Source organism: Oncorhynchus tshawytscha, linkage group LG04 (genome assembly GCF_018296145.1).
Source record: "Oncorhynchus tshawytscha isolate Ot180627B linkage group LG04, Otsh_v2.0, whole genome shotgun sequence".
Classification (NCBI taxonomy): Eukaryota; Metazoa; Chordata; class Actinopteri; order Salmoniformes; family Salmonidae; genus Oncorhynchus; species Oncorhynchus tshawytscha.
In genome coordinates, this window is record NC_056432.1 from 60,834,779 (window position 1) to 60,906,867 (window position 72,089).

The 72,089-nt window shown below is 44.3% G+C and overlaps 1 protein-coding gene across 2 annotated transcripts; it reads left to right on the forward strand.

Annotated features, from left to right (window-relative positions):
* The first annotated feature begins 445 nt into the window (after positions 1-445).
* LOC112263610 (inhibitory synaptic factor 1-like) lies at positions 446-54,235 on the forward strand. Of its 2 annotated transcripts, none has more exons than XM_042320974.1 (3): positions 446-1,136; positions 1,721-3,604; positions 52,884-54,235. In XM_042320974.1, the coding sequence occupies exons 2-3, from the start codon at positions 3,455-3,457 to the stop codon at positions 53,733-53,735; spliced, it is 1,002 nt and encodes a 333-aa protein (XP_042176908.1). In that variant the 5' UTR covers positions 446-1,136; positions 1,721-3,454; the 3' UTR covers positions 53,736-54,235. The 2 variants fall into 2 exon arrangements, with proteins under 2 accessions (XP_042176908.1, XP_042176909.1); XM_042320975.1 differs by having other exon boundaries at positions 1,818-3,604.
* The last annotated feature ends 17,854 nt before the right edge of the window (positions 54,236-72,089 follow it).

The following is a 72,089-nucleotide window of genomic DNA, read 5'->3' on the forward strand; positions in this document are numbered from 1 at the left end:
CATTCACTACCTGCTGACAACTGCCGCTAAAACATGCCATTGTTGCGTTGCTAAAAGACACACAATGAGCTTTTGTTACAAATTTCACATTAAGTTAATTGCCTCTGGAGGGGTTAGATAGATGCTATGATCAAAACATCCTCATGAGGAGAGTAGGGAGAGGGAAGTTAATGCAGTCCCTCTCTGATGAGGTCATAACAACCCCAATCTGCTTTGTGTGTTAATGATGCAACAGCCAGACATTTTTGGACACTCATTCCCTTAGTGAAGGGTCGGTTGTCTGTGAGTGGAGGAAGAGTCCATCATGAGAAAAGAGAGATAGAGTGATACATAGAGGGGAAAGAGAGAGGGGAGAGAGGATCCAGGCAGAGGACACTGTAGCTACCTAGCTAGTGCTGTGTCTTTAAAATGCCAGGCCCCTCCTCCCTCCACACAGTCAGAGCGGAGCAGCAAAGCAAGTTGTGCTGGCAATAGCCTGAGCCCCACGATAAACCCTGGCATCAGCCTGCCTTCATCCGGCAGTCAGCGAGGACACTTCAGGGCGCAGGGGCAGAGAGACGGGACGGAGAGAGAGTGAGACAGACAGAGAGAGAGAGAGAGAGAGAGAGAGAGAGAGAGAGAGAGAGAGAGAGAGAGAGAGAGAGAGAGAGAGAGAGAAAGAGTCGTCAGGAGCAGCCTCCAGAGGGCTCTGACTGATACAGATCCTCTCCACAGCTCTGTACGCAGTAGCTCTTTCTGCTGTTTCCTGACGCCGGCAGGGTTGATGAGGATGGCGGGTGGCTTCTTCCTTTCCACAGCATCGTCACTAGAGCAACGGTAGCATCAGCATCTACATCAGCAACAGTTTCAGCCTCAGCATCATCAGTAGCAGCAGCAGCCGGATCTATACTCTGCTGCTGGTCCCTATTCTTCAGCCGCCTCCTCTCTCTGGTGTCTAAGAGTGCTGCTGTCAGGGCCGTTCAGCCCACCTCCTCTTCCGACTCCTCCTGCCTCCTCCTCCAGCCTGCCTCCTCCTCCATCCCGCCTCTTCCTCCACATCTCCATCCTCCACATGCTCTCCCTCCTTCCTTCCGCTGAGACACGGCACTGAATGAATTCTTCACCCTCTGACTGGAGCTGCTTTCTCTGGGAAGACAGTAAGTGATGTAGGGAGAGAGAAAGATACAAAGAGAACAAGTGGGGGAGTATAATATGCGTGTGTGCGTGCATGTGAGTGTGTGACTGGAAGAGAGAGAGAGGAGGGTGTCAGTGTGTGTTTTGACAGAGAGATTAAGACTGCAAGAGAACTAGCAGGATGTGTGTGGCTTGGATGATCCTCCTGTGCATTTAATCAGTCAGTATCACCGAGGAGCATAGACTGTAAGCCCTGGACACAGCTACAGCTGCTGATGTAGAGTGAAGGTGTGTGTGTGTGTGTGTGTGTGTGTGTGTGTGTGTGTGTGTGTGTGTGTGTGTGTGTGTGTGTGTGTGTGTGTGTGTGTGTGTGTGTGTGTGTGTGTGTGTGTGTGTGTGTGTGTGTGTGTGTGTGTGTGTGTGTGTGTGTGTGTGTGTGAGAGGAAGGTGGGAGAGTCCTGCTGAGACTAGATGTGCATTTTCACAGCAGCTAAAAAAATCGTCAAGTTCCAGCACCGCAGTTAATTCATGTCTATCTCCCTGCCTTCCTCCCTCTTCCTCTCTCTTCTCTCTTCCTTGCTCTATTGCTGTTGTGTTCTATTTGCAGTGCTGCTGAGTCTAGAGAGGAGAAAAGAGAGAGGGAACGAGACAGAAAAAGAGAGAGAGGAAGAAAAAAACAACTGCTTTCCTTTCCGTCTCTCCAGGTGTCATGTGTGATTGGCCAGCTTGCCCTCTGGCAGTAGCATCAGCCTGGATTCAGTGTGTGTCTCACCCCCCTGCCTGTGCCTGGGCTCCGGCTGTCCCTGGGGACGCGCTACTGGGATTTACCTCTTACTGCTGGATGGAGATGGCGCAGGGCTTTCTGCCTTTTTGAAAACTGTCCACAGAAGGAGAAATACACAGATAAACAGAATAAGGAAATATAATGAATCAATCAGCAGCACAACCAGGCAGACTACTGGATTCCCTTAGCAACAACTCAGGGAGAATAAGAGAGAAGTGAATTGTCTCTTCCTATCTTCTCTGGTGTCTGGTTTCTGGGCGCAACCCTGCAGACCAGAGTGGACCAACAGTCGGATCTGAAAGAGCAGGACAAGGGGCACTGCAAGGGCACGAAGGACACACAAGTCACCCTAACACCAGGGGAAGGACCCTCCTCTTCCACCCTCTCTTTCACCTCCTCCTGTTCATCACCATGTTGGTTTGTCATTCTTCCCCTGCACATTCTATTCATTAGTCACATTTTACTCGCTAAGACATCCGTTTATCCTCATTCCTGCAAACTGGAATAAGCCCTGCCACTGAAGAAAATATTGGACATTCTTCGCACACACAAACAAGCACAGAGAGACTCTCACCCTCCTCCTACCTTCCTTCCTCCTCTCTTTGACGAGAAATGAACAACACATGTCGGTCATCATCTGAGCATAAAATGGATGTGTGCAGAAGTTGCTTTTGATGTGGGCTATTTCTTTATTCCTTCAAGATTAGTTTATTCTCCCGTCACTTCTGAGAGAAAAGGAACACTGCACAGCATAGGACACAGGAGGAATATCTCTTGTTTTCAAAAGGATTTGTCCTCCTCTCTCCCTAAAAAAGACAGAAGCCAAACTGAGGGAGTATACTTAGAAGGCGAAGCTTGTCCCTACTGCCTACCAATAATGTAGACCAAGATCATGAACAAAAAAATAGCAACTGCTGGGAGTTCTACTTTTTTGTTATGCTTGGATATTCTGATCTACAGGGGAGGTTGAACATGAACCCCTTGTTCAGCTTGACAACCTGGGATGCACTCTTTTACAGTAACCTGGCTGACACCAAGTCACTGCATCGTACCCGCTAAATAAGATTGTAAAGGGAGGTGAGTGGGAGGGGAAAAGAGCAACTTCCTCATACAGACGATCTAAATAAATATCCTCCTCAGAGACCGATGCAAACGTATACACTGACACATGAGATGACTAGGCTCTCTGGCTCAACACTATTATATAAGGTGTTTTCACACACACCATCTTAGCTCCTGTTCTTCTCTTTTTCCTCCTGTTCCGTGGATTTAACTTGAGTTTTTTTCATGTTTCTTTTGGCTTCATTTTTGGTACGATCCATCCTGGAGTCATGGATGGAGGAGGGTAACGCAAGGGGGTTGAGCGCTCAGGCCAGGCAAGGTCTTTTGGCTGTCCAGGGGCTTTTAAGATGTTGAGCTCTCCCTGCGTGGCTGGGGCCCCTGTTCGGATCAGTAGCACTGAGGCTCCTTGCGGCCAGAGACATGGACCCCGACTCGGCTCCCCCCCGCCCCTGCCCTCAGCCCGCTGGCCCCTGGCCCCAAGTCGCCCTGTGAAGGATGTCCCTCAGCAGAGCTCCGGCCCGGGACACCTCTGAGACCCCCAGCCAGACCCCCAGAGAACGGATCCGCAGCCACATGAAGATGGTGATCAACCAGCTGGACGGCATTCTCAAAGAGCTCAAGGATGTGGCCAAGGAACTCCGGGAGGTGAGGCACTATAGCGGGCAGCATGCGCCACTGTCTAACTTTACTGGGGACGAGGTTCCGGGGATGGGGGTGGGGGGCTGGAGGAGTAAGGTAGATGGGGGAGTTACTCCTTGAGAGAATTGCATTGCATGAAGTGTATAGAATGCATTTCACGGAATAGAGATGCTTTTAATTAGGATTTGAACGAGATGACATCACTTTGGCTTTGGTGCAGGTGGCAGGAGAACGTCGGTTTCTGCTTCCGTAATTAGAAATACCATCTTCCTTTTGGCATACAAGGGCTAATTCCAATATCATCAAGTACACAACAAAACGTGTCGTTGAGATGTACTCGGCGTCCTATGAAACCCTCTTTAAATAGTGGCTGCAGAAGAAGCAGGGCAGAGCCAGGAATAGGGCTGCAACAGAAACACAGGGGAGAGAAGAGGTGTGCTTAGGTAAGACACAGGACTTGGCACTGCACTAGTTATGTAACCATTTTGTTGTCAGCTGGGTTTCTACTGTATTTTCACAACTGCCATGGTAACGCGATGAAAAGATCAGTGCGTGTCTGCATCAAAAAGGGATGAACAAACAGGAAGAATATGTGTGTCGAACATATAGTGGATGACAGTGTGTGGGTCTCTATGGAATGTCTACTGTACTTTCGATTTCAAATCCATTAATATTAGAATGCAGGGTAGATGTGTGTGTATGTGTGTGTATATGTTTGCGCGTGTCCGTGTGTATGTACCTGTGTGTGCAACGTGCATACACGTGTAAATTAAATGAATCTGGGTAGGTTCAATAGGTTCCTGTAAATCTCGTCAAAAAAGGAAAAAGAGCAAAGGGTTCTTATTAAACCCCTCCTCCATAGGATGTCCAACCCCCTCTCCCTCTCTCCCTCCCTCTCCCTCCCCATCTCTCTATCTCTCTCTCTCTCAAGAGTAAATATTGGCTCCCTGACACATCCCCACTCTAACCCCACCCTGTCTGTTATCAGCTGCCTCCCAACCTCCATCTGATCAGGGGGCCAGGAGCGGGGGGCCGGGGGCACACCCAGTGACCTGGAGACCCAGGGGAGGATAGAGTCCGACCAGACCAAGGGGAGGGTGGGAGGGCAAGGGGTCATAACACACTCCATCACCACCACCTTCCACTGACTTCCCCAGTCTTTCGCCCACTCACCTCACCTCTCCCTCCTTCATGTACTCACATGGGGAGAGGTGCAAAGGCACGGCTCACATCGCTCCGCACCGCTCACACACAGCTCACGCTTCCCTCTGAGCCCAGAAAAACACAACGGGTGCTCTAGTGATTGATGATTATGGGACGCCTGCAAGTGGAATAATGCTGGCTGGAGCTATTTATAAACAAAAACACTAGCTACCTCTGTCTAGCTCTGCCAGCACTAACATATACAGTATTACGGTTCTTATTTCAGAGCCCCGAAAAGGCTTCAATACAGCAGCCGATGTATCATCCGTTCTGAAGGGATCACAAGAAGACGTGTTGAAATTGGTAGCAAGAGAGATTGCATTAGCCACAACACCAGTAGTGGTGGAACTATCAATATTTTGTCATTTGCTCATTTATTCCACTGTGGACTGTATTAAAAGCAAAACGTTAAAAAAGTTGTTTTAAATGTATTAGTGCTCAATGTACCGGCAGATGCATGGCTGCCTAATGTTCCGGAAAATCTCTCATTCTTGGCCACATAAAATGAATAACATAATAGATAACATCTGTCACATAAATAAATTATGAATTACTGGATCTGTTAAAAAAAATGAATAAATAACGGAAGTCAGGGTGACATGGTGAGTGAAAGTGAACTGGACTGACTGGGTGGTGGATCATCACTCCATGTTGGAGGATGGTGTTTGGAGAAGCTTGATGGCTTATGGCAGGAGATGTAAAGATCAGATTATCTCTAGAGGTCCGTAGGGAGCTGGGCTGATTTCAGAGCTCTCAGGGTTATAGCCAAGCAGAGCTCCCGTCAGTCCACATACTGTACCAACAGCTCATAAGTGACTATCTCCACAGCCAGGCCTGAACCCTGGTCATACAGGACCAGGACAGTACGTGGCCCTGGGCCCAGCCCTGCATTCAGTATGTGAGTTAACTCAGACATGCTCCATGGCCACAGCAGGGGAGGCTAACGTACAGTCACCCCATGCCTTCACAGAGTTTAGAAGAAGGGGGTTAAGGTAGCGGCACCATGGCAGAGCCAACAGGGAGTGTTTTTGGAAGTGGATCTAAAACTGGCAATTATAGTATTGCTAGACCCACAGCCTTTCCTCATCTCACTTCAGCCATTGGTCTGTGCTGGAGGTGTGACGACAGGAGAGGAGATGGAGGCATGATACAACAACGTTACATACTATACATACTATACATAAAACTAAACCAAGCCGTAGAGAAGAAGTCATCATAACAACTGTCAGTTTAGAAGGCAGCGCAATCACATAGAGAGATGCCGTTGATCTTATTTACATCCCATTGAGAAATGTATTACAGCGGCTATAAACTCGCCACGCTTCAAGATGTGATGTTTCCAGCATTACCATTCAATTGTGTCACATTTTTGAATCCCATTATGCAATTTCACAGAAAGAATAAAACAGAATCTAAATGAAGTCTCCAAAACGAAGTACACTGATAATATACTCTCCACACATCAACAGCAATAGCAGCTGTAGAGGAATGTTTCAAATCATGTCAACATTATCCTTACAACCTCTGACAGACAAAAAAATGGAATCAAATGAAAATCACAGCATCCTCTGCTATTTTCAGTATGAAATATAATTTTTGCTAAAACTGAATCCCAAAGAATAAAAAGCTATTTCAAATAGCTGAGGAATAGCAAATGTAAGAAAACATCCATATTGGGCATTAGAGAGACACAAGACTGGTAAATTGAAAGCATTAAATGAGGCGGTAAGGACAGAAAAATTGGAGAGTTGGAGGGGAAGAGCAGGCACGCTGCAATACAGAGAGAGACGAGTGGTAGGCACCTAAAGGGAATAGGGAACTGTTATTATGTGGAACTAGTCATTATGTAGAATCATACGAAGAGCAGAGGACGGAAGTCAGTGAGAGGAAAATGCAAATAGGGCGGCCATGAAAACCAGTAGCGAGAATTAACGTTGCTAATGAGAGGGGTGAAGAAAGAAAGACCGGGAGCAATTATCACTGGCAGAGCAGTGTGCACCATTTCCAAGAACTCTGAGTCTGACTGCCAAATCATTGATCTGGGAGAGCAGGACAGCCGTCTCTATCAGTGATAAGCAGAGGTTACATGGTAGGGTAGCTAGCTCGCCTAACAGCAGATCCATTTCATAAGCGTGGCTGTGGAGATTGGCTGTTACTGTGCAGTTCCAGTTTGTTCCAGAGACGAGGCATGATTGCATCAGCAGCGTCACTATCCGTCTTCTCCCCCAAGCTGTGTCTGTTTCTCTAACAAATGGACAGTTAAGCTAAGCTGGGCTATATTGGACTATGCCCATTCACATGCACTGGGTCTGAATATGAATATTGCATTATACAGGCTGGTGAAAGACGCTACCAATTCTCACTGTGGCTCAATGATCCCCGAGCAGCTAGGGCCCCCTCTGATTCATTATTAACAATCAAGGGATCATTGCAAAAATGAAAATGGACAAAGGAAAATGATCTGATTAGAAAGCAGTTTCCAGGGGAGTACTTTTATGTTTTGTGGCGTACTATAAACGGTGCATTGTTTGGGCCCAGTATGATGTGGTGGGAGGAATACAACACACAAACAGCTGGCTGATGATCAGTCAGAGAGCCACTGAGCCTCCGTCCTGATCCAGTCTGGACTGGGCCCCAGCACCACGGTGGGGGACAGCAAGGGAGTCGGCACACTCGGCTAACTGCCACAGAGCTCAGCACCGCTCAAATTTGGTCAGGTAGTCACAGGAGGGCCCTAAATCCAAATCAAAGGATGCTGTTTCTGCATGGGACGTCTATCCTCTCCTCTGTTTGCACCGACGGTGCCACCATTGCAGGCCAGCCAGGTGGCCACCTGACAGCTGTAGTGTCAAAGGTTGGACACTAGGTGTGCAGTCACAGTGACACTCCTTGCCTAGCAGCACAATTATGACAATTGTAAATTGGTGCACCAACCCAACCTCTCAGGTCTGAAAAAAAGATGATCCGTGTGAGAACAGGTGCCTTAATTGGAAAGGTCTTTGTTGAATAAAAAAGAAGATATACAGTGTATATGTTAAAAAGATGCCCCTGTGGCCACAAACAAATCATGTGTTTGCGCTGCAGGTGGTGATGCTGGTTTCCTTTAGTTTACCTGAGCCCACTTATCACAAATTACAATCAGTCTCTGTGCCCTGGTGGACCGTTTCCCAGAAAGCAACTGTTTCCATTTCCCTGCAAGTTCCCTACTGTAGGTTGACTGCCCATACTACCCTGGCCTGCTCTAGTGCTCTCCAGTGAGGGTGCCCCAGCCCAGCACCCTGGTAGCGACTAGCGAGGCAATTTACTGCAGATTAACAGCAGGATTTGGCCAAGCTAAGGGGCCTGCGGGCACGTGGAGTTCACTGGGAAATGCTGAAGGCTTACCGTCACCTCTGAGAGGGAATAGGATCATTAAACCTGCCACAACTGGGCCAAAGGGTTTCCTATAGCTTCACGTCCAACCAGAGATAAAACAGCAGTGATGCAATACTAGGTCAATTTGTTCCTCCTTGTTTGACCTCCTTTGTGTGCTGAAATTCAATTCTCCTTAAATACGACACATGAACAACACGACAGAGCCACTTCAATATCATCTGTATTGACTTCAGTCAGCAACACCCCCTCAGAATGACCCGTAACACTCCTATAATAAAACAGAGCGACACTTTAGCAGTGGGACATAAAGAGTTAAAGCTTTAGTGGCTTCTAACCTTGAGAGGGAGCTGTGGAGAGGAGAGAGAAAAGAAAACTGCACCAGGCTGGCATACCTTTCCACTGAGCCTCTTTTACCAAGCACCGCTGTGGAGCTACTTTAAGATGCAGGGCCAGTGTGTTGACCAGCCCAGCATGCCTGTAAAACCCAGTGGATTAGCAGGCCCTTTGAACTCTCCTTCGCTGTGGACCTTGCACTCAGCATAGATGATAATGAAAGTTCCTGGTTTGAGCCCAGGCGAGGTACAAAATTGGCCCTTATATCAAAGCAGTCATCATACCAAATCAACCTGGTAAGCCACGTATCTTTTCTACAACGCCAGCTATCTGTGACTAGATACCATTACATGAGGTAGAGGATTGAGGGGGCTTGCTATGCATCTTTGTACATAATGTGAAGCTGCAACCCTTCCCCTTCCTCCAGGGGAGGATAAAGGAGAGAGAGGGGAGGGAGAGAGAGATAATGGTTCCTCCTTGCTGTACAGGCTGGCGACAGACCGGTTGAAACAGCTTATATCAATTGTTGCAATTGTGCTTGTAGGCGTTTTTAGGATTGTTTTTGGCCTATCTTTGAGCTGTGAATAAAACCAGTGGGCTGTAGTTAATGGTGTGAAAAATGGCATCCATTTGAAGTGCACAAGCAGGCCCCAGGAATAGAATAGCTACATTACTTGATTGTCTCTGAGCATATTGTACATACGCTGACAAAACCTTTTTCATTGGACTTCCAGTGAAATGTCTGCAAGGTTGAATGTCACTGCACTGAAAGGGCACAAATACCCAAGAAGAAATTGGAGACATGTAGGTTATGAATGTGTCTAAAAGTATGAATAGCAACCCAAATTAATACAGTAGGTGACCTACTTCTCAAGAGACCAATTCTTCTCTCTGTCGGCTGTACCAGGGAAACGCTCAGGGCAGCTAGATCACTATTACATTATGGTTCATTGTGACACACTGAGGAACCTACAGTATTCACGTGGTTTTGGCCAAACTATTAATAACTGCTTTGCTATGATTGGGTATCATGCGTCGACCCAGTTTAAAATGAGCCTATAATGTGATTGTTCTGAGAAGCCCAACGTCATATCAAAGCTTTAACAGCAGGCAACCAAGCATCTGCAGCCTCAAACCTTTAAAAACCTTTCAATCAGGCATTTGATTCATTTGATCAGTTCTGGCAATTCTGTTATAGGCCTACCTGACAGGGCATGCATTGTCTGGTTATTTTCCGGTTTTATTCATGTTTTTGATGAATCACACTGGAGTGCCCTTTAAGTGAGACATTCCACTCCATTCATGTCCTCTCATTTGGTGCCAAACTCAGCATATTGCTTTTACAAAAACGTTTGTCGACGAATATGCATTGCAGTTATTATGCAGGATATATTATGTCCTGATACAGTTGAAGTCGGAAGTTTACATACACTTAGGTTGGAGCCATTAAAACTTGTTTCTCAACCACCCCACAAATTTCTTGTTAACAAACTATAGTTTTGGCAAGTCGGTTAGGACATCTACTTTATGCATGACACAAGTAATTTTTCCAACAATTGTTTACAGACAGATTATTTCACTTATAATTCACTGTATCACAATTCCAGTGGGTCATAAGTTCACATACACTAAATTGACTGTGCCTTTAAACAGCTTGGAAAATTCCATGGCTTTAGAAGCTTCTGATAGGTTAATTGACATGATTTGAGTCAATTGGAGGTGTACCTGTGGATGTAGTTCAAGGCCTACCTTCAAACCCAATGCCTCTCTGCTTGACATCATGGGAAAATCAAAAGAAATCAGCCAAGACCTCAGAAAAACAATTGTAGACCTCCACAAATCTGGTTCATCCTTGGGAGCAATTTCCAAATGCCTGAAGGTACCATGTTCATCTGTACAAACAATAGTACTCAAGTATAAACACCATGGAACCACGCAACCGCCATATCGCTCAGGAAGGAGACGCGTTCTGTCTCCTAGAGATGAATGTACTTTGGTGCGAAAAGTGCAATTCAATCCCAGAAGAACAGCAAAGGACCTTGTGAAGATTCTGGAGGAAACAGGTACAGAAGTATCTATATCAACAGTAAAACGAGTCCTATATCGACATAACCTGAAAGGCCACTCAGCAAGGAAGAAGCCACTGCTCCAAACCACCATAAAAAAGCCAGACTACGGTTTGCAACTGTACATAGGGACAAAGATCGTACTTTTTGGAGAAATGTCCTCTGGTCTGATGAAACAAAAATAGAACTGTTTGGCCATAATGACCATCGTTATGTTTGGAGGAATAAGGGGGAGGCTTGCAAGCCGAAGAACTTCATCCCAACCGTGAAGCATGGGGGTGGCAGCATCATGTTGTGGTGGTGCTTTGCTCCAGGAGGGACTGGTGCACGTCACAAAATAGATGGCTTCATGAGATAGGAGAATTATGTGGATATATTGAAGCAACATCTCAAGACATAAGTCAGGAAGTTAAAGCTTGGTCGCAAATGGGTCTTCCAAATGGACAATGACCCCAAGCATACTTCCAAAGTTGTAGCAAAATGGCTTAAGGACAACAAAGTGAAGGTATTGGAGTGGCCATCACAAAGCACTGACCTCAATCCTATAGAAAATGTGTGGGCAGAACTGAAAAAGCGTGTGCAAGCAAGGAGGCCTACAAACCTGACTCAGTTACACCAGCTCTGTCAGGAGGAATGGGCCAAAATTCACCCAAAGTTATTGTGGGAAGCTTGTGGAAGGTTACCCGTAACGTTTGACCCAAGTTAAACAATTTAAAGGTAATGCTACCAAATACTAATTGAGTGTATGTAAACTTCTGACCCACTGGGAATGTGATGAAAGAAATAAAAGCTGAAATAAATCATTCTCTCTACTATTATTCTGACATTTCACATTCTTAAAATAAAGTGGTGATCCTAACTGACCTAAGACAGGGAATTTTTACTAGGATTAAGTGTCAGGAATTGTGAAGATTTTAGTTTAAATGTATTTGGCTAAGGTGTATGTAAGTTTCCGACTTCAGCTGTATGTTGTAATGTATTATGTATTGGTCATTAATATGACAACTATTGAGAATTATTCATTGTGAAGGGAATTGTTAATTGATGAAATACCTGTTTAGGGCTTTTAACATGTTCAGGTGCTCATTTTCAACCCCCTAGAGTTGATGTCAGCAGGGAAATCAAATTAGCATAATAAAAACATCCACATCATACTCTGTCTGTTTAAGCTAGAGATATATTTTTTGCATGAGCTGCGTCTCAATCCACCCCATCCGCCAATGTCGGCCTTCCGCTTCCGTGGTGGAAGGTGGCAGGGCTACAGCGCTTTTTGCCAGACCAGGACACATCCCGAAAATCGGTCTTGTTACAAAAACTTATGCAGAGTCCGAACGGTTTGGGCTTGAAAGTTGAGACTGTCACAAACGTGATGGTATTCTCTGTTTTGCTTTAGGACCCCCACAAGCTTCACGGGACTCGTCTGAAGTTGGTTCTGCCGATGTGCCAACTTCTGTCTGCAGTGTCCGAACGGTTTGGGCTACAAACTAATTAATGTGACCCCACCATCGGAAGTTGAGCCCCTTACGAAACACACACATGGCGGCCAAACAATTGGACGAATTGGATAGGGCATTTCCACGTCAACGGTATATGGGTCATTCCAGGCAACAACAAAAAAATACGAAAAGCTTTTTTAAATCTCTCAGATATAGGACAGACACTTCAAATCATACTTCCTTTTGTTGTTTGCTTTGTTATTTTTTGTTGTTGGGGGGGTTACAGGTACAGTATTCATGTCAATTTACACACTTTATACCATATGTACTCATAGGCTGCCACATTAAATAATACAAAGTTGAGAAATACATACAGAGAAATTATCATATTGATCACACAGGATTTTTAACTAATAAATTGGTATGTAAAGAAAAATAAACAGAAAGAGGTGGGCTTACACCCAGGATTTTGTTAATAAAGTCATTTAAAGAAATAAAAATAGAGGTCAAAATTATTGCCACCCCTTTTTTCAATACTCTAGCACCCTCCCCCTTGCGAGGATAAGGACACTGAGCCTTAAATGATTTATGAGATTGGAGAAGACATTGGGAGGGATCTTAGACCATTCCTCCTTACTGAATCTTTCCAGATCCTTGATATCCTTCATCTGTTCTTATGGGCTGCTTTCTTCAATTCAAACCTCAGGTTTTCAATGGGGTTCATCAGGAGACTGAGATGGCCATTGCAAAATGTTGATATTGTGGTCAATTAACCATTTCTTTGTGATTTTAATTCATGCTTGGGGTTATTGTCTTGCTGGAAGATCCACTTGTGGCTAACTGCCTCCTGGCAGAGGCAACCAGTTTTTTTAAATAAAATGTCCTAGTACTTTGTAAAGTTCATGATGCCATTGACCAAAACTCCATTGGTCCCTTTTTGAGTGAAGAAAAAGCTTTTCTTTTAAGGGCTACAAGCAGAACACAAAACTATTTGACATAAACAGTTGCATTCATGAGTTATATTGAAAAATGTCAATAAACAAATCAGGTCCGCCGAGCTTAAAATTATCTCCAACTAGTCAGTGACAGCTGTGTAGAGTTTGGAGTTTGTGACAGCATCTACGTGAGCGTATTACAGTATTATAGACAATTTGTCCTGGGATTTCCTATGATCTTCTATGTAGACGAACCGCTTACCTTCTAACGATTCTTGTGTGGCTCTGTGTCGTTATCCTCACAAGGGTAGGGTGCTGGTGTACTGAAAACAGGCGCGCCAATAATTATGTGTTATTTATTTTACACAGTATTTTTTGCTCATCTTCATCAAGGGTGCCAATAATTATGGACCTGACTGTATACCACCATTTTGCACCTGAATCCTAATGCTTCACACCCTCCTGACAACACCATATGGTCCACTATTCTACAATGTTTCAGTAACATTTTAGCAGGCCAACAATACTGTTGTACCTTTTAATAATGTTGTTCACAACATCTCGTAAAATTCCCTTGAACGCCCCTCCAACTGGGGATGATTAGTAACCTCTGATGTCATTTGTCAATAAGACAGCAAGCATGGCAGCATCTTCAGCCTTCAACCTATTGATTTAGAAAGTGACAGCAGCTTTTTATGGACCAAAAAAATATTTTTTAAATTCACAAGCCTTTCAATGACCTACATGTTTGATGGCATTTCCCAGCTCAAGCACGTGAATGCACCCTACTCAGTAATTATGACTTCACAACTGTCATTTATCACAGTTGGTTATGAACGCAACGTTATTCCCAGAATCCGCAAACTTAAATGTCATTCATTACCTAATTTATATTCTTGACTAGCCTGTGTGCATATTTCATCTAAGTAGGGTGAGTTTCCCAAAACCTCTGAAGCACTAAAATCATCTGAAATCTATTGGTAGGCAATCGATCTTAGTGCACACACGTTTTGAGAAACCCACCTCAGATCAGTTGATAGAGATAGGTTTACAATTGGTGACTGACTGCAGGACCATGGGCCTGGAACTTCAGCCAGACATTTCCTTCCACCCAGAGAGATAGAGATCCAAACCTCCTCTCTCTCTAACTATTTATATGCTGCTGTAACCTTGTGGTAGCAGTCACACTCCGCCTGCCACCTGGCTCCGCATGGATGACTGCCACCACTGTCATTGTCAATAGTGTTCAGATGCAGGCGTCAGCTGCGGGCGGGCAGGCAGGAGACCAGGCGGGCGGTGGGGAGGGTGATGAAAGATGCACAGACAGACGAAGGGACAGATTAATTATTCAGGGACACAGGTAAGAGCAGACAGCGGGGAAAGGATGTGTCAACAAACTGTTTTGATGATTAATATTTTTGTCCCGGGTCATTTGACAGTGGTGGTGAGGGTATGAAAGGGCATTAGGGTTGCATGTGTACTCAGTCACCCTCTAACAGTCACCTGCTCACCTCCACCTTCAGTGAACCTAGACTCACCCCAACCCGCGACAGGGCCACGAGTACAGCCATCATACCAAGTCCCTCTCTGCCTATACTCTTACATCTGCAGGCTGGAAGTGAATATTTGGTTATATTGTATCTGTGTTGTTACTAGTCTAGGGTGAGTTGAGCTTACTTCCAGGTGGCATGGCAGAGTTTATGCAGGATCTCTAGGGGGTGCACACACACCCCCTGCTGAAGTGACATCCCTTTTTATATGTAAAGCTACAGAGGCTGACAAGAGACTGACAAGAAAAGAAGCTCCACTGTCCTCATTTCAACTATGACTCACGTCTCCCTTGCCTTACTCCTGGTTCTGGTGCAGAGAATATTCAGTGGAAACTATATAGCTGATGGAGATATTGCAAGAATGACTTCATGTGTTCTGATTTTGGGGGCGAAACAAATAATAAGTCGCTCACTTTGCAGCCGTGTCAGCAAGTCAAGTGGAGGTACAGTAATGTTTTTAGTGTGTCAACCGCTTCCCATTCTTCCTGTAGTACCACTGACCATGTTCTTACGCGTAAAACGTCCATCCGTGGCATTAGCTCGCCTGAGTCTTTAATCAATACAGCGGGAGTAGAGAGGGATATGGATAGATGTAGAAGAACACCGTGGTGAGGGTGAGGGATGATGGAGTTTAGGGGTATCATGACTACAATGACCCTCACAGAGCTAAATCTTATCCCCCTGTCAAATAAATCTCAGCCCCTGACCCAGAGCTTTCACTTGATTATTCATTCTGTGTGCTCTTGTCACTTGCCAAAAGGCAAACTAGATGACTCATTGGCAGAGTGTTTAAAGTCTAGCTGTCCTTGTTTGGCTGAGAGCTGCTGCAATTGACATGGGATGAAATAAAGGATGGAGGGATGGGGGTTGGGGCGGGCCACAAAAATGCAATGGACATCTCCACTGTGCTAATGTCATGGGTTGAATTATAAACCCCAGAATCAGCTGTTACTGTTGGCAGAGCAGAAAGTCCAGGGTGATGAAGTGCTTTGCCCAAAGTCAGGATTTTTGGCTTGGGTGAAGACACCCAGGTCAACACATTGTTGTGTTTGGGGGTCGGTTTGTATCAGCACAAAAAACAAAGAGCAGGTTACATGGGGACAATGGCACAGCATCAGATCTCCTGTACTGAACGAGGCTGCAAGTGTGCAGACAGTATACATGTGTATGTTGCAGAACACTGTGAAAAACTGAGAAAGGACAAGATAGTGTGTGTGTGTGAGTGAGAGAGAGAGAGAGAGAGAGAGAGGGAAAGGGAGAGAGAGAGAGACTGAGAGAGAGAGAGAGAGAGAGGGAGAGGGAGAGAGAGAGAGAGAGGAGCTTATCTCTGGCTACAGGCAGCAGTTACTCCCAGAACCATGCCTGGGACCAGGAGGGAGGGTCAGCATGTTTCAGTCTACAGTTCTATGGATGTGAGTCAGTGGCAGATGCATGACAATAAAAACTGGGCCTGACTATTAAACACCTGTTATTCCTGCATCCACACTGGGAATTCACAGCAGTTGCTGCCTTCCTGATACAGGATTGAGTAGACAAAAATAATCTCACTGTTGATGTTGACAAAACTAAGGTCTGTATGAATGTACTCACTTATCTGAAACTGCAAAAGCATGATTGTTTTTCATGTTAAGTAGAGCTATTCGGCCTCCCGGGTGGCGCAGTGGTTAAGGGCGCTGTATTGCAGCCGCCAGCTGTGCCATCAGAGACTCTGGGTTCGAGCCAAGGCTCTGTCGTAACCGGCCGCGACCGGGAGGTCCGTGGGGCGACGCACAATTGGCCTAGCGTCGTCAGGGTTAGGGAGAGTTTGGCCGGTAGGGATATCCTTGTCTCAACGCGCACCAGCGACTCCTGTGGCAGGCAGGGCGCAGTGCGCACTAACCAAGGTTGCCAGGTGCACGGTGTTTCCTCCGACACATTGGTGCGGCTGGCTTCCGGGTCGGATGCGCGCTGTGTTAAGAAGCAGTGCGGCTTGGTTGGGTTGTGTATCGGAGGACGCATAACTTTCAACCTTCGTCTCTCCCGAGCCCGTACCGGAGTTGTAGCGATGAGACAAGATAGTAGCTACTAAAAACAATTGGATACCATGAAATTGGGGAGAAAAAGGGTTAAAAAAAAAGTAGAGCTATTCAAGTATTGAGGGCAGATATACTTTTTTATGCCTTTTTTATGACTTTAACATGCATACGTTACATTCACTTTTACAGCGCACCAAATCCATATCCACCCATCTATTTAGTCTTGTGTGTGCCATGGTTGACTTTGCAAAAATAGCATAACTCGATCCTTTCCCATCTGCCATGGACCAGGAAAGCAGGTTAATTGATTTGTGAGGGAACAATCGAGTGGTGACATGAATACGAATTACCCAATCAACAATCAATCTGCGTCCGTAGTCATGCTAATCAGGTAAATCCGGACGTGGTCATGAACTGCAGGTTAGTTTGGGTTGTTGACTTGTCCTGCATGCTCAACTCATGGAGCATTATGCATTCAGTGAAGTGCCCACATCCCCCAATTAATTAAAGCGTTCCTTAACGAGCCTTGATGTGAGCAGCAATGTTATCTTTCCCATTTGCTATGTAAATGACGTCCTCATCTTTCTACTTATCATACCATGTTGGTAAGATCAATGAGAGATTTCTTGGGTGCTCAGTCCTGCAGAGTGATGAATGAACAGCAAAGCTGCCATTGTGGTCTCTCATCTTTGATTCGTCCAAAAAGGCAAAAGGACGCCATCTGTAAAGTGCATCAAATATGTTCATGTTCTTTCTTTTAATTGAATCAAGTTATTAGATAAAGAAGAGTTGTTGAGAGAGTTAAAATGACATATAGCCTTTTTAAGAATTGTGGTGCAGTGCAGAGCAGTATTTGGGGTATTTTGAAAAAGGCGTTGGTCTTTGGTTAGGACTATAATAAAATGGTGTGTGAAGAACAAAAGAAAGTGGTGCTGATGTAGGGATGATGTAAATCTGCAGGAAAAACACAACGTGTTAGACAGTCAGGAGTGGTGTCTGTTTTAAAAGCTTGTTTGACAAGGCTTTACCTTGACACCAACAGGAGACAGTGCCCTTTGCACGCACGCTCGCTGTAAATGTCTCTGTAAATGTCTCACACACTCCTTTCCAGCAACAGTAATTGATGCCTGTGGCAAAAAGAATCTTCAGCGTTGTAGGCTATGACACCTTTGCAGAAGGTTTTCACTGGCACTCAAAGATGCATGCACCTGTGGGAAATTCACACACCGTCAAAAACCTTCCTCAACTGCCTGGACCAGCGGCAGAAGGCAGGACGGCCAGCCAGACAACTAGACCAGGTTGACACCATTACTTCTTCTGACTGCTGATTGCTGGGACAGAACTTTGCCTCCTTTCAAAAGTGTCCTGAGACCCAAATGCTGCAGAAAAGGTGGCAGAGAGACTATGGCAGGAAGTGTCTTAAGACTCTCTAAATCTCAGCCCAGTTCAACTCAAACTGTTCTTAATCTAAATTCTGCAGAAAAAGTGGCAGAGAGACTATGGCAGCCATGCTCTCAGACTTGTTCAAGTGAAGGGCATATCTCTGGATGATTGACTAGATGATACTGTATACGGTCTCACTCTGGCCTCTCCTAGCTGTAGAAGGGAGGGATGAAGGGGCCGTGTGGGGCTTTCCCTCCCCAGGGCTCCTGAGGTTAAGAGCTCTGGGTTCTGGTTTGATGTCTAGGTAGAATGAGGCCTAGTGTGGCGACACAGAGTATCTAGTTGCCCAGAGAGCACATTTGGTTTCTTGAAAGTTGTGGGAATGTACGTTCTTGGTTTCCCATTAGTTCTGGGAACGAAGCCATAAGTTACCTGATGGTTAAAACGGAAAGTTTTTAAACGTTCTGAGAACGGAAGTGAAATTTTGGTCTGTTCTGGGAATGTACATTTTTAGGTTGCAGGGAGGGTCTGATAACGTTTCCCTGTGGTTCCTTGAAAGATTTCCTGGGATGTTTTATTAACTTTATGAGAACAAAAATGATAGGTTATTTGAAGGTAATTACATGACGTTAATTACGTAACGTTCTGAACATGTTTCAATAACAATTTACAAAGCTGTTCATTTTAGACTTTTCAAACAGACCTATTCAAAGGAAACAAGCACTCATTGAGATCAGGTGTGACCAGTTAGTTGGTGCGGCCAACACACCTGAACAAACTTAACAGGAGTGTCAGCGTCAGTGGTGTATAGGTGAGGACGGAGTCAAGCGCAGGAAACAGAACTGAGTAAAAAATAACGTACGTTACTTCGGGAAAAGAAACAGGACAATAAATCCATGTAGCGATAACAGACCCTAACACACAAGACTAACACAAAACAGGAACAATCACGCACAAAACATAATGAGAACCAGAGGGTTAAATAGGGAAATAATTATAACGTAATGGGAACCAGGTGTGTACACTCAAGACATAACAAATGGAAAAAGAAACGTGGATCGGTGGCAGCTAGAAAGACAGTGACGACGACTGCCGAACGCCGCCCAGACAAGGAGAGGCACCATCTTCGGCGGAAGTCGTGACAATGAAAGGATAGAGAGAGTTTTGTTGATGCTGAGAATGGAATGTATATGTTTTTAAATAACATTCTTGCAAAAGTTATTTAGGCGCATTAACACTGCACGTTAGCACAGGGCAAAGAGCCTCCTTAGCCCTGGGCTAAGGGAGATTTTAGCCCAGGGCTAAGCGAGTGTTCACATTTACACATTCTAAAGTGGGCTAGCACCAACCTTAGCTCAGGGCTAGTGGGCCCTGCTCTGGCGGAGGGTTAGTACCGACTTTGTGGTTAGCCCCAGAAACACAGTGCCAAAATAGCCAGCGTGAAACAGGGTCAAGAACAATACCTATAAAGCTCACTGTCCAATCACAAAAGCTGCACTATCACTTAATTTACATATGCTCGTGATGCCTGTAATGCATTTTGATAAATACATTCTTATTATTTCATCCTTCATCCTTTATCCTGAAGACAAAATCAAAAACTTTCATGTGTACAAAAAATTGGTTGCTATACCTTACAAAAATGGTTGCTATGCAGGCTGGCTCATGTCTTCTCACCTAGCCAACTAAAGTTACAAACTTTATAGTTGGAAGGGCAGCAAACCCTCCATTTTTGTCATTTTTCATAACTTTCTATTGTTATTCAATTGGATTTATCCATGATAACAATATTGTTCCATGTTTTTGCCTGGATCAGAAATGTTAATGTCTCGTTCATGCACAGCATTTTCCATACAAGGGCGAGATCGAATTTTAAAAGTGAAACATTGTTTCCGGGGTCTGACAAGCAGACAGCAAGGTTTATACAAACCATCACTGTTGGACATAATATGCTAGGCTAGAAGCAAGAAGAAACAATGTGTTAAATTGCTTATAACATTGGTCGCGTGTCAGAGACAGAATGTTGGTCGCATGTTGTGTTTGTCCGTTAGCCCAAGGCTTTGGAATACCAGTGTGAATCGGAGCCAGTCTAACCCGGGGCTGAGAACAATGCAGTGTTAAAATGCATTTTGTAAAAAGACCCCTGTAGATATAAAAAAATATATATATTTCAAAATGATTTGATTAAACATTGAATTTGGCCTGCTATTATCCCATACAAAAACATTTAATAACATATTCATACACGGCAAAACAGAGAGTCAAAAGTTTGTTTTGAAGTGTCTGTCCTATATCTGAGAGATCAGGAAATTATTTTCATTATTTTTACCCATATTGAACACCTTTTTTTGGGCACTAAATTACTTCCATACATTCTTCCATCCATTGGGGTGGCAGGTAGCTTAGTGGTTAGAGTGTTGGACTTGTAACCGAAAGCTGACAGTGTTGTTCTGCCCCTGAGAAAGGCAGTTAACCCACTGTTCCTAGGCCGTCATTGAAAATAAGAATTTGTTCTTAACTGACTTGCCTAGTTGAATAAAGGTAAAATTAAAAAACACATTTCTTTAACTTGTACCGACTACCATCAGATGAGAATTATGAGGCTTGTGGGCATCCTAGAGCAAAACAACCAACATGTACATATGTGTTTGTGAGTCTCACCTTTCGATAGTGGGCTCATATTAATGTGTAGCCCAAACAGTTCTGACGCTACAGACAGAAGCTGGCAGATCGGCGGTACCGACTTTAGACGAGTCCCGTGATGCTTGTGGGGGTCGTAGAGCAAATCGGAGAGTCTCCTCTTTCCACAGAGGGGTATTATTAGTTTGTAGCCCAAACAGTTCCCACGTTACAGACGTTTTTGTGAGAAGACCGGTGTTCGGGATGCCTCATGGTTTGACATTCACCACTGTAGCTCTGCCAGCTTTCACCGCAGAATCGGAAGGCCGGCATTGGCGGATGCAGTGGATTGAGAGACAGCCCAGCAAATAGAGATATCTACAGACAGATTTTGTTGTTCTTTTATACTAATTCTAATTCGACATCGACTCTAGGGGTTAATGTTCTCTGAACGTTCTGAGAATATGACTTTAAATAGAACCATGAGGAAACCTGTAGAAAACCTTACGCTTTAGGTACTAACATTCCCTTAGAAAGTGTTTTTTCTTAAAGTTGTCTGAATGTTCTGAGAACATGACTTTGAATAGAATCATGAAGAAACCTGTAGAAAACGGTATGATGAAGTACTGAAATTCCCACAGAAAAACGTTGTTTCTTAACGTTCTCTGAACAATTTGAGGACATTACTTTAAATATTACCATAAGGAAACCTGTTGGAAACATTATAGGAAGGTTGCATGCAAAACAACCATAATACAACCAAACACTCACCAAGCTCTAAGAAACATATGGTTCTCAGAATGTTATGTGCTAGCTGGGTAGAATGGAGCCCAGTGTCGAGACAGAGTATCTGGTTACAACTAGGCCTAGTGTGGAGACACAGAGTATCTGCTTACAACTAGGCCTAGTGTGGAGACACAGAGTATCTGCTTACAACTAGGCCTAGTGTGGAGACACAGAGTATCTGCTTACAACTAGGCCTAGTGTGGAGACACAGAGTATCTGCTTACAACTAGGCCTAGTGTGGAGACACAGAGTATCTGCTTACAACTAGGCCTAGTGTGGAGACACAGAGTATCTGGTTACAACTAGGCCTAGTGTGGAGACTGTATCTGGTTAGAACGAGGCCTAGTGTGGAGACTGTATCTGGTTAGAACGAGGCCTACTGTGGAGACTGTATCTGGTTAGAACTAGGCCTAGTGTGGAGACTGTATCTGGTTAGAACGAGGCTATACTGTAGCTACAGTTGGTCAGGCAATTAGATAGGCACTGTGTGAAACACTACCTCACGCTGTTCTCAACCCATTGCTGCATGCCTGCCTGCCTGCCTCAGCACAATAAATATGTATGAGTTAAAGCTGAAATGTAGGGAGGGACTAAATAAACCATCCAAATGCCAAACAATTGTCATACCCATACCTGTTGCTGCGGAGTCACTCTTTTGTGACAAAACTGGCCTAATGGGTTATAGTGTACAACAGAGGATGTTTATAACTTGAGTGCCCCTGAGCCTCTATCCAAAATCACTCTGCATACCAATCTTCCATCTTCAGCTTGACTTTTTAATGACTCAATGGCTCTCAGCAAGCTTGTTTTATTCTGATGCTGTACTAGCTTTTCTGATGTCCAGGCAATGTCAAACAGGCACGCACGCACGCACACACACACACACACACACACACACACACACACACACACACACACACACACACACACACACACACACACACACACACACACACACACACACACACACACACACACACACACACACACCCACAGATCTGAACTAACCTTTGGAATAGTCATAGCTTTATGGGTGATGCATTTAGAGCCAATCTTAACATAGAAAAAAGGATAACAAGATCAATATACCCTACTTTTCTATTCACAAAGATGTTCTTTTTTATCTGGGAGGCTAGTTCAGACAGAATAAACTTTATTGATCTCTGACTCCAGGACACCACAGAGTATCCTTGAAGAATAACAAACTTAGTTAGTTACATTCAACCCTTAACTTTGCACACTGTCTAATAGTCTAACAAGCATGTTTGGAAACAATAGTGGATCATTGAATTGCAAATCAAGACCAGACAGCATCCACCCGCAGTGTGAAGCTTTTAAAAACATGCAATAAAACTTTACACAGACCACAGACAGTATTTAACACTACAATAAACACTGCTAGCACATTTGATTCCTTGGAAGTTGTGGGAGCGTACGTTTTGGGTTTCCCATTGGTTCTGGGAACGAAGCCATATGTTTCCTGACCGGTAAAATGTAACGTTTTTTTTTACGTTCTGAGAACGGAAGTGAACATTTTGCCTGTTCTGGGAAGGTTTATTTTTAGGTTGCAGGGAGGTTTTACTCTGGGAGGTTTTACTGCTCTGAGGATGGAAATTATAGGTTATTTTGAGTTGTTTTAATAACTCCCTTCAAAAATTCCCTGAATGTTTCAGTAAGACTTTAATAAACCTGCTAGCTCATTTAGGGTTAACTTTTTTGAACGCCAAACTCCAAAAGCACAGATAGGGCGTAGGGAAATGAATGTCCTTAGGCACTAATCATGCAAAAACATGTTTATTGTGGCATGGCATCAGTGAGATTCAAAACTATAATCTTCTGTTTTCTATCCATGAAATGAGTTCACCGTGCGCCACCACGAGGGATCTAGCGTGCATTGTTTTTTTATACGTACAAAGCTGTTCAATTGTGTCTATTTAAACAGATCCCATTTCAAAGGAAGCAAGCACTCCTTAACATCAGGTGTGGTCAATTAGATTGAACACATTTGACAAAATAGAGGATAGAGAGAGTTATTAAATGTGCTGCAAATGTTCCAAAGCCAAGCAACTATCCTGCACCATTCCAAGAAAGTTGTGGGAAGGTTGTATTCTTTTCGTGATCAGTACACCTCAACGGATCATGTATTTTCAGATACGTGAGGCAATCCTTTTATTAAAAATTAAAAACTGAAATATCACATTTACATAAGTAATCAGACCCTTTGCTATGAGACTCAAAATTGAGTTCAGGTGCATCTTGCTTCCATTGATCATCCTGGAGATGTTTCCACAACTTGATTGGAGTCCACCTGTGGTAGATTCCATTGATTGGACATGATTTGGAAAGGCACACACCTGTCTATATAAGGTCCCACAGTTGACAATGCATGTCAGAGGAAAAACCAAGCCATTAGGTTGAAAGAATGGTCCGTAGAGCTCTGAGACAGGATTGTGTCAAGGCACCGATCTGGGGAAGATCACCAAGAAATGTCTTCAGCATTGAAGGTCCTCAAGTACACAGTGGCTTCCATCAATCTTAAATCGAAGACGTTTGCCACCACCTAGACTCTTCCTAGAGTTGTCAGCCCGGCCAAATTGAGCAATCGGGGGAGAAGGGCCTTGGTCAGGGAGGTGACCAAAAACCCGGTGGTCACTCTGATAGTGCTCTAGAGTTCCTCTGTGGAGATGGCAGAACCTTCCAGAAGGGAAACAATGTCTGCAGCACTCCACCAATCAGTGCCTTTATGTTGGAGTGGCCAGACGAAAGCCAATCCTCAGTAAAAGGCACATGACAGTCCGCTTGGAGTTTGACAAAAGGAACCTAAAGACTCCCTGACCATGAGAAACAAGATGCTCTGGTCTGATGAAACCAAGATGCAACTCTTTGGCCTGATTGCCAAGCGTCTCGTCTGGAGGAAACCTGGCACGGTCCCTATGAGGTCTTTACAGCGGCAGGGACTGGGAGACTAGGCAGGATCGAGGGAAAGATGAACGGAGCAAAGTACAGGGAGATTCTTAATGAAAACCTGCTCCAGAGCGCTCAGGACTTCAGATTGGGGCGAAGGTTCACCATCCAACAGGTAAACGACCCTAAGCACACAGCCAAGAGAACGCAGGAGTGGCTTCGGGACAAGTCTTTGAGTGTCCTTGAGTGGCCCAGCCAGAGCCCGGACTTGAACCCAATCGAACATCTCTGGAGAGACCTTAAAATATCTGTGGAGCAACTCTCTCCATTCAACCTGACAGAGCTTGAGAGGATCTGCAGAGAAGAATGGGAGAAACTCTCCAAATACAGGAGTGCCAAACTGGCGTCGTACCCAAGAAGACTCAAGGCTGTAAAAGTTGCTAAAGATGCTTCAACAAAGTCCTCAGTAAAGGGTCTGAACAGTTATGTAAATGTGATATTTCATTTTTTTATATTACAGAAATTTGCAAAATTTTCTAAAATTGTCTGTAGATTGATGATTGAAAAAAATTTAATGTGGAAAAAGTCAAGGGGTCTTTAGTCTTTCCAAAGGCACTGTATATCAGTGGAAGATCAGTGGAGTGGAGATGTTGTTTCCTTCCTTCGCCACCTGAGGGCGGTCCGTCAGGATATCCAGTTGCACAGGGTCTCAAGCTTAATGATGAGTTTGGAGGGTACTATGGTGTTAAATGCTGAGTTGTGGTCAATGAACTGTGTTGGTTGCACTGCATCATCCTCAAAGTGCGCAAAGAAGTTATTTAATATGTCTGGGAGCAAGAAGTCGATGGCCGCTGGTTTTCTTTTTGTAATCCGTGATTGTTTGTAGACCCCACTGTTGAATTGCGACTCCACTTCGTCTCTATACTGACACTTTGCTTGTTTGTTTGCCTTGTGGAGGGAATAACTACACTGTTTGTATTTGGCCATGTTTCCAGTCACCTTGCCATGATTAAATGCGGTGGTACGTGCTTTCAGTTTTGCTCGAATACTGCCATCAATTCACGGTTTCTAGTTAGGGAAGGTTTTAATAGTCACAGTGGGTACAACATCTCCTACACACTTCCTTATAAACTCGCACACCGAGTCAGTGTATACATCAATGTTATTGTCTGAGGCTACCCAGAACATATCCCAGTCCACGTGATCGAAGCAATCTTGAAGTGTGGAATACGATTGGTCAGACCAGCGTTGGATAGACCTAAGCAAGGGTGCTTCCTATTTTAGTATCTGCCTTTAGGAGGGGAGCAACTAGGAGGGCAGGGGAGGGCCTTGTATGCATCACAAAAGTTAGACTAGCAGTGGTCGAGAGTTTTACTCAGTCATGTACTGCAATCGATATGCTGATATAATTTATGTAGCCTTGTTCTCAGATTAGCTTTGTTAAAATCCCCAGCTACAATAAATTCGTCGTATTCCTGGTCGTAGTGCTGGTTGTGCTGGTAAGTTGATGTCTCTCTGATATTCAATAGTTTTTCCCAACTGTATGTAATAACACTTAAGGTTTTCTTGGCTAACAATGTAAGAAATAATACATAGAAAAACAAAATACTGCACAGTTTCCTAAGGACTTGAAGCCAAGCCGCCATTTTGCATCTCGCTAATAAGATAACTTTCAAGGGATAAACTAGAAGGCTAGTTTATCAAATATTGTTTGATTTGCTTGCCATCTATAGTGGTGATGACAGTAGTCTGACTGACAACTTTACCAGGATGAGGACTTGCCGATATCAATCTATTTCTTGAAGTCTAATATCTGATGAAGCAGTCTAAATGACACGTTGTTTTCTTAGCTAGCTACATGCCAAATGGATAGCCTACGCTCACCTATCTGAAAATATGTGATCAATTGATGTTTACTAATTGTGAAAAGCATGCAGTTACTTGCTGTATAATCGAAAATGTGTCGTTCTGACTATGCTCTTCAAGATGTGATGATATTAAAACCAAATAGTTCCAACATGTATTTAACTATCCCCTGAAAACGGCACATTATCAATGGTTTTATCTGAGCTGTGGGTTTTCTTGCCCCCCAGCAGCCAAATCAAACACTCTGCACTGTATTCTGATGTTTTGTTGACAAAGACCTGTCCAAACAGCTTTAAAATTGGGATTGTGTTCTGTTTATATCATAAGGCAAATATTTAACTTTCCTTATTTGATTTGGTTTGAATTGACAAACAAACCAACAGCCAACAGATGTCAGAGCAAACATCAGCCAGGACAGAGTGGGGACACTGCCCCAGGCAACATATCTGGAAGGGGCATTAAGCCATTAAGCCAGCTTTAAAAGGGCAATCTGCAGTTGCTATCTCTTTTTGGAATTCTATTTACCCATTGATTTTTGAATAACATTACTTATACAGTAAATGTCTCATGAGCTTAGTTCAACTGTTGTACCCCATCAGAACCCAAAATATAAGCTTGCTTAACTCCAAGGATTGATAAACATTGTAAATGTAAACACACACTGTATAGCCTGAAAACTATACATTTGATATCTTCGATAGGCAGTTATTTATCATTTGAGAGTAGTTACATTTATCCAGGCCCATCCCTCAATGATCTGCAATGAGAGAAGAACAGTGCATTCGGAAAGTATTCAGACCCGTTGACTTAACAAAAACATTCTGTTAGGTTACAGCCTTAATCTAAAATTGATTAAATTGTTTTTTCCCCCTCATCAATCTACACACAATACCCTATAATGACAAAGCAAAAACAGGTTTTAGAAATGTTTGCAAATTTATAACACAAAACAAACTTAAATATCACATTTACATAAGTATTCAGAACCTTTACTCAGTACTTTGCTGAAGCACCTTTGGCAGCGGATAGAGCCTTGAGTCTTCTTGGGTATGAGGCGGCAAGCTACAAGCTTGGCGCACCTGTATTTGGGGTGCCAAATACAGAGAATCTTCTCTGCAGATTCTCTCATGCTCTGTCAGGTAATTTCAGGTCTCTCCAGAGATGTTTGATCAGATTCAAGTTCGGGATCTGGCTGGGCCACTCAAGGACATTCAGAGACTTGTCCCAAAGCCACTCATGCCTTGTTTTGGCTGTGTGCTTGGGGTCATTATCCTTTGCCCCAGTCTGAGGTCATGAGTGCTCTGGAGCAGGTTTTCATCAAGAATCTCTCTGTACTTTGCTTCATTCATATTTCCCTCGATCCTGACTAGTCTCCCAGTCCCTGCAGCTGAAAAATATCCCCTCAGTATGATGCTGCCACCACCATGCCTCACCGTAGGTATGGTGCCAGGTTTCCTCCAGATGTGACGCCTGACACTCAGGCTAAAGAGTTCAACCTTGGTTTCATCAGACCAGAGCATCTTGTTTCTCATTGACTGAGTCCTTTAGGTGCCTTTTGGCAACTCCAAGCGGGCTGTCATGTGCCATTTACTGAGGAGTGGCTTCTGTCTGGCCACTCTACCATAAAGGCCTAACTGGTGGAGTGCTGCAGAGATGCTTGTCCTTCTGGAAGGTTCTACCATCTCCACAGAGGAACTGTGGAGCTCTGTCAGAGTTACCATCAGGTTCTTGGTCACGTCCTTGACCAAGGCCCTTCTCCCCCGAATGCTTAGTTTGGCCAGGAAGATCTTGGTGGTTCCAAACTTCTTCCATTTAAGAATGATGGAGGCCACTGTGTCCTTGGGGACCTTCAATGCTGCAGAATGTATTTATACCCTTCCCCAGATCTGTGCCTCGACACAATCCTGTCTCGGAGCTCTACAGACCTCATGACTTTGTTTTTGCTCTGACATGCACTGTCAACTGTGGGACCTTATATATACAGGTGTCTTTCCAAATCATGACCAATCAATTGAATTTACCACAGGTGGACTCCAATCAAGTTTCATCAATGAAAACAGGATGCACCTGAGCTCAATTTAGAGTCTCATAGCAAAGGGTCTGAATACTTATGCAAATAAGGTATTTATGTTTTTTTAAATAAATTTGCCGAAATGTCTGAAAACCTGTGTTGGCTTTGTCATTATGGGGTATTGTGTGTAGATTGATGAGAATAAGAATAAGATGTGGAAAAAGTCAAGGGGTCTGGATACTTTCTGAATGCATTGTAACTATTCTACTTGGGGGGGGGGGTGTTTCTGAAATAGCTATCCATTTGTCTCCACTTCATTAGTAGGAACAGAGTGTTGCTGTTGTCTGCTGTGATATGTGGTGGATGAGTATCTTGAGGTGGTTATCTTGGTGGATGAGTATCATGTATTGGTTGGCTTCTAGTGTGTAGGAGCATCTGCCTGTTACTGTACCCCTGAACTTCTACCACATTATCATCACCTTCCACACTGAGGACAGAGCGATGATGGACTGCACCTTCCACTTCCTGGTCATGTATTACTAATCCCAGATAGACAGGCTGCCTGCCTGCCATCCTCTCCTTGCTCTCCACAGCCCAGGAACTGCTAGCAGCAAAGTTTGTTCTCCCTTTTGTTGTTGTTTACTCTCGTGGAACCATTTCCAAGTCACCTCTAAGTGTATGATTAACCAACTTTTTGTTCTAGACTGAAGGGCACGATTTGATGCACATCCTAGTAGTTTATAGGGACCATGTTGAATCAATCAAGAGGCTTCTGCACCCAGCGTAAGAGTCCTTTACGTAATCTCATTGTTCCCCGGGTGTGGAGTCCATTTTACCTTACTGATTAAAGTGCTACTTATTGTCATAGTGAACTACAGGGAGAAGTGTCCTTCACAAGGAGGATGGCCTGAGATGAGCCAGTGTCCACACCCCAGCAGCATAGCAGTAGGGAGGCTGGTCTAGTGTCTGTGTGTGAGTGTGGGCTTCCAGCCCCCTGCCGGCAGCACTGAGGCACATCATTAGGAGGGTCTAATCAAGGCCAGACAAAACAGCACAGAACAGTCACGGTCCACTCTGTCTAAGTGCCAAGCTAGCTAGCTGCCCGCCAGAGGCATGAAACAAAAACATGATCCCCCAGCAGGTAGGCCCACTTTAGGGTCCAGTCTGCACGGCCTCCCCTTCTCCATCATGGGCAGGCTGGATGGTGAGGCTGGTTCTATGTTTTTATTGGCTATATTTAGACTAGTCTGCTTCCCTGCAGATAGAGTGCTAATCAGGCCACTGCAACACCAGAGAGAGAGAGAGAGAGAGAGAGAGAGGGGGGGGGGGGGGTTCCTGGCCATCTCTCTCTGATACGCTATTCTGCCGTTTCTCACACCTGTATTTGAGAAATATTTGATATCTAACGCAGTACTGCTCTTCACATATAATGCTATGAAGGAAGATAATATGGATGCAGTGATATCACAGACAAGGAGCATAAAGTATAGAGCATGAAACAATGATTCAATATGCATACCAATGATATCACTTAAAGTGATGGCCTCCAAACGGGATGGATCTATAATATTATCTATAATTAATAATACAAGCCTCCTCTGCAAGCATTGCCTATTATTTATTATCATACTGTCATCATTACTCTCCATTATGTATTAGAGTGAGTAAATACTTTAATAACACGTCAAATGGATAATTCATGGTATCTTGAGCAGCTTGCAGGGGGAATGTGAACTCAAACGGCAGGCAGGGTGAAATGGGTTGCATCTTTAGCGCCTGGCTTTCCTGCCTTCTGACCACCGTTGAACAGGGATAACACAGTTTCTCTCTCAGCTTACAGTGCTGGCCAACTCTCTCTCTCTCTCAGCTTACAGTGCTGGCCAACTCTCTCTCTTCTTCATTCTCTCCCCCCCTCTCTCTCTCTCTCTCTCAGCTTACAGTGCTGGCCAACTCTCTCTCTTCTTCATTCTCTCCCCCTCTCTCTCTCTCTCTCACCATCTCCCTATCTCTATCCATCTCTTCTTTAATCTAACACCCCCTCTCCCTCTCCCTCTCAAAATGAATCCAGATGCCAAATGAAAGCACTAGGCAGAGCAGTGCTGAATTAAGAACGAGGCTGCATCAGGTACATTCTGAGTGAATTTTTAGGGCAAATTACGCATTTTATCATGTCATTCCAAGTCCTAGTTTATTATTACAGAGGAGAATGTCTCCTGGTTCCAGTGAAGAAGGTGGCTTGGTGCTGGAGTGAGAGGTGCAGTGTAGTAGTGACAGGATGTGTTGTTGGCAATTGTGCATCTTCCCCTGTCTGCCTGCCTGCCGGGGGGATTCAGACATATGGTAGGCAGGTAGAAGAAGTTATCATAAGAGAGCACATCCTGGCCTCTTCCACTGTCTCACAGTCCTTGAATTCCCCTGACTCCATTTAATAAACAGGCACTCTCCTCCGGAGTCAGCAGAGATGCGCCTTCCCTACATTTCAACACTACCATTACACTGGCCATGGGGAGAGGAGGGTTAGAGAGAGGACGAGAGAGGAAGCAAAAGATAGAGAGGGACAGAGGGGGAGAGAGAGAGAGAGAGAGAGAGAGAGAGAGACAGAGAGGGACAGAGGGAGAGAGAGAGAGAGAGAGAGAGAGAGAGAGAGAGAGAGAGAGAGAGAGAGAGAGAGAGAGAGAGAGAGAGAGAGAGAGAGAGAGAGAGAGAGAGAGAGAGAGAGAGAGAGAGAGCAAGGGGAGTGTCAGGGTGCTTCATCATCCCCAGTGACAAGCATAGCACACAGAGTGGGAAGCGGAGCACATGTCCATGTGCAATCTGCACCCTCATACAGCAAGCAGCAGGCTGCCAGGCTGCCAGGCTGCCAGCGGTCACCTCGCTCCACTCAGACGTCTGGCCAAGACCATCTATCCTGTCCTCTATCCCACCAACAGCTGCTGGCCCACATCCAGGGGAGGCTACGACACTTTTAATTGCGTTTGTGTTCTGGAGGGGCTGCTTCGATTACATTTACATTTTGATCATGAGTGAAGAGCCTCATCTCCAGAGAGAGGAGAAGCTCCAGAGTTATTGTTGATAAATAACAACCACTACAACCTTGGTGGTGAAAAGCCCACCGACGTTAAAGCATCGTAATTCTAAGTGAAAGCAACAATGCAAAACATAAATGGATTGCCTTTTCGAGGTTTCATCAAAAACCAAGTAATATATATTATGTCATCCACTTTCTAATTGAATATCTTATCCCCCCCACACTCCCTCCTCTCGCTCCCAGCCCCTCGCAGGATCTTGGCGATGGTGCAAAATGTATCAACCTCTGCATAATACAACAAACATAATTTCCTTGTCGCCTGCTGTTCCAGAGAGGACGAAAATGCTCAATGCTCTCCTCCTGAACACAGAATAATCATCTAGGATTTATGCCCCCAGCTTGTATCAAACTAATTGTGCGTAGAGAGGGGAGGGTCAAGCCAATATCTCATATAAATGGATTTCACCTTGTCATCATAAAATTGCATTAAAATAAAAATTGTCTCACTCTGTTTTTTTTTCACTTCCTCTCAGCAGATAGACCACAGTGAAATAAAATGTGAAAGAAATGCAGAAATATAGTGTGGGTTAACAGTACATTGACTTATCAACCTGAATTCCACAGCATGGCTGTACATGGGAAATGATCACATGTCATTGATGTGGACAGTGTTCATTACACAGTGCAGTAGATGAGTAATGATCACATGTCATTGATGTGGACAGTGTTCAGAACACAGTGCAGTAGATGGGAAATGATCACGTCATTGATGTGGACAGTGTTAAGAACACAGTGCAGTAGATGGGTAATGATCACATGTCATTGATGTGGACAGTGTTCAGAACACAGTGCAGTAGATGAGTAATGATCATAAGTCATTGATATGGACAGTGTTCAGAACACAGTGCAGTAGATGAGTAATGATCACATGTCATTGATGTGGACAGTGTTCAGAACACAGTGCAGTAGATGGGTAATGATCACATGTCATTGATGTGGACAGTGTTCAGAACACAGTGCAGTAGATGGGTAATGATCACATGTCATTGATGTGGACAGTGTTCAGAACAGTGCAGTAGATGGGTAATGATCACATGCCATTGATGTGGACAGTGTTCAGAACACAGTGCAGTAGATGGGTAATGATCACATGTCATTGATGTGGACAGTGTTCAGAACACAGTGCAGTAGATGGGTAATGATCACATGACATGTCATTGATGTGGACAGTGTTCAGAACACAGTGCAGTAGATGAGTAATGATCACATGTCATTGATGTGGACAGTGTTCAGAACAGTGCAGTAGATGAGTAATGATCATATGTCATTGATGTGGACAGTGTTCAGAACACAGTGGGTAATGATCATATGTCAGTGTTCAGAACACAGTGCAGTAGATGGGTAATGATCATATGTCATTGATGTGGACAGTGTTCAGAACACAGTGCAGTAGATGGGTAATGATCACATGTCATTGATGTGGACAGTGTTCAGAACACAGTGCAGTAGATGAGTAATGATCACATGTCATTGATGTGGACAGTGTTCAGAACACAGTGCAGTAGATGGGTAATGATCACATGTCATTGATGTGGACAGTGTTCAGAACACAGTGCAGTAGATGAGTAATGATCACATGTCATTGATGTGGACAGTGTTCAGAACACAGTGCAGTAGATGGGTAATGATCACATGTCATTGATGTGGACAGTGTTCAGAACACAGTGCAGTAGATGGGCAATGATCACATGTCATTGATGTGGACAGTGTTCAGAACACAGTGCAGTAGATGGGTAATGATCACATGTCATTGATATGGACAGTGTTCAGAACACAGTGCAGTAGATGGGTAATGATCACATGTCATTGATGTGGACAGTGTTCAGAACAGTGCAGTAGATGAGTAATGATCACATGTCATTGATGTGGACAGTGTTCAGAACACAGTGCAGTAGATGGGTAATGATCACATGTCATTGATGTGGACAGTGTTCAGAACACAGTGCAGTAGATGGGTAATGATCACATGTCATTGATGTGGACAGTGTTCAGAACACAGTGCAGTAGATGGGTAATGATCACATGTCATTGATGTGGACAGTGTTCAGAACACAGTGCAGTAGATGGGTAATGATCACATGTCATTGATGTGGACAGTGTTCAGAACACAGTGCAGTAGATGGGTAATGATCACATGTCATTGATGTGGACAGTGTTCAGAAAACAGTGCAGTAGATGGGTAATTGTGTAAGTCGGCCATACTGTTTTTGGGAATTGATGTGCACCTGCAGCATTGACCTGATGTTTTCTTGCAGGGTTCAACAGTAAGAACTGAAATCCTCTACAGAATAATGCTTTGCATTGCCTACATGAAGGTGTAATCAGCTACCATACACAGAGCTGTCATGTTTTCCTTGACTAAAGATTCAGCAAATAATGTAGAAGCAATGCCAATCATGTCAACCTGCCTATTAATGCATTGCATTTACCCTATTTTACATGGGGAGACCCCTGTTGCTATTTGGTTTACACAACTTTCCTCTTTTCAGTTGTCAAATATCATTTTTTACTTTGCAGTATTGACAATTCCTTTTGTGGAATGGTAGGTACCTCAGTTGAAACACACAACCTTCCCTGAGTGTCATATCAAAAAGCTCTGCAATTACCTTTGTGTTTTCCCAAAATAGGACTTTTGTGCAATGTTCCTGCATTGTTAATGTTAACCTGCTTTGGGTTCTGTTGGTTTTTAAGTGCAAATGAATGCACCACTAACTGAAATTCCATGAGTGTTCCTGCTGCCTTTTTGCAGATAACTCTGTGTGGTTGTACAGTGTGTGTGTACAGTGTGTGTTTGTACGGTGTGTGTGTACAGTGTGTGATGTGTACAGCGATGTAGTGCACAGTATGTGAGTGAGAGTTTCTTAGTGTGTGTGTGTGTGTGTGTGTGTGTGTGTGTGTGTGTGTGTGTGTGTGTGTGTGTGTGTGTGTGTGTGTGTGTGTGTGTGTGTGTGTCTATGGCTTGGAAGTCACCTCCGTGGGGACGGGGAATGGCATGTCACATTTCATAGACCACTGTACCATTAGTTTGAGGGTTGTATTGACGGTTACTGTACAGCTGTCCTTGTGCTACAGAACAATGAAAACACACAGACATATCTGCACAATTGAACTGTAGAGAGAACCACATGCTACACACTTAATTTCAGGCTGATGCATCTTTTCAATAGCCTACATGGTCATTTCTTTATAGGAGGCCTTGCATCGTGTGGAGGCATCATCTCCACACGTTGGAGGATGTAGAACACCAACACATTCCCTTAGTTCTATTACGGAACTGAGATATGGCACACTCTGCTGTTCTGCTTTTTAACTCTAGTGAGCAGAGGCATGTGTCTGTAAATCAGTAACTTGTTGGTTTGACAATACACAAATGAAGTCCTAACTAAGTGAGCTCTCCAGCAGGTGAATATGAGTCACGGGGTGTTAGAGAGCCAGCTTACTTTGAGGAATCAGTACGGTTGAGTGGTGGATCACAGTTAGTCTCTGGAGGAGCTGCCCGAGCCTGTCTGAAGCAGCTCCGTAGAGCTCAGTTCAGCTCAGAGGAAGATCAGACAGTATGTTCAAGCTGTTCAATTCTGCTTTCTGTCTCTTAACACAATGCAGCATGACCATCCAACACACACCAGCAGTATAGTGCCATGCAGTTGTTGCATGCACACACACGCACACACGGGCACACACACACACATGCACACACTTTAGACAGAGACACAGCCACCATGGCAGAGCCCCATGTGATAATAACGACAATGTCACCATGAGGAGGAAGTGGCGTGGAAATAAAGAGAGGAAATAGATGAGGCACGCTAGATTCATAGAGCCACGCAACAGGAAGAAGGGTTGACAGTAAACCCTGTAATTCCATTGGGTTTTTTCGACATGGAGGGAGAATGGAACTGACAACAGCTTCAGGGGCCAGAGCTCGATGGAGTGAATACCAGAGCGGAGGAGAGAGAGAAAATAAATAAAGAATGTGTCACCTAGTGGGAGGAGGCACTGAGCGGAGGCAGAAGCTGTCAGAACTCTGCTGCTGTCTGCAGATTAGATCTGGGGCTATTTAAAGACAGAGAGCACGCCAAGCCCCCCGTACAACGCCATCCACCGACGACCACTGTCCACACACACACACCACAACCCCTCCTACATCATGACATCATCAGCGGCCATCAGCTTTTGATTGAGGCATAAATGACTGGAAGGGAAGTGAGGGGGAATAATTCCACCACGGGTATGAGTAACCTGATCACATTGCAGGGCATGATGCATCAATGTCTGCTGTGTACAGTCAGTGGATAAAAGCCAAGGTCAAACATGTGGGTTTGGCTGGTGACTAAGATGGAGCAGAGCAGAGAAGAACTGCACATGTGCATTTTCAATGGGTGGGACAAAAGGGTTTTGTTGACTTATTTGTTGACTTTTGTTGACTTATTAATAGCTGGAATTCACTGACACTAGAATAATCTCTAGCTACCTCACACCAGGATTAGACCAGGGATAGCCAAGCAGCCAGGCAAGGAGGCCGTGAGGGAGGCAGGTGGGGCAAACAGGAAGGGAGGCAGATAAACAGGCATACAAGCAGGTAGGCAGGCAGACAGACAGGCGGTGTCTGGCCCATACTGTCTATAAAATGTATCCATATTGTGTGTGTTCATGACAGTGCACATGTGTGTTTATATGTGTGAGAAAAAGAGAGCAAGTTGATTGATGATTGAGATGTGTGGGTGTATGTGTACCAGCCAGAGTGAGAGAGTGGCGCCGACAGAGAGGGTCGCCTCGCTTCAAGTCCTTAGGAAACTATGCAGTATTTTATTTTTATGTATTATTTCTTACATTTTTTGCCCAGAAAAATCTTAAGTGTTATTACATACAGCAGGGAAGAACTATTGGATATCAGAGTTAATTTACCAGCACTACGACCAGGAATACGACTTTCCCGAAGTGGATCCTTGTTCGAAGCACCCAAGGAATTCAAACTGATTCCAGAGGCTGACCCAAAACAATGTCGCCACAGAAGAGGTAGACAGATTGGCCTTCTGGTCAGATTTCCGAGGAGGCACGCACACCACCCACCGGTTCCGAGTATGTTACTAGCTAATGTCCAGTCTCTAGATAACAAGGAGGACAAAATTAGGACATGGGTTGCTTACCAGAGAGACATCCGGGATTGTAACATGCTCTTGTTTCACAGAAACATGGCTCTCTGGGGACATGCTGTCGGAGTCAGTACAGCCACCGGAATTCTTTGTGCATCGCGCCGACAGTCATAAATATCTCTCAGGGACGAAGAAGGGTGGGGGTGTATGTTTCATGATTAACGACTCATGGTGTATAGTTCCTTGCAAAAGTATTCACCCCCTTTGGCATTTTTCCTATTTTGTTGCATGTAATGGATTTAATGTAATGGACATACACAAAATAGTCCAAATTGGTGAAGTGAAATGAAAAAAATTACTTGTTTCAAAAAATTTTAAAATAACGAAAATGGTGCGGGCATACTGTATGTGTATGCGGACAATGAAAAAAATTACTTGTTTCAAAAAATTTTAAAATAACGAAAATGGTGCGGGCATACTGTATGTATTCACTCCCTTTGCTATGAAGCCCCTAACTAAGGTCTGGTGCAGCCAATTACCTTCAGAAATCACATCATTAGTTAATTTAAGTCCACCTGCGTGCAATCTAAGTGTCACCTGATCTGTCACATGATCTCACTATATATATACACCTGTTCTGAAAGGCCCCAGAGTGCTGCAACACCACTAAGCAAGGGGCACCACCAAGCAACCTTGAAAACCAAGGAGCTCTCCAAACAGGTCAGGGACAAAGTTGTGGGGAAGTACAGATCAGGGTTGGGTTATGAAAAATATCAGAAACTTTGAACATCCCACAGAGCACCATTAATTCATTATAAAATAATTGAAATAATATGGCACCACAACAAAGCTGCCAAGAGAGGGCCGCCCACCAAAACTCACAGACCAAGCAAGGAGGACATTAATCAGAGAGGCAACAAAGAGACCAAAGATAACCCTGAAGGAGCTTCAAAGCTCCACAATGGAGATTGGAGTATCTGTCCATAGGACCATTTTAAGCCGTACACTCCACAGAGCTTGGCTTCATGGAAGAGTGGCCAGAAAAAAGGCATTTCTTAATGAAAAATATAGCAAACATATTTGGTGTTCGCCAAAAGGCATGTCCCCAAACATATGGAAGAAGGTACTCTGGTTAGATGAGACTAAAACTGAGCTTTTTGGCCATCAAGGAAAACACTATGTCTGGCGCAAACCCAACACCTCACATCACCCAGAGAACACCATCCCCACAGTGAAGCATGGTGGTGGCAGCATCATGCTGTGGGTATGTTTTTCATTGGCAGGGACTGGGAAACTGGTCAGAATTGAAGGAATGATGGATGGCGCTAAATACAGGGAAATTCTTGAGGGAAACCTGTTTCAGTCTTCAAAAGATTTGAGACTGGGACGGAGGTGCACCTTCCAGCAGGACAATAACCTTGCTCTGCTGGTCCGTCTGGTGGTGGGTGATTCTGTAACGGTTTTCTAGTGGTGATGAAGGGTGAGAGTCGGACCAAACTGCAGCGTGTCGATTGCGATCCATGTTTAATATAACAAAGAAACACGAACTTACAAAAAACAATAAACGAAACCAAAACAAGCATACTGTTAAAGCAACACTCGAGTGGTTTATTAAGGGGAACCATTTAAATGTCTTGGAATGGCCTGGTCAAAGCCCAGACATCAATCCAATTGAGAATCTGTGGTATGACTTAAAGATTGCTGTACACCAGCGGAACCCATCCAACTTTAAGGAGCTGGAGCAGTTTTGCCTTGAAGAATGTGCAAAAATCTCAGTGGCCAGAAATGCCAAGCTTATAGAGACATACTCCAAGATACTTGCAGCTCTAATTGCTGCAAAGGTGGCTCCACAAAGTATCAACTTGGTGGGGGGTAGTTATGCATGCTCAGGTTTTCCGTTTTTCAGTTTGCGCAAAACTGAAAGCGCGCACCACCGCATTTAACCATGGAAAGATGACCTGGAATATGGCCGAATACAAACAGTGTGGTTATTCCCTCCGCAAGGCAAACAAACAAGCGAAATGTCATTATAGGCACAAAGTGGAGTTGCAATTCAACGGCTCAGACAAAAGACGTATGTAGCAGGGTCTACAGACAATCACTGACTACAAAAAGAAAATCAGCCACGTCGCAATACACTGACGTATTGCTTCCAGACAAACATAACACCTTCTTTGCCCGCTTTGAGGATAATAGAGTGCCACCGACGCGGCCCGCTATCAAAGACTGTGGACTCTAAAATTCTCAATGGCCGACATGAGTAAGACATTTAAACGTGTTAACCCTCTCAGGCTGCTGGCCCAGACGGCATCCCTAGCCACGTCCTCAGAGCATGCACAGACAAGCTGGCTGGTGTGTTTACAGACATATTCAATCTCTCCTTATTCCAGTCTGATGTCTGCTGTCTGCTGTCTACAATGTCTACTCTGTATTTCAGATCAATTTGATGTTATTTTAATGGACAAAAAATGTGATTTTCTTTCAAAAAACAAGGACATTTCTAAGTGACCCCAAACTTTTGAACGGTAGTGTACATATTCTTATTCCATCTCTTTACTTAGATTTGTGAGTATTAGGTAGTTGTTGTGGAATTGTTAGATTACATGTTGATATTGCTGCACTGTCAGAACTAGAAGCACAATAATTTCGCTACACTCGCAATAACGTCTTCTAAACATGTGTATGTGACCAATAAAATGTTATTTGATTTTGAGTGCCTGGGTGTATGGTGTGCGTACATGCGTGCATTAGTAATTTCTCCATCCAGCCTCCAGAATGCTCCCTCCAATAGTTGTCATCAACCGGAGACAAGGCTGCCAGAGTGGGAGACGAGAGCTCCACACACTGAGGAGTCAAAACAACTGGACGACTCCAGAACCATGCAACATTGGGGAGGTCTGGTTACTCTCCGTTCTACATAAAGCATGGACATGGAGTCCATTGGTTATTAATGCAGCCTTTTCAAATATTTCTAGAAACATTCTGCAGAACAGTGTACGATAAGTGAGTGAGGAGTTTGCATCAGTGTTTCCTTAGAGAAAGGTAGGCGTTGCATCACCTGGACTGGTAGTGGAGCAGCACAGGTTTAGAGAGAGGTGTTTTCATTGGCAGGCTGAGGACAGGCCAGGGTCAGGGAGAAAGGAGAGATGATAAAGAGATAACTTCATCAGAAAGAATGTAAGGAAGGCTCATCCAAGAGTGACTCACAGAAACCTCCAACATGCAGATGGCATGGTGAAGCCTCGTAGCTAGCTAGCTTCTACCTGCTAATTAGCTGCAGGCCCGGCTTCATACTTTTCCCGTGCCAACACTGACTTTATTGAAAAGCTGAATATGCTTTTACGTGGAACAATACATCTCCATTCCATCCAATTTGGGTCAACAGCACGGCAACAATAGCGCCACTGTTTATGGACTGTACTGGCAATTTAAAGAGAAAGAAAGAGAAAAGATGGAGTGAGAGAGAAGAGACAGAAAAGGACTTTTCCTGTCTTTTCTCCACCCACAGTACTGTATGTTGCTTATCTCTCTCTGTTAATTGCCCACTTTAAATACATTCCTACAGAATACACATACAGGCTAAGGGCGGAGGACTCCTTATCTGTAATGAGGGGAGAGAAACATACAATGTAGCAGGCTTAAGACAGCGAATCTGATGAATGCACACAAGGTTGCCTCACTATGATGTGTTCATGTGTTTTAGACTGCTAGCTAGGCGACTTTACTCACCATAGAGCCAGGGTTGCCTGGTCCACTCTGTCATATCAGACCAGAGTTATTGATGTGCACTGGAGAAGAAGTCAATGTGCTGGTGTGTCCTTCCCACACACTCTAGCAAGCAGACATCACAACCACTTCTCCCTCCCCCTTCACCCCCTCTATTGTATTATAACTCCATGCCAACCGCTGCAACCTGTAATTACCAAGGGACACACATACAGACACATGCCCACACATACACACACATGCACACACACACACACACACACACATTTCACACACAAAACATACACATACACACTGAACAAAACAAATCAGGAGGATTGTTGGGAGAAAAATGCCAAAAGGGAGCTATGTAATTAAGATGTTTTCTCTGTGAATGAGCATGTATATATCCTCAAACTATTTTAAGTCTGCAAGCGATTAATATGTATCAGGTCAGAGCATCCACATATTTCAACACATAATTAAAGGAGTATGACTGGATCCAAACACATTGACTAATGACTCCCACCAGGAGAGGTCTCCAATAAAATACATACAAAGCAGGGGAGAAATAAACGGCCCACAGTGGAGCCCTGTGCCAGCACACCCGGGCATCACTAACGACTCATTCTCAAATTGGAAGACTAACGTTTTACATCCAGCAAATATTTGTTGAAATAAATGTTTTTTTTGTTCCAAGTGTAAAACCTTGGATACAGAGAGAGACACAAAGAGAACTGGGAAAACGTTTCAATGTTGCTATAACACAATCTGAAAGACACCTGGTTCTGACTGGCTGTGATGATATCAGCTGCTGTCGTGGTAGTACTCACATTCACATTTGACTTTCCATATACTTCAATGCAGTTGATGGGTGATGTTTTGACAGTGCAATTAAAGTAACGCTGTTGTCAAGCAAGAATGCAACTCTTGGAATTCTCAGCGTAGCTCGTATTTCAAAACACACTTGAAATGTCACAGACAACATAAATGGCTACATTGAGTGCATCACGCATCATGAATCTCCAGTTTAATTTTAAACCCAGACACAATAAATTCACCCTCTGTAGGTTGGCATACAATTAAATAAATGTCGCTATAATTATTTGGAGTGATGCAGTCTATTTTGCTCCACTTTTTTGTATTGTCAAAATTTCCTTGATGGCAAAGGTTATCTTGTTCTACAACATAATCCCTAATAACCTAGTTTAACCCCCTGGAGATGATACATTGAGTGCAAATTGATATTTCTGACATCCCGCTGATGGCTTACACAACTTCTTTCACTGTGACACCTCACCTACACCGCCAACCTTTTTTAGTACGCATAAAGCAAGAGCACCCTTGGTGTTCTGATGTGGAGAGTCATCAATCTATCTCAATGTTCATTTGTTTGCGGTACCTCCTTTGGGAGAGGTTCCTGAGAACACATGAGAACATTTAGAAAGGCCCAAGTAGGTTGTTGATTGGCTGACAGGTCCTCTACCTCCCCAAGGAGTTGATTGGGGAAGAGTTGTCTAAAGCTGGTAATGACATACCGTGCGGTATTGGAAATCAGCTGTTTGAGTGTTTCACCTGACATGTTAAAATTGGTCGTCATGGAGTTTCATTGTTCAAATGAGATCCTACCTACGTACAGTATGTGGCTATAGGACGTCATTTAATCCAGGCGCAGTGTGGGGTGTGAGTGGGGAGTGACAGGCTCCCTGTATAGTAGAAGTCAGTTATTGTGTGGAGGTGAGACAGGTATGTGGTGGCCAGATGGTGCCTCGCAGGGGACGGCAGGATGTCTCCTACTGATTTTGTTTGCAAATAGCCCTCTGTAAAATGTCTGATAAAGGTGTTGCAGCTTCAAAGACATCCTACCGCTTGTAGGAGAGAGAGCGTGAAGGAGACGCGTTTTGACAGGTTTTGTCACCAGTTGAGAAGAACGCCCTACAGATTGTCACATATAGAAATGGCGGAAAGCTGGAAGCAAAGACAAATTGTTTAGTCATTTCAATATATCCATTTTCTACTTCACTATGGTGAGGAGTGCACCATCTAGCAAAGCACTGAATTCACCTATGCAGAGTACCCATCATGCCCCATTTCTGGTTTCATGACCTCTTGGACATCCTGTTATCTACAGTACACTTGGTTGAAAGTTCAAATCTACCCATCAAATCTATCCACCAATAAGTCAATTGCTGTCCATGCAGGGATACTCATGTTCATAGGCTGGTAAAGAACTTTCTGAACTGAGGGAAAAGGCCCTGGGGCATTGTAAACATAAGCGGATTTGCATAGATGGAAACTCATATCTGATTAGTATGGGAACCATGCCTAGTAACATATCATTGATTGTAGGATGTTCCTGTAAGTGTTTCCGTGGAAATGACTACAGAGACCTTTACTTGAGTGAACACAACAAAGACAAACAAGATGGAATAGAAATGGATTCGCCACAGATATGTAGTAGTGCACAGTGAAACAAAAAAGAAATTGCATAAGTAGTATTTCTCTAGGCTTCAATATTTCTACTTCGGTATGGTCGAGCAGGCTACATTTGTTGGGTAATGATATATGGGGTTCACACAATAAAATAAAATAGGGCCGCACTCCCATTAAGATAAGCGTAGCGGGCCAAGGAAACCTGGAAATACCAGTAGCATATTGATCGTGTGCCCTGTATTTAGAGGAAAGTGCATACTGCTTTTCTTTCTCCTGGGCATGGCTCCTAGAGCCCCCTGTGCCCCCAGAACAATGAGAACACACACAGACCAGGGTCTCATTGAGGAATAGGGTTAGGGCAGCTCAATTTATGGATCAGCTGTTTTGTTATGTTGACACTGTTGTACTGTAAACAGAAACGATAATGTAAAAATATTGCCCAATACCCACCACCACAGACACTCAAACACCTATTCGTGGACACGCACACAAACCACACAGGCACTCTCTCTCTCATCCAAATACTTCATTAAACTGAGCTGGTTTTGAGATAATCTTGACTGGGGGAATTCTCTGCTCACTGGGTTGTTGCTTTCAGTGAGACTTCCAATCTCTCTGTCAGCGAGGTTGGAAGATTTACCACTGGATTGGGCTGAGCTTCTTCCTGTGGTGCAACGTCCTCTCTACCAACAACAGCCAGCCCGATCCCTATGTCCCTACTCTCCCCCTCCCTAGTCCAACACACCCCAAACTATCACTGGCAGCCAGGCCTTTACTGTCCCTCCCACAGAAAGACAGTGTCTATGATGTGTCTGCCTGGTACAGTAGAAACTGCTCGGCAACCAAGTCATTAAAAGGGTCAGCTTGGCCTGACTGCTTCTCACAACACACTCATTTCCTAGGCTGCTCCCAGCGTGACCTGATGCCACACGAGCTGCCTGGTGCTTAATCCAAGCGCTATCTCTGGGAAGCAGACACAGTGAGAAGCCCAGTAGCGTGGCGCCTCCATCTATTTCAGGTCATTACAAGCGCTGGGGATCCTCAAAGATAGAACCAATGAAGGAGAACCTCCATAAATGTCCAGCATGCATTGCTACAGTACACAGCCATGCCTTGGTCGGTGGAACACACTCTGTGGTACTACTAAAAGCATGGTCTGTTCCTCCACAGAGTGTTTCAGTATTTACGCCTTACATCTCTGGTCCCTACAATCTCCCTCTATGTTTATACAGAAACATACCAATTAGTTACAGTATATACCAAACGGCAGGTGGGGGGAGTCAGTCGGCCAAAATAATGACCTGGATTGAGCTATTGAGAGCAGTGGAGTAAAAAGAGTGGTTAATGTGATGTATCAGCCCTCCAGGACTGCACTCTGGCTGCAGTCAGAATCCTAAACTTGGTTCTGTCCTGTCTTGATTGATGTCCATTATGCAGTGAGATTGTGATTCTGCTTTTGATTAGCGAGTTGTCAGGGAGTGTTGCCGGCTCTGCTCTCATCCTCATCACGGCGACCGTGTTGTTTGTGAATATGTACAGCCTCTTTAAGGCTTCCATAAAGATGAGTGTTTTGGAGGGAAAGATTAAAAAGTGTAATGAGGGAGGGAGGGAGGGAGGGATGCACGTGAACCTCCAGGCTTATAGTCCTCTCTCATGACAGGATAATTACAGCTTGCAGGGAGCATTTCAAAGACATCGTTTATCCCACCGGTGCCGACACCGAGAAACATCACAGTCTCACCAATCAGGTTGACTGCTTTGGGTTAAATCAGGCAGGTCTTTCTAACATGGCTGTTGTGACTTCTTCCTCCTCCCTTATCAAACCTCACACTTTGCTGGGTCAATTATGGAATGTTCCTGACTGAAAACTTTACCAGAGAAAAGGGAATATTTAGATTGAATAGACTGTGAGTAAGGTGCCCTTTAGGAGTAAAAAAAAAAAAGAAATACAGTCCTATTTATGTTTCAGAAGCACAGCAGACCTACAATTTTCATTGGACAATAAAAAGCCATTTTTCAAGGGAATTCAGTAAACATGTCCTTTCAGAGTGGAGCTAGGATGATGAATTAGTTTCAGTGGGATGTGATAAACAGTATCTCAGAGATACTCCAACAACAGGACGCTCTGCTATCCTTGTACTGAGGAGAGCTAAATTATGTGGAAACAGGCATGGGGCACTGGGTGAGGAGGAGCCGGGAAGCTGCAGGAACCAAATACATTAAAACTATATTTGCAAACGTTTCACTTCAGAGTCAGCATGCTAGGCTATTTTGGTAATTGCTGAGGCTTTCTAATTGGCATGAACTGCTCCCCAACACTAGAAGTGCTGCACAACGACAGGCTGGGAATCCGTTGTGACATGTTGAGAATAAAATGACATTGAGACGTTTTAATTGCGCTATTGAACACATTTCACATTTTCGCTCTGAAAAATAAAATCGATGCCAGACGCTTGATGTAACATAATTAATGAGTAGCAAACTTTTCGAAGTAAACTTGAAAAATGACAGGGGGAAATGCAGAGAGAGAGAGAGAGAGACACGGGAACAGATGGAGGGTCACATAAATATTGTGTAATGGTTTTAAACCTCTGCATCACAGAGGAAGGATTCACTGATACAGCATGTGTATCTGTCTCATGAAAACTCAGAGGTGGTTATTACATTTAACGTGTTTTGCATGTCTCTTTAAAATAATGCTGCATTGATTGCATAGCAGCAATTGTAGTACAGTAGTTGCAATAAAACTGGCACTTGAAGTAGTTGTAGTAGTAGTAGTAGTAGTAGTAGTAGTAGTAGATTATAGAAGTGGTAGGGTAGTGATAAATGAATAAAGGAATGATGACAGTGGTTAAAAGCATGGCAGTAGCTGGCAGCCACTATTCTTTTTTTTCCAGACTCCGACCTCTGTAAGTCATTCTACACTGCTACTACCAACAAAGATACAAAGTGGTCTGTAGACATTAGGTTGGAATGATTCATATTGGTCTGTGAATTACAAAACTAATACATATAGCCTATTTGGAATACATGTATGCAAAGTATTTTCAAGAGATGAGGGATTTCCTTTGTTTACTAGACAGACAGCTAGCTGGAAGGTTTTCCTACATCAAAACCACCAATGCATACCGAAGCAAACGTACCACATTAAACATCCGTTTATACATCAATGGAGTGATAAGAGCATGCGGTAAATATCGGCCTCCTTGTCAACAGGCAATTCAAACACTCATTATCACATTTGCTGGTTTTGACCTCAACAGCTTGATCATGTTGCTGCTTCAAATACAACGACCGGAACAACAAGACAAACTGCATAAAAGGAGCACAACTCCGAGACAGGACATTACACACAGACAGGTAGTAGAAATAAAGCTTTGACACCGCTGGTATATAATTGGCTACATTACCGTTTTATGTAGCGGGGAACGTTAGGAAAGCAGGGGGGGGTTTAAATAAGCAATCTGCAGTAGCTACATCCATTTTTTTGTCTTAGAAATCACTGAACATTGATTTTTGAAGAATATAACTTAGAAATGCCTCATAAACTTAGTTCCTGTCGCACCCAGTTAAAACCCAAAATACAAGCTTGTTTTACTCAAGTGTTTGTAAACATTGTAAATGTCAACAAACACTGCATGGATTCAAAACATGGTTAAAACTATCATTTTGATATCATGGCTGGTTGGTCCTTGCTTCCATAGTTCTGTCTGTAAATCCCTCAGTTGTTTACCAAAACAGAGGTGGGGTGTCCACTTTGTTCATTGTTTCAACTGAAGAATGGCCCTTTCATAGAGGACACTACTGAATCGAATTCAGAGATCACCGCTGCACTGTCTCAGACAGCTCTCTGCAGATGAGAGCAGAGCTAAGGCTTTAACAGAGAATCACAGCTTCAACCATCACTCCATGTCCAAATACTTCCCTCCTGGTTCCCCCTCCTCACTGTAAGGCTCTGTCACAGGCTGTGCTCCAAGTGCCCTTCTTCAGCCTGACCATCAATTACCCAGCAGGCCAATCATGGCAGATGGAGAGTTGGGGGTGGTAAACCTCAGCTGACTTTCACACACAGCCTTTCTCACAAAGCCACCTTTGAGCACTCCAAAATGACGAGGCTCAGTTTTGAGTACTTGGCCCAATTATGATCATGTGCTTCGAGCCGAGCTGGGATTGTTTTGAGTCTGTCACAGTCACAAGCTGCCACAATCCTGCCGGCACAGACAATGGATAAATAGAGAGTGTGGATGTATCTCCCAAAAAAGAAAGAAAACAATATCTTCTCTGTAGTCATTATCAATCAAATTCAATCAAATTAATTTCTATAGCCCTTCTTACATCAGCTGATATCTCAAAGTGTTGTACAGCAACCCAGCCAAAACCCCCAAACAGCAAGCAATGCACGTGTAGAAGCACGTTGGCTAGGAAAAACTCCCTAGAAAGGCCAAAACCTATGAAGAAACCTAGAGAGGTGGCCAGTCCTCTTCTGGCTGTGCCGGGTGGAGATTATAACAGAACATGGCCAAGATGTTCAAATGTTCATAAATGACCAGCATGGTCAAATAATAATAATCACAGTAGTTGTTGAGGGTGCAACAGGTCAGCACCTCAGGAGTAAATGTCAGTTGGCTTGAGAGTATCTCTACCGCTCCTGCTGTCTCTAGAGAGTTGAAAACAGCAGGTCTGGGACAGGTAGCACGTCCAGTGAACAGGTCAGGGTTCCATAGCCACAGGCAGAACAGTTGAAACTGGAGCAGCAGCACGGCCAGGTGGACTGGGGACAGCAAGCCAGGTAGTCCTGAGACATGGCCCTAGGGCTCGGGTCCTCCGAGAGAGAGAAAGATAGAAAGAGAGAAAGAGCGAATTAGAGAGAGCATACTTAAATTCACACAGGACACCGGATAAGACAGGAGAAATACTCCAGATATAACAGACTGACACCCCGACACATAAACTACTGCAGCATGAATACTGGAGGCTGAGACAGGAGGGGTCAGGAGACACTGTGGCCCCATCCGATGATAACCCCGGACAGGGCCAAACAGGCAGGATATAACCCCACCCACTTTGCCAAAGCACAGCCCCCACACCACTAGAGGGATATCTTCAACCACCAACTTACCATCCTGAGACAAGGCCGAGTATATCCCACAAAGATCTCCGCCCCGGCACAACCCAAAGGGGGGCGCCAACCCAGACTGGAAGACCACGTCAGTGACTCAACCCACTCAAGTGACGCACCCCTCCTAGGGACGGCATGGAAGAGCACCAGTAAGCCAGTTACTCAGCCCCTGTAATAGGGTTAGAGGCAGAGAATCCCAGTGGAGAGAGGGGAACCAGCCAGGCAGAGAAAGCAAGGGCGGTTCGTTGCTCCAGTGCCTTTCCGTTCACCTTCAAACTCCTGGGCCAGACTACACTCAATCATAGGACCTACTGAAGAGATGAGTCTTCAATAAAGACTTAAAGGTTGAGACCGAGTCTGTGTATCTCACATGGGTAGACAGACCATTCCATAAAAATGGAGCTCTATAGGAGAAAGTCCTGCCTCCAGCTGTTTGCTCAGAAATTCTAGGGACAATTAGGAGGCCTGCGTCTTGTGACCGTAGCGTACGTGTAGGTGTGTACGGCAGGACCAAATCGGAAAGATAGGTAGGAGCAAGCCCATGTAATGCTTTGTAGGTTAGCAGTAAAACCTTGATGTTGTTACTGAAACAGTAATAAGTGGACTGGATAGGTCACTGTAGCTACAACTGTATTGCAGTTGAGCTACAAAGGACCAAATAACAATTCCATAGAAAATGGCGAGGGGTGGATGGAAACCAGTGGCCTTGCACCCTGAGGTCCAACAATTGTGCCACAAGGTTTCCTGTTATATTCTACTTGTCAGCATTTGTAAATATGAAGAGTGTTTAGCTCTATTCAAAAGAAAAAGTGCTCTTTTACAAGTCAGGTGTTAAGCCAAACAATGTTTCAAAGCCGATTCTGTGTCGTGGTCCAGCTGCAATCTGCTGTGACATCATGAGCTATGGAACCCAACAAAAGGATGTGATTTTACTCTAAAGCTTGTAATTACTGTTGCTGGTCCTCATTGTGCTCTCTCCATACCAAACACAGTGTGTCCCTCACTAATGACTTGTTCCTGATGTGTTCATTCATCCTTTACGCTTAGGCAATCTGTTTACCCAATAATTCACTCTATAGCTCACTCATGCCACATTTTTCTTTCTTCCTGGAAGAAAAGACTGAGATTACTGATCACTGTTGCTGCATTGAGCCCATATGTTGTTCTTGCAAGTTCAAATCCCCGAGCTGACAAGGTACAAAATCTGTTGTTCTGCCCCTGAACAGGCAGTTAACCCACTGTTCCTAGGCCGTCATTGAAAATAAGAATTTGTTCTTAACTGACTTGCCTAGTTAAATAAATCAAATAAATAAAAAATATGTGACCTAGACTGTTATCAAGCTAAATTTGCCTACATGCTGGAAGCTGATGACGGTGTAACAGTGCCTGGGAGAGAGGGCTCACGGTGGGTTAATCTTGGGGAGAATATCTCATGATAGGATGTGAGCTGGGCCACCAATGATGTTTAACGACTATAATCATAATTTGTAGCATTTAAATATCTTATCTTAGCAGATGTGTCAGTCAAAAAGGCTTTGGCTGGTAGTCAGTGTTTGCCATTCTTTTGTATTCAAATCCATTTTGTTTTTTACAAAAGGGATTTGTCTAACATATTATGACTGGAAATGATATGCCTCTGTTCTTTATTAATTGATATCCAATTAAGGCAGTTAAATTAGGTCAGCGTCAGGCGTTCAGGCGGACTGGTGAAATGATTCTGACAGACCATACTTTTCTAAACACATTGATTCAATTACATCCCTTTTTTTTCCCAGGATGAGTAATCAACTAAACAAAGCCATTCCATTCCCTCTGGGTGTGAGAATCATCCCGCATTAGTTTAAAGTCTGCAAATCATTCAACAGACAGGTTGGTTTACCCATTCAGCTCGCCGCTTAGTGCCCCCACAGAGGATCTGCTCCCACAGGGCTGACTGTCAATGGAGGAAAAACATAGCCCTGGTACTGAAGCTCCTGTGGCATGCAAAGCTGCTCAGCCAGGCCTGGCACACCCACACAGAAACCTATGCACGCCATACACAAACCTGACAATCTGTTTACCCAAAGCCCTATACAGATACACACGTCACATGCCTACATTAGATATACTACAAAGAAACAGAATGATTGAAATCAGGAATATGAGGATGGGCTGTTCCAAGACTGGTTCAAATGCAGATGGTTGAATTCACTACCATGATATGGACTATGATAAGAACAGGACGCTTTGGGTTTGTAAATAATACAAATCGGTACGTTTTGGACAAATATTGCATGATAACACCCTCCATCGCTCCTCTGTTGTATGATGTACTGTAGCCTCCCTATAGTCCCTGTGAGAACTTCCAAAATGTTTTCCTCCATCTGTGAACAGTTGTTGGTGGGCAATGCAAGGCTTTATTCTTTTTCTATTTTCTAAATAGACACTCTACATACAGTGGGGCAAAAAGTATTTAGTCAGCCACCAATTGTGCAAGTTCTCCCACTTAAAAAGATGAGAGAGGCCTGTAATTTTCATCATAGGTACACTTCAACTATGACAGACAAAATTAGAAGAAAATCACATTGTAGGATTTTTAATGAATTTATTTGCAAATGCAGATGCAGATGAAAATTACAGGCCTCTCTCATCTTTTTAAGTGGGAGAACTTGCACAATTGGTGGCTGACTAAATACTTCTTTGCCCCACTGTATTTATGTAAGATTCTGTCCTGTCGTGATCTGTCAGAGATTATGAAGCTCTTTGATGCCAAATGGCTGTGTTTGCACTAGATATCACCTGAGCAATCAGTTAGCACATCAGCTGAATGATACTGGGTTTTTAATCAGGGTATTTGTGTAGTCAGGTCTTTGGGACTGTTAATTGCTCCTTTAAAGTCATTGTGCTGAAATAATTAATTAGGGTTTTAATCCCTCATGCAGACAGGGGATTGTTTTTCTGATACTGCTCATTTGATGTCACAATGAGCAGTTGAAAGCACAGAGGCAAATAGCAAATAGCAGATTTAGGTGGAAAAAAGATCAGCATATCTCAGCTCTTCAACAAAAATGTTGCTCCAATTCCATATGCACATGTTCTGAGAAACACTAGTATTAATTGTGGAATGGTTTAGAGAAATGTATCACTTACAAACTACATGAATGCTGAGCATTTTTCCATTTTACAATAGATTGCTTACGAGAGCGCGATGTGTTGATTAAGGTGCTCAAATGTCAAGTGTTTGAGGCTCGAATTTTATGTGCCATCAGCAAATCAACAAAATCAATGGTGTTGTGGGTTCAAGTGCTTTCTATTCATGAGACCATAAACACTCATACAGCGTGGGTGGGTGCTGATGAGGAGTATTGAGGTTGATTTTGCCAAGCCAGGTTGATAAACTACCCTGCTAGTTTGACTCCCTGTACAGTGGGTGAAAGTCAAGCTTCATTACGGCTTGATTTAGTGTGAAGTACATTTTCTTCATACTAGTAGAATGTATAGGTATCTTAAATCGAATCGTGTAAAGAGTGAAAATGACTGCATAAAATAAATAATTCAAATACGGAACTATATTGTAGGCCTGTGCTTTTAAAAAAAAAAGGGAAATTACGTTATTTTAAACTAATACAATTTCTCAGAGAAAGAGATTTTGTTTACCAAATGATAATTTTCTTTCTCAAAAAAGGTAGGGGTCAAAATTATTGGCTGTTTTTAATATCTTTGAATACCTCACCACACGAGGTTAACGGCATTGAGCCTTAAAAAACACATTGGGAGGGATCTTAGACCATTCCTCCATACAGAATCCTTCCAGATCTTTGATATCATTTTACTGCTCTTATGGACTGCCCTCTTCAGTTCAAACCACAGGTTTTCAATGGGGTTCAAGTCCGGAGACTGAGATGGCCGTTGCAAAATGTTGATTTTGTGGCCAATGAAACATTTCTTTGTGGATTTCGATGTGTGTTTAAGGTTATTGTCTTACTAAAAGATCTACTTGTGGCCAAATTTCAGCCTCCTGGTAGCCTCCTGGTACTGAATAAAGTTCATGATGCTGTTAACAATGGCCCTAGGACCAGTGGAAGCAAATAGCCACATAACATCAAAGATCCACCACCGTATTTTCTATTTTACCTACTGTAAAATATGGTGTTAGATCAAATCAAAATCGAATCAAAGTTTATTGGTCACGGACACAGTAAATTAAGACATCAGAATGAGCATTATCAAAACGAGCAATGTCCGGAATATAAATAAATATATACATGCATGTATATGAATGGTATGTATAGACAGTGTAGACAGTATATGAATCGAAAAGGTATGTACAGCAGTAGTTATATAGTATGAGCCATGACTAGAATACAGTATAAAGTGGTTAAAACAGTATGTAAGCATTATTAAAGTGACCATTGTTCAATGATTTTATGTACATATGGCAGCAGCCTCTAAGGTGCAGGGTATAGTAACAGGTGGTAGCCAGCTAGTGACAGTGTCTTACAATTCAGGGCAGATCTTTGATGTTATGCTTCCACTGTTCCTAGGGCTGTTGTGAAGGTCAACGGCATCACAAAATTTACCCAGTATAGGACATTTTAGCAAAAAAACTGGTTGTCTCTGCCAGGAGGCTGTATCTTGGCCACAAGTGGATCTTCCAGCAAGACAATAACACCAAGCACACAACAAAATCCATAAATAATTGGTGAATTGGCCACAAAATCAACATTTTGCAATGGCCATCTGTCTCCGGACTTGAACCCCATTGAAAACCTATGGTTTGAATTGGCAGTCCTTAAGGGCAGACGAAGGATATCAAGGATCTGGAAGGATTCTGTATGGAGGAATGGTGTAGGATCCCTCCCACTGCATTCACAAACTCATAAAACATTTTAGAAAAAGGCTCAGTGCCGTTATCCTCGCAAGGTGAAGTATCAAAAGGTTGCCAATCATTTTCAACCCTACCCTTTTGAGATATGCTTTATTACTTACTAAACAAAATCTCTTTCTCTGAGCATTTCTAGTAAAATACTAGAAATGACAATACAATATAGCTCAGTATTTGTATTATTGATTTTAAACATGTAATTTTTGCTCATCTTCATCAAAGGTTTCAATCATTTCAGACCCCACTGTATGTCTTCACAGTGGACGTTAAAACATCATATTATTGTAAAGTAGTGTTTAAAAACATGTCTATACCTTCAAATCATCTGCCCCCCTCTCGCGCCTCCCTCCTTGCTATCCCAGGTGGTGTGTGAAGTATTTGTCTTGATAATGGAAAGGATATTCATGTATAGTTAACAACATATTAAGTCAAAAACATAATGTATAATGATGTAGACCATATCTTCTAAACATCTATTCTGTCCTCTCTCTACTCTTCTAGGTGGTGGGTCAGATCGACAAGCTGACGTCAGACTTTGACTTTGACCTGGAGCTGGATGACTGGACAGTGGCCACAGCGAGCAGCACGTCCAGCAGCGAGAGGGGCCTGGGAGAGGCCTTCAGGCTGGACTTCCTCAATCCTGACGTGCTCTCAGACAGCTGGGAGTTCTGCAGCTATCTGGAGGCCTCCGTCGCTGCAGCAAACGCCGCCCACAAAGCAGCGCCAACAGAGCAGCCCACGGATGCAGGGCTGGAGCCGGGGGCGGGGCGTGGGTGCATCCCTACCCAGACCCAGACCCCAACCCCACCCCCCACAACCGCCTCAGCCTACTCCCAAATGAATGGGGGGCTGCCCATCCCTAACGGACCTCTCATAGTCACCCCAGACTCGTCCAGTGCCAGCGAAGAGGCCACCAGCTCCACACACAGCCACAAGACCTCTCGCACGTCTGGCACCAGAGAGAGAGTCCGCTTCAGTGACAAGATTCTATACCACGCCCTGTGCTGTGATGATGACGAGGAGGATGAAGAGGAGGGAGATGAGGAGAAGGGCGGCTGTGCGACCCCAGACACTGACGATAGTGAGCCCAGTCCTAGTCAAGCCGGCTCGCCCACACCACCGCTCTCCTCCTCAGAGCACTCCGTCCTCCATAACTGTCTGGACCCTTCTTATGTCTCGTTCCCAGTGAACGTGGCAGCGGGGACTCACACGCTGCCCAGAAAGGGTCTTCTCAATCCCGCGAGCTGCCGGAAAAAACTGCTACGGAACAGCAGCACACAGACTGTTTCAGATAAAAGCACCCAAACAGTACTGCCCTATATTCCAGCCAAACAGAAAACAAAGGACCACTGAGAAACATTAACTTTACAACAACAGAACTAATGAAAAAGGACTGTGTACTATTTAATATTAAATACATAGATCATAGATTAATACACAAATAAATAAATACATATTAATTACTAAATAAATACATGATATGGGAAATTACTCGACTACCTAAAGTCATTCTGAGGCTCAGGGAAATAAATGATAAAGGCAGTTCCTTATGGCAGTAACAGAGAGAAAAGGGATATTGACGGACCAAAAGGCTAGTGCCTGCTAATGTTAAGAAATGGACCGAAAGGATTCCCTATTTCTAACCATTTGCAACACTTATTGAGATTACTAAAGCAATCTTTTTTCTAGGAAGTTGAAATTGTTCTGAAATCGGAAAGTAAATGTGAAGAGGTCGTTTCCCTCCTCGTACACCAGTATAAATCACGAGAAAATATCATGCTTGTTCTTTAAGATGTGGTTAAAAAACACTGCACATTCTGTACACTGAGAATCTGTATAAACATTGTCTTTTTCATCTTCCAATTATTTCAAATGTCAAGGGGGTTCCTGGTGTAACAACAGGGAGTGTATCTAGATGCACAAGTCAAGCCTTCTTCTCTCTTTGATGTCATCATAAGTGAGTCAAGGCCCAGAAAAACATGGTTTGACCTGCCCTTGATTTTATTAATCAATTCAATAATTTATCTCTTGATCTGCTGCTGAAACTGTAGTTGTGGAAAGTAAGAAGAAAAACAGGTATTTCTGTGAGATTCTGTGCTCCAACTCCACAATGTGACATTTCCACTTGATCTATCCGTTCCTCTCTGCAAGGGAGCAAGGTTGTTAGGGGTGAGGACTTGAATAGAAGTGCACAAAGTCAAGATGCAAAAGGTTATGTCTCTCCATTCTGAATCCCAGTAGGGATTTGGACTCAATAGAGCAGCATTTTATTCACAGGGATTATGCCAATAGCAGTGCTGATCAATAAGGCTGATTGAGAGAGTGCTGTGAGAGGTCTCTCTGCTGAGCAGGCAGACCCTGCTCCTGGGGGCCCACAACAAAAACTCACAGTTAGACCTCCATCTATTTCCTCTGCTATTAGTGGCAGACATGGACAGACGCAGCCTTCAAGAAAGAGATTGGCATTTAAGAAATGTGTGGCCGGGCGTGAAAGAGTGGGTGCAGACAGAGAGAGATGGAGAGAGAGAGAAGGGGGGGAGGAGAGAGAGGAAGAAAGAGAGGTGGGAGAGTGAATGCATTGGAGAATGCAGGAGAGGGTAAAGGGCTGACCTCACAAAGAAAATGTGCTGCTAGATTGTTGTTAATCAACCCTCGGAACACAATCATTTCCCCTCTAATCACCAGGAGCTGACTCATGTCTCTGAGGATGGCCAGAGAGAACTCTCCTCCCAGATACAGATCTATTACTGTCCATAGGCCCCCAACTGCCCTGGGCCCCAGGTTATAGTACAGAAGAGAACACACACATAATCAGGATTGGACTCTTTCAAGGACAATCCTTGACTACACATTCCATATATTTATCACATATTTTACATCTCAATATCTTATGTAAAGGGATTTTGTTAAAACACACATAATGAACACATCTATAATGTTTTCAAATAAAATAAAATCAAATGTTATTAGTCACATACACACGGTTAGCAGATGTTATTGCGAGTATAGTGAAATGTTTATAGATATGAAAGTGCAGCAGGTAATATCAAAACATTCCACAAAAAAAACTAATATCTAACAAATTCCACAACAAAGCAGTGACAGAGTGGCTAAGATGCAATAGATAGGATAGAATAGATAGTGTAGTTAGTATACAGTATACTGTATAGACATATGAGTTCAGTAATGCGAGATATGTAAACGTACTTAATGTGGCATTATTAAAGTGACAGGTGTTCCATTTATTAAAGTGGCCAATGATATCAAGTCTGTAGGTAGGCAGCCACCTCTCTGTGCTAGTGGTGGCTGTTAACAATCTGATGGCCTTGAAATAGAAGCTGTTTTTCAATCTCTCTGTCCCAGCTTTGATGCAGTTCTACCGACCTCGCCTTCTGGATGGAAGCGGGGACAACAGGTAGTGGCTTGGGGCTTTGTTGTCCTTGATGATCTTTTTTGCCTTCCTGTGACATCGGGTGTTGTAGGTGTCCTGGAGAGAAGGTAGTTTGCCCCAGTTGATGCGTTGTGCAGACTGCACCACCCTCTGGAGAGCCCTGCGGTTGTGGGCGGTGCAGTTGCCATACCAGGCTGTGAAACAGCCCGACAGGATGCTCTCAATTGTGCACCTGTAAAGGTTAGTGAGGGTTTTTGGTGACAAGCCACATTTTTTCAGCCTCCTGGGGTTGAAGAGGCGCTGTCTGTGTGCGTGGACCATTTCAGTTTGTCGGTGATATGTACATCGAGGAACTTAAAACTTTCCACCTTCTTCACTGCTGTCCCTTTGCTGTTTCCTGAAGTCCACGATCATCTCTTTTGTTTTGCTGAGATTGGGTGTGAGGTTATTTTCCTGACACCACACTTCGAGGGCCCTCACCTCCTCCCTGTAGGCTATCTCGTCGTTGTTGGTAATCAAGCCTACCACTGTAGCGTTGTCTGCAAACTTGATGATTGAGTTGGAGGCGTGCATGGCCATGCAGTAGTGGGTGAACAGGGAGTACAGGAGAGGACTGAGAATGCACCCTTGTGGGGCCCCAGTGTTTAGGATCAGAGGAGTGGAGATGTTGTTTCCTACACCACCTGGGGGCGGCCCATCAGGAAGTCCAGGATCCAGTTGCACAGGGCGGTGTCGAGACCCAGGGTCTCAAGCTTAATGATGAGCTTTGGAGGGTACTATGGTGTTGAATGCTGAGCTGTAGTCAATGAACAGCATTCTTACATAGGTATTCCACTTGTCCAGATGGGATAGGGCAGTGTTCAGTGTGATAGCGATTGCATCGTCTGTGGACCTATTGGGGCGGTAAGCAAATTGGAGTGGGTCTAGGGTGACATGATCCTTGACTAGTCTCTCAAAGCACTTCATGATGACAGAAGTGAGTGCTACGGGGCGATAGTCATTTAGTTCAATTACCTTAGCTTTCTTGGGAACATGAACAATGGTAGCCATCTTGAAGCATGTGGGGACAGCAGACTGGAATAGGGATTGATTGAATGTGTCTGTAAACACACCAGCCAGCTGGTCTGCGCATGCTCTGAGGATGTGGCTCGTGATTCCGTCTGGGCTGGTGGCCTTGTGAGGATTAAAAAGTTAAAATATTTTACTCACATCGGCCACAGAGAAGGAGAGCCCACAGTCTTTGGTAGCGGGCCTTGTCAGTGGCACTGTACTGTCCACAAAGCGTGCAAAGAAGTTCTTTAATTTGTCTGGGAGCAAGATTTTGATGTCTGTGGCTGGGCTGTCTGTAGATCCTGCCACATACATCTCGTGTTTGAGCCATTGAATTGCGAATCCACCTTGTCTCTATACTGATGCTTTGCTTGTTTGATTGGATAACTACACTGTTTGTATTCGGCCATGTTTCCAGTTGCCTTGCCATGATTAAATGCAGTGGTACGTGCTTTCAGTTTTGCTCGAATGCTGCCATCAATCCACGGTTTCTGGTTAGGGAAGGTTATAATAGTCACAGTGGGTTACAACATTTACTATACACTCCCTTATAAACTCATTCGCCAAGTCAGCATATACGTCAATGTTGTTGTCTGAGGCTACCCAGAACATATCCCAGTCCACGTGATTGAAGCAATCTTGGAGCGTGGAATCCGATTGGTCAGACCATTGTTGGATAGACCTAAGCATGGGCGCTTCCTGTTTTAGTCTCTGCCTATAGGAGGGAAGCAGCAAGATGGAGTCATGGTCAGATTTGCCAAAAGGAGGGCGGGGAGGGCCTTGTATGCATCCTGGAAGTTAGAGTAGCAGTGGTCGAGTGTGTTACTCACTTGCGTACTGCAATTGATATGCTGATAGAGTTTAGGTCGCCTTGTTCTCAGATTAGTTTTGTTAAAATCCCCAGCTACAATAAATTCAGCCTCAGGACGAATATCTCATTGAGGCTGCATTTATTGTAGATGGGGATTTTAACAAAGCTAATCTGAGAACAAGGTTTGCATAAAGTCCAGTGAAGTTCCTTGATGGCCGTCTTGGTTTCCACTTGCGGGGGGATATACGCGGCTGTGACGATAACCGAGGAGAGTTCTCTTGGGAGATAATATGGTTGGCTTTGATTGTGAGGAATTCCCATTGTACTGAAAATCCTGTTGGCTGTATGGACTCCGACAGCATGTCCCAAGCTAGCCATGTCTCCATGAAAATGAGCATGCTACAATCCCGAATATCTCTTTGGAAAGCATCTCTTGCCCTAGTTTCGTCAACTTTGGAAACTAGGGACTGGACATTAGCGAATAATATACTCGGAAGCGGTGGGTGGTGTGCGCGCATCCAAAGCATCACTAGAAGACCGCTACTGCACCCTCTCCTCCTCCAACGGCGTTGTTTTGGGTCTGCCTCTGGAATCAGTTCAAATGCCCCGGGAGGTGCAGACAAAGGATCCGCTTTGGGAAGGTCGTATTCCTGGTCGTCGTGCTGGTTGTGCTGGCAAGTTTATGTTTCTCTGATATCCAATAGTTCTTCCCGGCTGTATGTAATAACACTTAAGGTGTTCTGGACTATCAACGTGAGAAATAATACATAAAAAACAAAATACTGCAGTTTCCTAAGGACTTGAAGTGAAGTTGCCATCTCTATCAGCACCATCTTGGTTTCCTACTAAAGAAAGGCAGATTATTGATCTGTAGGCTGGAGTAAAGGAAGCATAGCATGAAACAAAACCAAATATGTTGCTCTGTGAAGCACAGTATCTTGACTGGTCCCCTGTGTAATGGGTCCTATGTGTAGCTGGTGTAGAGAGTCAGGCACAGGACAGCAGATATGAGTAATCAACGTACTTTTACTCAAAATGTCAAATATACAAAGTAACAAATACACGCACACTATGACAGACTGAAAATACAATAAACAGTCACTCACAAAAAAACATGGGGGAACAGGGGGTAAAAAATTAACAAGTAATTGTGGGATTGAAATCAGGTGTGTAAAACAAAGACAAAACAAATGGAAAATGAAAAGTGGATCGGCAGTGGCTAGAAAGCCGGTGACGTCAACCTCCGAACGCTGCCCGAACAAGGAGAGGGACCGACTTCGGCGGAAGTCGTGACACCCTGATATGAGAAACATGGTCATGTCTCTAGTCTCAGTGGTGTGCTGGTGAAGAAGTGAAAGTGGAATTTTAGTTTGCAACACCTAACACACTGAGTAATGCAGAGTAATATTCAAAGATAAGGGAAACAATATCATGCTATTTTAAAATGGTTACCCATTATAATACACTCTTTGACAAAATGTCAATTGAAATAATTATCTATTAATTCATTATATTGCATACAAGTGCCCTCCCTGTATTTGGTGAATCAGCTGAGAATACTTTGAGTGACTGCAAGGTAAGGTCAAAAATGAGCAATTGAATAACGCAATGCAAAAATATTTCTCAGTTAGTCTGAGTCCAGCAAGAATACATAGATATTTTGTCTAAGCTCACACATGTACAGAGATTTTGGTTGTGGCTTTTGACTGAGAAAATGTCTTTACTCTAAACCCAATATCAGCTGATAAGCACTGCACTAAAGGAAGGTGATAACCACAGCATATAGTATAAACACAGCCGTTTCTCTCAATGGGAAACCTCTCCTTTAGGTCAGGATACATTTCAAACTCACATGGCAACGGGCATAGACATCTTGGTGATGAGTGAGAAAGGAAATTAGCCTCTTTAATCGGTGAAACGATCATTTCAAATGTGATGCTGAGACAAAATGGAGAGGATGGAATCATGTATAAATTATCGAAGCAGCAGCGACGCACTTGTCTTGTGGCACGCTTTCACATTCTCATTCCGTCTTGCTCTGTTAATCCAGGTAGTCTGTGTCTGTCTATGAGAACGATGCATTGAACAGAGATCAATGGACGACTCCCGCAGCATTGGCTGCCATTTCACTGCTAGACGGAACATCAACAGGTCATCACACTCATTAGCATAAACAAACAAAGCTGGAGCGGTACGCAGAAAAAGCATCAATCAGACCAAAACAAACTAAGTCCTTATTGTGAAGCCTATACAGCCCCAAGGCATTTCATTTATATGGAGGGAATTTGAACTTCCAGTCTTTTAATAATCATATCCATGATGAAATCACCCCTGGCTGCAAGTATATAGCCGTTTGGCACTGGAGTGGAATACATTATCATTGACGATGAATGCTAGATATTTGGACAAAACATTAGGAATGTTTCTCTTGCCAGTAGGCTAGTTATTCATTTGTAATAGGGCATTTCATCGTCCCTGGTCCTCTATAGGACAAACTGGAGAGGCATCCAAAGGTTAAAGAATATAAGCACACGGATGCCAATGATTACTGGACAAGCAGGTGAGGTTGTTTTGTGGTGGTGTTTAATGAATGTGAGGAGTTATAGCAATACTATGTGTGTGTGTGTGTGTGTGTGTGTGTGTGTGTGTGTGTGTGTGTGTGTGTGTGTGTGTGTGTGTGTGTGTGTGCGTGCGTGAGTCATAGCATTTGATTTGACGTCACCAGTAAATCAATCTTAGAGCCAGGCCGCACCCTGATCAATGCTCTAATCACTGCCCAGAGGGCACTGTTTCTGTTTCAATGATCACCACAAGCTCACAAATTAGCACTGTTACACTGATGTAAGACAAATGTACTCCATGTATCACTATGCAAATAGTTGACGTGACCATTTTACGACAATCTGAATAGGTTGTGATACTTCTGTGATTACTGTAGATCTTAAAAATACAAATTTAGTGGGTGCTTATATTTGTTTGATTTCACATGTAGAAGTGTGTATTGTACATGTGTGAATTGGAAAGGTGTTTTTTTCATATCCCAACTCACCCTGAGACACCCTCAAAATGTGGGTATCAACAGTAACCCTGGAGCAATTAGGGTTAAGTATCTTGCTGAAGGGCATATCGACGGAGTTTTCACCTTGTCAGCTCGGAGATTCAAACTAGCGACCTTTTCGTTACTGGCCCAATGCTCTAACCGCTAGGCTACCTTGCCACCCTAGTAAAATTACATAAAATCACACGCACGCGCACGCACGCACGCACGCACGCACACACACACACACACACACACACACACACACACACACACACACACACACACACACACACACACACACACACACACACACACACACACACACACACACGCACACACGCACACACACACACTTTCTCTATCTCTAAAGATCCCTTGAAGAAAATGGATGACAGATCTGTGTTTTCTTTGCTGATTGGTAAGGGTCTATGAAGTGGAGAACTCAATACAGTCACACTGATTACTATAGATTGGCTAACGGCTGGGGATACTGAGGGTCGATTTGTTTAATCTCTGTGTCATAACTTTCCTGCTGCTTCCAGAACAAACTATTTATGTTCCGTCCTCCCTCAATCCGCCATCCTCCTCTGCCGCCCACCCATTCCAATTTGTGACATCTTTGAATTTGGCACTCAGTCACCGCACGACTCACATCTACCCTCCTCACCAGTGAGAAGACAATTATTTAGACTGCAATGTTGGTCCAACAAGAACAAAGACACTGCAATGTGTCAGCGAGCAGCCATCAAATTCAGAGCCCCTTAACTATATCCAATTCATATATCATTGTATGATATTGCCTACAGTTTGCAAGAAAAGCCTTGGAAAGAGGGAAAGCTTTCAACTTAAGACCTCTTACTATCAGACAGCTGCCCATGTGGCAGGTAATTTTCCTATATAAAGTGGCATAGGCTCGTATCTTGGAAAATACTACATACTGATCGGATAAGGTCTGCAGCAGCGCATTAAATGGAACCAAGGAAGGGTCTTTGGATTGATAACCACGGGCACAGGGTTGGCATACAGAGAACCCATATCGGGGAGCAACCAGGTGTGGAGGTGGGCATGTGTCTGACAGGCACAATGGGACACTGGATCCATACATGGAGGCCTCCCTCCAACCAGCCCAGTCAGAGCTTATATGAGGAGGGGGAGCTGGATAAGGCCACGGGCTCTCGGAGTTATTAATGAACAGGCATGGAGCAGCCACAGATAAGATTAGACCTTCACAGGTGATGAAGGACATGGGGCGGGGCTGTGGTGGTAGTGGTGGTGGCGATGGGGGAGAGATTACAATTCTACTAAATTGGCACACAATCATTTAAACCCTGTCCATATAAAAATGATACAATTTTAAATTGTGACTTAAGCAGAACAAACAACAAAATAGAAAAATAAGTGAAGAAGGTTACTAAGTGTCATTTCAGCTCAGTGGTGGAATGATAGAAAAATTGTTGGCATTGGGGAGTGGAGAGACTGAGCTCTAAAAAACAAGGTTCCCCAACCATGCTTCTCTCAGCCTCATCACTACAGTATGTTGATCCCAGAACCTAAACCCCATCCAACAGAACTCAATCAGATGGACTGCATCAGTAGAGCAGTAGAGCCACAAAACAAAGGACCGAACAAATACACCTCAGAAACTGAACTATGTAGGTGTCACTGTATAACCAGCCATAAAATAATGCAGTATATGTCACAACAAGTGTACATATATGTGTCAGGACAGCGTTGTGACCATATTATGACAGGTTATGACAGTCATGTCAGCTGTTATGACACATTATGACATGATTATGACCGTGTCATAGCATGTTATGACGCTAGGTGTCAAGTAAAGTGTTACCCTAAAATCAACTTAGTACTGTATAATACCCAATGAAATGGGCTCAAAGCAATCACAATATGCAATTCATTTCTACTAGGTACTGACTTCCGTTTCTTTCTGAATAGTTCATCTGCAAGTAATCAATTGATTGTCATAAATACATTTACTGCACCGGTGTAATTTCTTTCTTGTTGGAAGTTAATAGTACCTTGTCTGACTGGCGATTCCAAAAACATCACATACAGTGCATTTACGATTCAGGATGAGCAAGTAAGAGAGAAAAGTGGGGAGTCATTTGCAGAAGCCATTTCCTGTAGTGGGAGAAAGACGATTGCAACTGATGAAAACCCAGCACCTGCTCAAATGATCCAGCCATACAGATGCATACAAGTTATATATTGCATGAAATTGCTCAGAAATCAGGCATAAGATTATATTTAGCAGCCGGGCGACAGTTTCATGATGACATCATAAAAAAACAGTACAACTGCAACAAAGAACAGACACAGTCCCCATGGAACGTTCTTGACTTTAAATAACATACTGAAGGAGATACAGGGCAGTGTCCCCAATGCCCCAGGGCAGTGATTGGGGACACTGCCCTGTGTAGGGTGCCGTCTCTCGGATGGGACGTTAAACGGGTGTCCTGACTCTCTGAGGTCATTAAAGATCCCATGGCACTTATCGTAAGAGTAGGGGTGTTAACCCCGGTGTCCTGGCTAAATTCCCAATCTGACCCTCAAACCATCACGGTTACCTAATAATCCCCAGTTTACAATTGGCTCATTCATCCCCCTCCTCTCCCCTGTAACTATTCCCCAGGTCATTGCTGTAAATGAGAATGTGTTCTCAGTCAACTTACCTGGTAAAATAACGGATAAATAAATAAATAAATAGAGAAATAGATGACACTCAAACAACTATATGGTGGTCTGGTAATGTGTTCCAGTAACTTCCTGTATTAGGCCTGAATGAGAAAGAGTGGAACCTGGATGACCTAAATACACAGTCAATTTCACTAACAGAAAACCACTACTAAATTAATTTTCAATAGGCCCATGGTTATAGATGACTCCAGAATATAAATGCCCAGAGCAGCTAAGTGCAGCAGCAGCTATAGTAAGTGCAAGTAGGCAACTCTAATTCTGACAAAGCACTGTAGAATTCTAAGAAGACACAGGCAGCAGTTCTTTCCTGGGAACTCTGCTTTGGCAGACTGTCAGCATTTTCATGGCATTTACAGGTAAAGGCCAGGAGGCCAGAGTGTTGTTGACAGTTTTGTAAAACCAGCAAACAACAGTTAAGTGATGATGAAGACAGATGCTATGTACAAGGCACTCCCCAAGTTGCCCTTATGTTCACCTTCAAGGAGAGGGCTTTCCCCATCTCTTACTTGAAATGTTTTCCTGTACACACCTCTCTATAGTACATAATTTATTTTATTGCCTCCTCTAACTTTAATGTGTCCTCCATTCCAGTTCTGGAGGCCCATCATTGAGGTCTTCATCAAACATAAAGTGATCAACAGGGGGCCAAGGACAGGTAAGAGTCACTCAAACAGGGCTAGGACAGAGGAGGAGAGAATGAGAGAGAAAGAAGGGTGATGGTATAGCTGAGTATTCTGCAATAGCAGATGTTACAGGGAGATGAATGATTGTTGTATGGATTAGCCTCGCCCTTCATTGATACACATTGAGACAATGCAGGGCTCCAATGAGAATCTCCCTGAAATAACCAATGGTTGCAATAATTACTGCCAACCTGGGGGGCCACCAGCAGGGCCCACTTCCATTCTATTAACCTCTTCTGCTCTTTTCCTATCCAATTAGCACAGTTCTTTATTGGTGTAATTTGGTGGTTTTAGCCATTTCTCCTGGATTCAGGGAGTGAAGCAGGTCACAAGCCTGACTTGGGATCCTGTATGTTGTGTTGTCGCTGCTGTGCATCACCAATACATCAGAGCAGTGATTATTCTCAAATGAGAGCAATTAGTCAAATGTCAGGTTCCGGCTCGCACTCTCTGGGTGGCTTGCTGACAAAGTCGCTCAGAGGTACCCTGTATGTCTAAAGATGAATAGCTGTGGGATGTCATTAAGTCATCTTGCTTCAATAGAACGTAACGAATAAACAAATAAATAATATATCCTAAGTTTCTTTCATAATTAGCCACTGAGCACCAGTGACATTTGAACACTCAGAGGCATCGACCTATCCTGAGTCAGCAGCCAGACAATACTGATACCGCCATATACCCGTCTAGTTCAGAGTAGTAGTGACATGCTAATCGTATCATAAAATACACTATGAAATGCCCCTGGTTTTAATACGATCAACATGGTCTCCACTCCCAGCACTGTACTATAGTGCTTTAGCCTGAATGTCACCTTAGGGAAAGGCATTCAGAGAGCAGCTGTAAGTTATGGCGTTTTGGCACCCTTTCAAAAGTGTGTTCTAGTGAATTGGTCAATCAATGCTCTCTTTTGCTTGTGTCCTCGCTCAGTGCGGCGTCCCAGCATCAGTCTCAGCCTGAGCCTGATGCACCTATAAAACCTATCAAACACAGCAGTTAAATTGCTCTGTGGGTCTGGGTAGGCCTGGTGTTTGGCATCAAGCCCTCTGCCACCCTCAGTGTTAGGCCAGGGGGTTTAAGAGCATGTCAGGTGTAAATCTCCAGGCTGACTGATCTCCCATGTCTCCAGCTAGGATTTACCAGCTGCACAGAGAGAAGCAGTGAGAGGCCAACCTCGCTAGATGCCAAGCAACACGGAGTGATTAGATCAATAATTGTTTTACGTGCAATAGACACTTAACAATCAAGCATTGATCATTCAAACAAGACTTACAATCCTTCAAATTCTACATAAGTCTGTATATAGTGGTTTTAAAACCGACATGGAATATTCACTTTTGGTAATGGTTTACTGTGCCATTTAAAGCTTTATTCCTCTGTGAATGTGTCACAAAACTGTCACTGGCAGTTTGTGGGAAGAAAAGGGAATATTTAAGGCAGAGTTTACCACATATACAAATAATAAGACCAAAAGCGAGGAGTGTGAGGCTGAAGAAACTGCAAGGTCAACAACAACACCACAAGAACAAAAACAGAGCTTGCACTACAATTCTCCTAAAGTGCTTCACTGCAAGGATAAAGACTATAGACTAAAATCAAATCACAAAACGAAAGAAAGACTGGCAGCAACTTTAGGCAGAGTCAAATTTAATTAGCCTTTTAGCAAGAAGTTCTGAGTTTGAGTAATGACAAATACCCAATTTAAATCAACTGGCACAAGTGCTGTCCAGACCCTGTCCTTTTTTGTCTCCCCAGCAAGGACATTTGGTTCCTTGGAAGTTGTGGGAACGCACGTTTTTGGTTTCTCATTGGTTCTGGGAACTGTCATGACGTGGCTCCTTCTGGGTATAGAGCATGGCATCCCCCTCTCTCTCCCTCCTATACCCAGGTTCTGTTATCTCAGGTTGTAAATTCCTGGAGGAGACTCTCTCCTCCTGGCCATGCAGTATATAGAGAGAGAGTTTCACAGTAGAACAAAGGAACTTCTTCTACATCACAGAACTTGAGATCTGAACAATATCCATGTTTTGGAGAATGTGTAAACGGTTGGTGGAGAAGCCAGCTACGACCCGGTCCGTTTTGTTTCATGTTTGTGACCTCATGAAAGACAATACAGCGACATTACCATAACTCTGTTTATACAGGTGCCTCCAGTATGAGGTTTGCGTCTAATTACTGTATAAAATGAACGAGTAAAGATGAAAGTATTTGTGAAATGATGTAATGATGTTAATGTGAGAGAATTGTATTCCCTTTAAAGTTTAACTAAGTCATTGGCCCGCCCCCATGAGCACAGAGAAGATCTGGCGTCATGAAACAGCCCTTTTCTACTGTTATGAATAAAAAAACCCACCTGAAGAAATCCTCTTCAGACCACGCATACCTCGGTCAGCTGAGGGGGCACAGGTTGAGTTTAGACCACAAAAACCTCAGTATAAGCTAAGGTTGTAATGGTTGTTGAATTCCTTACCATACCATGTGGAGCATTGGCTACACAGCTGGAAATAGTTAAACTCTGAGACTATCGATCCTGACAGAATAAGAGCAAATCTTAGATACTAATTACTAGTCTGCAACTAGACATTATTTCAACCAGAGATGCGAAGACCAACAACCGCCGAAACATCTATCTATAACTACATTTCTGAATGGTACTCTGAAGTATCCAATATAACCACGAAAGACTTCAGGGAAGCAGAGAGACGCTTGAACTTTACAACAGAAGGACTGACAATTCCAAAAGAGATCACAACGACACACTGGGGGTATATATATATTGATTGCAATTATTCCCGAATGAGTGAGCATTCATGTGCAAAGGATTAGCATTTCAATTAATATAATTATCAACTGTGTAGTGACTCATTTTTGTCTTTCCCGCCCTTCTCAGTCCACACCCACTTTCCTTTGTCCGCCAAGCCGTCATATCGGTTTTGATATCAATATCTACTGTGTTGTTTGTTTATGCATTTCTGTGATTATTTAGTTAGTTAGTAAATAAATTATTAAGACAATTGGTGTATGGATGATTCATAGTAAAGGCTGGGTTCGTGCAGATAACCAACAATTTACGACGTTTGGAATGAGACTAACGTGAGGTAAAGAATAATTCATTAATTAGAAGACTAACTGATCAGATATTAAAATATCTGAAAAGTTATATTAGGAAAATTATAACTTTGTAATATGAAGATTTTCATTGGTGCCTCGACTTCCTAGTTAATTGCATTTACATGATTAATTTAATCACGTAGTAATAATTACAGAGATTTAATAAAATAAGTCTTCAATTAAATGATGCCAAAGACACGACAGAACGAAGCCATATGTCTCCTGACCGGTAAAATGCAAAGTTATTATTAACGTTCTGAGAACAAACATTATAAGTTATTTGAAGGTAAATGTCACGGATCCCGCCGGTACTGCTGCTCATTTTGTTCACCAGTTCCGGAGGTCTACGTCACTGACTTTCTAGGCTTCACTGAACGGGATTAATTATCATCACCCCAGGCTGTCTTGTCTGATTACACAAACCTAGTTCCCATTTCCCCTGATTAGTATGTTAAATATGTGCCCTCTGTTCCCTCTGTCTTTGTCGGTTATTGTTTCCATGTCCGTTGGTCGTGTGAGTACCTATTCGTTGGTTCAACTGTTATGCTGCGTGCTTTATGTATTGTGTATTACACATATCGTCCCGTGTCGTTCAACAAGGTTTACCCTCCCTCTTTTGTTTGGGTACAGCCCAGTGTTTTTGTATATGTGTTTGTTTTGGGTGTATTAAAAACCCCTATTGTGTATTCCTGCGCCTGTCTCCAAATCCCTTATAGCAGAGCGACAAAATAACCGACCCGCAAAATGGAGACAGCAGGAAAGGCCGAGCTGGCGACCACTGTAGGGACAGTACAGCACCACGAGGACTGTCTCTCCAGACTCGGTATCGCCATGGACAGTGTGCTGGCAATCATCCTGCGCTTGTAGGGGAGTGTGCAGTCCCTCCAGTCTCCTGCACCGAGCCCGGTACCAGCTCCCACGCCACGACCTCTTACTTTCTCTTTCTCTCTTTTTCTCTCTTTCTTTCTCTCATTCTCCCTCCCTTTCTTTCTTTCTTTCTTTCTTTCTTTCTTTCTTTCTTTCTTTCTTTCTTTCTTTCTTTCTTTCTTTCTTTCTTTCTTTCTTTCTCTCTTTCTTTCTCTCTCTCGGAGGACCTGAGCCCTAGGACCATGCCTCAGGGCTAACTGGCCTGATGACCCCTTGCTGTCCCCGGTCCACCTGGCCTTGCTGCTGCTCCAGTTTCAACTGTTCTGCCTGCGGCTATGGAACCCTGACCTGTTCACTGGACGTGCTACCTGTCCCAGACCTGCTGTTTCCAACTCTCTAGAGACAGCAGGAGCAGTAGAGATAGAGCAGTAGTGCCAACTGACATTTACTCCTGAGGTGCTGACCTGTTGCACCCTCGACAACCACTGTGATTATTATTATTTGACACTGCTGGTCATCTATGAACATTTGAACATCTTGGCCATGTTCTGTTATAATCTCCACCCGGGACACAGCCAGAAAAGGACTGGCCAACCCTCATAGCCTGATTCCTCTCTAGGTTTCTTCCTAGGTTCTGGCCTTTCTAGGGAGTTTTTCCTAGCCACCTTGCTTCTACTCCTGCATTGCTTGCTGTTTGGGGTTTTAGGCTGGGTTTCTGTACAGCACTTTGTGACATCCGCTGATGTAAGAAGGGCATTATAAATAAATTTGATTTGATTTGACCTACCTCCATTCCATCGGAGCCGGTCCATGGAATACCCCTGTCCCTCCCGGAGCGCTTTGACGGCGCACCAGCAAGATGCAAGGGGTTCCTTCTACAATACGACCTATACCTCACTCGCTACGCCGGTGCTGTTTCCGGAAGAGACAAGGTTGCTACCGTCATCTTGGCACTGACCGGACTGGACAGGACCTGAGATCGAGTCCTATGTGCGCTTCACCCTCGTCTTCCGCTCAGTGTTTGATCATCCTGTGGAGGGCCAAGAGGAAGGGGAGCCTCTACTCCAACTACGCCAGGGATCTAGAACCAACTCGGCATTTCGGGCTCCACCGGATGGAACGAGTTGGCAATGGTCATCGTTTTCCGCAGCGGACTGCGGGAGGAGGTACAGCTGGATGATAATGATGATAATCTGAAATTCGATGGTGATCTGGTTGGATAACCTCCTGCAGTTCCAAAGAAGAGCGGCGCGGAATTCGGAGCCCATGGCTCTCCCTGCTCCGTGGCCAAAGCCGATGGAGGTGGGCTCGGCACATTTGCCCGAGGCAGAGCATAGGAGAAGGAGGAATCTGGGCCTCTGCTTCTATTGTAGAGAAAGAGGTCATTTCTCCTCGACTTGCTCTCTATCCAATAGGAGGCGAGGAAGTGACAAGCCAGGGAATTCAACTGCGCTGACCCAGGTAGGAGGCAAGATCTCCTTGTCTGTCAAATCAACCAGTGTGTTTTCCCGTTAAATTCCCTGAGTACCCTAGCTCTTCACTCCAATTAGCTCTGATTGACTCTGGAGCTGCCGGGAATCTCTTTACGCATTCCTTTGATTTCCCTACAGTCACCCATTCCAGTTCGAGCCCTGGTAATCGTCCAGTAGGGACAGGGCTCATACATTACATTACTGTTCCTGTTTCTCATTCAGAACAGATCACTTTCTTGATTATAGACACCCCCACGCACCTCATTGTTTTAGGTCGCCCCTGTTTGAGTTTGCATAACCCGGTTATTTCCTGGTCCAAGATGAGACTGCTGGGTTGGTCACAGGAGTGTCAGGGGAGGTGTCTCGCGGTGTCTGTCAACACCACTATGGTGGAAAGTCCGGACTGTGCTCCTCAAATGGATTTATCAGAGGAGTATAAGGATCTGCACCAGGTTTTCTTAAAGACCCAGGCTCGACGCTGGCCTCCCCATCACCCCTGGGACTGTGCCATTGACCTGTTGTCTGACACAGCCCTCCCGAGAGGACATGTCTATCTCCTCTCCTATGTGGAGACAGAGGCCATGGAGACCTAAGTACATGAGAGTCTCCTGTCACCAGCCTCCTCAAGCTTTTTTTTTGTCAAGAATAAAGATGGGGTCCAATAAAGACTGCGCCCCTGCATTGATTATCGAACACTGAACAAGACCACCATCAAGTTCAGCTATCCTTTACCCCTCATCCCAACCATCATCGAACAAATGCACGGGCGCAGTACTACACGAAGCTGGACTTGAGGAGCACCTACAACCTGGTGCGCATTCGTGCAGGAGATGAATGGAAGACTGCTTTTTCCATGACCACGGAGAGGGAGTGGAGATGGAGGAGCAACGCGTCAGCGTAGTCAGGTCATGGCCCATCCTCAACTCCATGAAAGGAGTCCAGCGATTCCTGGGGTTCGCCAACTATTTCCGGAGGTTCATCCGGGGCTTCAGCATGGTGGTCGCACCTCTTACCTCCCTGATGAGAGGAGGCCCCCAGTGGCTCCGTTGGACGGCGGAGGCGGAGATGGCGTTCGAGACGCTGAAGGCACATTTCACCACTGCTCCCGTGTTGGCACATCCCCTTCATTCCCCCTCACTCCATTCCCCCTCACTCCCCTTCATCGTCGAGGTGGATGCCTCCGAAGTTGGAGTCGGGGCAGTGCTGTCTCAGCATACCAGAACCCTTCCAAAGCTGCGGCCCTGTGCTTTTTACTCTAAGTAGCTGAGCCCCACCCAGGGGAACTACGACATAGGGGACCTGGAACTCTTGGTGGTCAAGAAGGCTCTGAAGGCGTGGAGGCACTGGCTGAAGGGGTCCAAACACCCTTCCATGTTGTGGACGGACCACCGCAACATAGAGTACATCAGGGCAGCGAAGAGGCTAAACCCGAGAAAGGCCAGGTGGGCTGTATTCTTCATCAAGTTCCAATTCACAATTTCCTATAGGCCAGGTTCGAAAAATGTGAAGGCAGATGCCCTGTCTCACCTCTATGACACAGAGGAGAGGCAGGGAGAGGAGACCCCCGTCATCCCTCCGTTCCACATCATCACGCCAGTGGTATGGGACATACGGCAGACCCTGTGTACGGAACCCGTACCTGCACAGTGGCCGGAGAACCGCACTTATGTGCCCACAGGGGTGCAGGACCGCTTCCTTTGTTGTGCCCACTTGATGCCTGTATCTGGTCATCCTAGGATAGGCTGTACCATCGCCTGCCTAATAGAGAAGTACTGGTGGCCACCTTGGCTAGGGACGTCTCTTCCTGCTCCATCTGTGCTCAGTCAAAGGCACCCAGACACCTCCCTTATGGAAAGCTCCTTCCCCTGCCGGTTCCACAATGACCCTGGTCTCACCTCTCGGTGGACTTTGTTACTGACCTTCCCCCCTCCCAGGGGAACACCACCATTCTCGTCATTGTGGACCGGTTTTCCAAAGCTTGTCGCCTCCTTCCTCTTCCTGGGCTTCCGTCGGCCATGCAAACCACGGAGGCTGTTATTACGCACGTCTTCTGGCACTATGGGATCCCGAAGGATATTGTGTCAGATTGTTCACCTCACGGGTATGGAAGGTGTTCATGGAACGCCTGGGGGTCATGGTCAGTCTCACCTCTGGGTATCGGCCTCAAGCAAATGGGCAGGTGGAGAGGGTCAACCAAGAGGTGGGCAGGGTCCTGCGGTGTTACTGTAAGGATTGGCCGGGGGAGTGGACAGATTTTCTACCTTGGGCGCAGTACGTGCAGAATTACCTCCGCCACTCCTCCACTAACCTCACTCCTTTCCAGTGTGTGCTGGGGAATCAGCCGGCCCTGGCACCTTGGCATCCGAGCTAGACTGAGGAGATCTGGAACGCTGCGCACACCTGTCTCCAGCGCGCCGTGCGCAAATGCGATGAGGAGTTTTCTCCCCAGGTGACCGGGTCTGGCTCTCCACCCGGAACCTGCCCCTCCACCTGCCCAGCTGGAAGCAGTGGGGCCGTTTGAAGTGCTGAGGAGGGTTCATTAAGTTTTTTAAAGTTTTTTTACCTTT

Coding starts and splice junctions, on each gene's coding strand:
- LOC112263610 (XM_042320974.1), top strand. CDS start 3,455: ATGTCCCTCAGCAGAGCTCCGGCCCGGGACACCTCTGAGACCCCCAGC. Junction 3,605..52,883: donor TGGCCAAGGAACTCCGGGAG/GTGAGGCACTAT, acceptor CTACTCTTCTAG/GTGGTGGGTCAGATCGACAA.